This window comes from Coregonus lavaretus (assembly GCF_964263955.1).
Source record: "Coregonus lavaretus genome assembly, chromosome: 2".
NCBI classification, from domain to species: domain Eukaryota; kingdom Metazoa; phylum Chordata; class Actinopteri; order Salmoniformes; family Salmonidae; genus Coregonus; species Coregonus lavaretus.
Genome location: NC_139989.1, coordinates 64910025 through 64965024, shown reverse-complemented (window position 1 = coordinate 64965024; position 55000 = coordinate 64910025). Strand labels below are relative to the sequence as shown.

Below are 55000 nucleotides of genomic sequence, written 5' to 3'. Positions count from 1 at the left end.
CCCTAATTGCTCCTGTAAGTCGCTATGGATAAGAGCGTCTGCTAAAAGACTAAAATGTAATGTATTGTAAATGTAATACATCCTGTCTGCATCCCTGTCCAGAGGAACCCCTGCACACACACACACACACACACACACACACACACACACACACACACACAGACACAGACACAGACACACACACACACACACACACACACACACACACACACTGGTGTTGCATTGTGAGGCCCCAGCACCAGACTCCTCCAGACCCTCTGTAAGGTTACTGTGCCTGCTCTGAAGGCCAACAGACCCTGTAGTGGCTTAATGTTCCAATGTAATTGTCCCAATACAATTTCCCATTCTAATCCTTTTGCCACAATGAAGAGGGGTGAAATCTTAGTATTGACGCATACAAATCCAATGTCCAGAGTTTGATTCAAGTTGAAAAATAATAATACATGTATTTGTCATTCTTCTGGATACATAAATGCATTTATTCTGATAAAAAACAAACAGCATGGTCTGGTATGGTCAAAAGACTGTGTGCTGCCATTCCAGCCACTCCCAGTAGGCCTTGGAGCGTGTATGCCTTTTAACTGTATTCTCCACTGGCCTGTAGAGGGGGTACACACACTTGACAGGGGATTAATGGCAAACACACATACAACAGAAATGCATCATGAATTGGAAACATGCAAATATACAATATGACCTATTTGGCTCCTACAGAACCTTTAGTCTCTTCAACTGCTGTCCTTTCTGTACAGAGCCTAGAGAGTCACCGAGTCACAGAAATCACAACGCATTTTCTTCATGCAGTGTTTCTTGTTTAATGAGCCTGTTTAATACATGTCTGTTTCTGTGTATTGTCCCCACAGGACGTGTTCTTGACATGTTTCTCTCTGGTGAGTCCTGCCTCCTTTGAGAACGTCAGAGCTAAGGTGAGTGTCTTTATCACTCTACTAAATAATAATAATGGTAATATCACTAATATTGTCAGCATCACATTGTACAGTATACATCTGTTCATTCATGTCGCTGTTTGGGCTAACTCCACAACCTCTGTCCGCATGTTGGCCTTTTAAGACCTCACGACCTTATGACCCTTTGACCTTAATGATGTTAACCCTCTGACCTCTCTGTGACCTTTAACAGTGGTACCCGGAAGTGCGCCACCACTGCCCCAACACCCCCATCATCCTGGTGGGCACCAAGCTGGACCTGAGGGACGACAAGGACACCGTGGAGAGGCTGAGGGACAAGAAGTTGTCCCCCATCACCTACCCTCAGGGCCTGGCCATGGCACGGGAGATAGGTGGGTGTCTGTGGAGGGTGGGTGGAAGTGGGGTGGTGTGTGTTTTAGTTTGAGAAAGAGCGAGGATGTAGTGTGTCTGAATGTTTTTTGCCAGCTTCTTTGAGCTCTAGTGTTCGCCTGTGGCTGAACTCACCTATTTTTGAGTCCAGGTTTCTGACTGACCAATTGGATGTGTGTTCGTCCTCATCCCCTTCTCTGATTGGCTGTCTCCTGTCCCCCACAGGTGCGGTGAAGTACCTGGAGTGCTCAGCCCTGACCCAGAGGGGGCTGAAGACCGTTTTCGACGAGGCCATCCGGGCCGTCCTGTGCCCGCCGCCCATCAAAAAGAGGCGCAAGAAGTGCACCCTCTTCTGAGAGAAGAGGGGGGCGAGGAGGAGGGGGGTCTGCAAGAAACTGAATCTACTGTTTTACAGAAAGTGTTGCTAATCGATGGCTGTCAGTGTCTCAAATGGCACCCTATTCCCCCTTTGCCACTGGCCAAAAGTAGTGCACTAGGTAGGGAATAGGGTGTTGTTTTATAAGGTAGCAGTAGTGCACTAGGTAGAGAATAGGGTGTTGTTTTATAAGGTAGCAGTAGTGCACTAGGTAGAGAATATGCAACCTTCACAGATACAGGTTGTTGACACAGGAGTGGGTAGAACTTGAAAGGTTGTGTCCCAAATGGCACCCGATTCCTTAAATAGTGCACTTCTTTTGACCAGGGCCTGTTGGGAATAGGGTGACATTCGGGACATTGACTAAGGCACAATTAATTGAACTCCACTTTTAGGACTTTTACATCCATTCTGTGTGACCTATGCCTTAAATCAATTGGGTAAATTCAGCGGGTCAGTGTCTCAGAGAGAGGTCATTCTAGATGGCGATGGAAGAACAACCATAATGGGTTGTAAATCTGCTACTATCCTGATCAGCTAAGCTTCTTTCCTTTATAAGACCCAATACAGAACTCACACACACACACACACACAGGTGATTTTACTGGCCAGGTCAGGTCACATGGTCAGGAACAACTCTTACCCATAATAACTGGCCTCTGTGTCCAATGTGAAAGAAGATGAATCCTCAAGAAAGGGGCCCAAAACAAATATGATTTGTTTCCTTAAAACGTGTTATTTTATTTATTTGTATTTATTTTATGTTTTTTTTTTTTTATGTTTTAGTTTCTTCATGTCTTGCAAGTGCAAACCAAAATTGTAGTCATTGATAAAAGCTCCCTGCCGTCTTGAACGTTCCACTCTTAACGTTAATGTATCTACTGATGGGAACTCTCCTACCTGGGGATCAGGGCCCGGATTCACAAAGCCTCTCAGAGTAGGAGTACTGATCTAGGATCTGGTCCCCCCTGCCCATACAATCTCAGTCATTATAATGTAAAATACTAAACTGATCCCAGATCAGCGCTCTTATCTCCGAGACTCTTGAGACATACAGGCCAAAGGAATGATCTTCCAGCCAGGATGCCAGTTTGCACAGAACAACGAGACCTTGTTCCGTCCTTCCTTTGTCCCTGCTTGGCAGTTATTCAGCGTCAGTTTAACTGCTCCATTTGAAACCCACTAAAGGGGAAAAGGTTGACAATGTGCCATAGCGAAGACTGTTTTTTTTGTGGAACTAGCATGCCAAATCGTGACGAGCTCTCTCTCTCTCGCTGCAGAACCCAGACTACTTAAGTAAGGGGGTGTCTCCAATGGTACCCGATTACCTGTATATGTATTTATAGACCCTGTTTCAAAGTAGTGCACTATATAGGAAATAGGTTGCCATTTGGGATACATCCTATCTCCTTTAAAGGCTCCCAAGAGGACATGCGTTCTTAATATGTTTTTAGGCTGTTTGAACATCTGTATTTTTCTCTCCCTCTCTCTCTCTGTGTGTGTGTGTGTGTGTGTGTGTGTGTGTGTGTGTGTGTGTGTGTGTGTGTGTGTGTGTGTGTGTGTGTGTGTGTGTGTGTGTGTGTGTGTGTGTGTGTGTGTGTGTGTGTGTGTGTGTGTGTGTGTGTGTGTGTGTTTAATTAACCCGCATCATGCTTCTGTGTTGCATCAGTGATAATCTACTGAACTTTGATTAAGGAACAACTCTAAACAACAAAGATCAAGCATTTAACACAAAAAAAGGAACTGTCTTTTTGTAATACCTGCTTTAATGTTACCAAACTAAACCTCTTCATTAAACATGTGTATAAAGTGATTTTTAAAAAGGTATTAATAAATAAACATATTTGAAAGTATCAAATCAAAATAGCTGTAGCTCCGTTTTTCTTTGTTGTGCTTGTGATGATGGTGATGGTGATGGTTATGATGATGGTGTTGGTGTTGATGGTGATGATGGTGATGGTGTTGATGGTGTTGGTGTTGATGGTAATGATGATGGTGATGGTGATGGTGATGATGATGATGATGGTGATGATGGTGATGATGGTGATGGTGAGATGGTGATGATGGTGATGGTGTTGATGGTGTTGGTGTTGATGGTGATGATGATGATGGTAATGATGATGGTGATGGTGATGATGATGATGGTGATGATGGTGATGGTGTTGATGGTGAGATGGTGATGGTGTTGGTGTTGGTGTTGATGGTGTTGGTGTTGATGGTGATGATGATGATGATGTGCTAATGTAGCCATCTGGTGTTGCAGTATTGGTTCTGGTTTTCACTCAACAGCACTGTAGCGCATTACAGCAACCTATATATATATCTCAGATTACAGTAACCTCCCCCTGCTGGTAAATTATGGTAGTAAAAATATATGTGAAATATATATCCTATGATACAGCTTTATGTTTAAACTCACTCGTTTTTGGATACTGTGGACTCTATTGAGTAGACTGAACTATGGTTTTATGGACACACAATATGTTTTGTATCAGCTCACTGTATACAGTAATGTGTTAATCTTTATTTAACCATGGAACATTTTTACAACCAAAATATCACTTAAATATAAACACATATGAATCATTGTTAATAAATAGACATGTTTTTCATAAATCATAAATACATGTGTTTTTTTAACCCTTTTCTACTATGACATCGGGGAAATGTTACAATTTCGTGACCCGGAAGTGACTTTGGGCAACTTGTGTTTTCAAACTGTTTTCGCGGCGCACCGTTTGTATAATCGGTGCGTGATCTCTGTTTAGACTTTTCTTTCGGTTCAACTAAGGCGAAGGTAATTATGCGTTTTTATTAGCTTAGAAATCTTCCCTTTGTTTCATAAATAACGTTAAACAAAACTAATTTTATTTTGAAAGGAAATAATGTCAGGAAATGGAAGCAGAAAGGAAAGAGGACAGGGAAAGATGAGACCAACAAAAAGGCGACAATACTCCAGGGAGGCGCTAGAGAAAGCTGTAGAGAAAGTAAAAACTGGAATAAGCCTTAGGGAAGTTGCCCGTGAGTCAGGGATTCCTCACACCACTCTCCAAGATTACAAAAATAACAAATATGCCTTTGCCCCTCACCCCAACCTGGCAATAACCACCGAGGAAGAGCACTCCCTTATATCTTATATTCACTGGATGGCCGACCATGCCTTCCCTATCAGCAGGACTGTGGTGAAGGCTCTGGCTGTGGCCATTATAAAGGAGAGTGGCCGTAGCACCATCGTCAATTTGGAGAGGGGACTGAGTGACAACTGGTGGTCTAGATTCAGGGCTCGCCACCCTGAACTGAGCGCCAGGGTTCCCAACACTCTCAACCGGGCCAGGGTACATGGTGCTTCTCCTGCCACCATCAAGGGCTTCTTTGATGTCTACGAGCCCATCTTTGTCAGCCACGGCTTAGAACACAAGCCGCACCTCATCTTCAACTGCGACGAGACAGGGTTTGCGGACAAGCCCAAGTCCAGGGAGAAAGTTCTCTGTCAAAAAGGCAGGAAACGCATCTATCAACAGCAGCAACACAACACTATGGAACGTATTACCGTGCACTGCTGTGTGAGTGCAGCTGGTGAGAGTATCCCGCCCTTCATAATCTTCCACAAGTGCCTCCCCAGTACGGCCTACGCGCTCGAGGGTCCACCGAAGGCCCTATATGGGGTGTCCCCTAAAGGCTACATGGATGCAGAACTCTTCCTGAAGTGGCTGGTCTTCTTCGTGAAGCACGCCCCAAAGGAGAGGCCCCTGGTGCTCGTATTGGACCAACACAAAACCCATGTGTCCAGGGAGGTGGTCAGGTTTTGCCGGGAAAATCAGATGGAGATGGTCTGCCTGCCGGTGAATACCACCCACGTGTTGCAGCCATTGGACATCAGCGTCTTTGGCCCGCTGAAGACTGTGTTCAGCAGGAATGCTGCACATCTGGGCCTGGTGCGGGGTGATCTTGTCACCGGCAAGAAGCACTTCTCCGGCATGCTGCGAGAGGCCTACCCCCAGGCGGTCACTAAGAAAAACATCATGGCTGGGTTCAAGAAGGCAGGGATTTTCCCGCTCAACAGAGAGGCCTTTGACTCCAGCCAGCAGGTGAAGCTGGTGCCGACCACCCCTGACCCCAAAGCAGCAACCTCAGAGGCCACTGCACGGAACCCCATCCCCAAAGCAGCAGAGGCCCCCACAACCCCAGCAGCAACCCCGTCTCTTGTCCCTGGTAACTGCTGTCCAACCTGCGGACAGCGTGTCCCACCCACAAACCCTCTGGTGGCTGCAGGGCTCGTCTCTCCAGACCTGGCCAATGTCCTAGTGCCCCCTGTCTTCCAAACATCTAACCGGCAGAAAGTGAAGCGTCGACTCCTCCTGCCGGCCCGCGTCTTCACAAGCGACGAGTACAACAAACTCTTTCATCAACAGGAGGCTAAGGAGGAGCAGGAGAGAAAGCGGGAGGAACTGCAGAGGACGAGAGAGCCCGGCGAAAACACCAAAGCAAAAGTGAAAAGGAAACATCAGGCTGAGGTGGCAGAGCTTGACGGAGAGGTGTCAGAGCACTGCGCACCGGTGTCAGAGGACGATGTCTGTCTGCAGCCCTAATTACCTTGGGCTTTCAGTTTTCCTAATCATATGTTTGCTCTAATCATATGAGAGATGATGCTCTGAAGCCCTCCTGTCATCAGCAGTAATCTCTGGAGAGAGGGGTAGAGAGAGGGGTAGAGGGAGAGAGCGAAAGAGGGGGGTAGAGGGAGAGCGAGAGAGAGATGGGTAGAGGGAGAGAGAAAGAGAGGGGGGTAGAGGGAGAGAAGTAGGGGGAGAGAGAGAGGGGAAGAGAGAGAAAGAGGGGTAGAAGGAGGGGGGGGGGGTAGAGGGAGAGAGTGAAAGAGAGGGTGAGTGTGAGAGATGTTTCTTTGTAAGTGTTTTTATTTTACCAGTGGTATTTTTGTTTTGTTTTTACCCGCATCATGCTTCTGTGTTGTTGCATCAGTGATAATCTACTGAACTTTGTTTTAAGGAACAACTCAAAACAAAAACAACAAGTGTAACATTTAACAGGAAAAAAGGAACCGTCTGTTTTTGATGACATGGGGTGTATTCATTACGCCGATTCTGTTGCAAAATATTTCTTAAACGGAAGCAAACGTCACAAAATGTGGAGAGACTTACCTGAACTTGTCCAATAGAAACTCCAAACAGTTGCAAAACATTCAGTTGGGCAACAGAATTGGTGGAATGAATACACCCCTGTTTTAATTTGCCAAAAGAAACCTCTTCACTGAACATTTGATTAAAAAAGTGATTGTATTAGTGAACACTAACAAGTACTAAGCTTTATATATACACTGAACAAAAAATATAAATGCAACATGTAAAGTGTTGGTCCCATGTTTCATGAGCTGAAATAAAAGATCCCAGAAACTTTCCATGCGCACAAAAATACAGTGACCAGATCCTAGGAACCATTAAAGGTACAGTGGGGGGAAAAAGTATTTAGTCAGCCACCAATTGTGCAAGTTCTCCCACTTACAAAGATGAGAGAGGTCTGTAATTTTCATCATAGGTACACGTCAACTATGACAGACAAAATGAGAAAAAATTATCCAGAAAATCACATTGTAGGATTTTTTATTAATTCATTTGCAAATTATGGTGGAAAATAAGTATTGCAATTGGCATGCTGACCACAGGAATGTCCACCAGAGCTGTTGCCAGAGAATTTAATGTTAATTTATTTACCATCAGGCCTCACAACCGCAGACCACGTGTATGGCGTCGTGTGGGCGAGCGGTTTGCTGATGTCAACGATGTGAACAGAGTGCCCCATGGTGGCGGTGGGGTTATGGTATAGGCAGGCATAAGCTACGGACAAAGAACACAATTACATTTTATCGATGGCAATTTGAATGCACAAAAATACAGTGACCAGATCCTAGGAACCATTAAAGGTATCTGTGACCAACAGATGCATATCTGTATTCCCAGTCATGTAAAATCCATATATTAGGGCCTAATTTATTTATTTCAATTGACTGATTTCCTCATATGAACTGTAACTCAGTAAAATCAATGAAATTGTTGCATGTTGAGTTTATATATTTTTGTTCAACTCTTGAAAACCCTTCTTATTATCCGTAGGGTTTTCAGCAGTTAGCTTCGCCCTACGGTTGGCTGCGTGTGAACTACAATTCCGACGCTGTGTTTTAACATTTAGAAATGTAAATAATCATCACTTGCAAAACGGTTTCCGAAACATATGCTGATATGCCCCTTATCGTTCACATCAGCGAGAAATAATATTTCCCCCAAAAAATATACACATGCTGTAGCAGTTTGCACAGATCCATAAACTGTGTGTGCCTCCAGTTGACAAACTACACTTCCTCCCCAGTTACACTTACACACAGGTGTTCGGAGCACACTAGTCTGTCTTCCGTGAATAAGCGATATAAAATGGAGATATGACCGTGTGGGAACACTAACCCTAATTAGACCTATGAAGGTGTGTCCTGATTTTACCTTTTTTAAAAAAAATTTATTTATCACTGATATGAAAGACACACTACTTATGTTTCCAAAATTGTACCGCAAGCGATGTGTTTTAACGTTCAGAACGAGCGTGTGGTCCTCTGTAGCTCAGCTGGTAGAGCACGGCGCTTGTAACGCCAAGGTAGTGGGGTCGAACCCCGGGACCACCCATATACAAAAAAAATATGTATGCACGCATGACTGTAAGTCGCTTTGGATAAAAGCGTCTGCTAAATGGCATATTATTATTATTTATAATCAAACTCCCCCAGCCAGAAGATACTATCTATCATCAATAGGCGCTAAAGCAGTTAGCGTCTTCTTCTTCTGTGGATTTTATATGGCGGTTGACAATCAACTTTAAGGTGCATTACCGCCACCAACTGGACTGGAGTGTGGACCAGAGACAGTGAAGGTCTACTCTAAATCATACCTAATAATCTCGTCTCCCTAAGGAAACGAAATACATAATTAAATACTACATTTCCTGAAGATTTCCCCAGCAGTTCACTTAATCCTGGCTCTTCAACCCCATTACTCCTCAAATCTAATAACAATCGCCCCCTTTCTCTCACATATTTCTGGCACTGAAATAGAACATGTTCCACTGTTTCCATCTCCTCCTGACAATGATCACACCTCCCAGTCGGATGTTTCCCCACCACTTTCAATGTACTATTTAGCCTTGTGTGTCCCAGTCTCAGCCTTGTGACTACACATTCATCCCTTCTCTCTCGGCCTGAGGACCTCCCTGCCCCCACCTTTTCCTGGATCTTATACAGGCGTCTTCCCTTTCTCTCCCTGTTCCACAACTCTTGCCACTTATTTTTAACCACTGTTCTTATTAATCCCTTGGCTTCTGCTTTACTGATTGACAATTCCATCTCAACATTAGGATGTTTAAGAGCCTGCTTGGCAATAATATCCACTTCCTCATTCCCCTCTACTCCCACATGAGCTGGTACCCAGAGGAACATAACAAATATCCCCATCTGTTTCACTCTATACAAGCAAGCACTGCAAAACCTCATACAATACAATCATCCTGTCTGCTCTGAGAGACACGTGAATTTAAGCTCATCAGTGCTGCACAGTTAGCGTCTATGAATGGGTTAAGTACTTAACCCATTAAATAAAGGTTAAATAAAATAAAAAAATACTTGATATACTAGGCTTTATATACTAGGCCAATATACTAGGCATGATAATGTATGACTGTGGGTATTAAAAAATGTTTCATAACAGTGCCAAAATTGGGTTTGTCCAGTTTGCCATATTTTGATTTTAGGTAGTGACTTTTGCTCCACAGGGACTTAGATACAAGTTGCACTCCCATACCCCGGATGTGATTATTGTGTGTGTCTGCAGAGAAGGAGATGCCTCTGCCCGTGCAGGTCTTTAACTTTCAGGTAAACTTGTGTTTTGAAAACTTGTTTTCAACAGTTTATATAACTGGGAACACGTTTGAATGACTATATTTTATGGTTTGCCTTGTTTTGATCTATTTGGTCCTCTAATAAAGTGTTTTCAACTAGCGTTAGCTAACATGCTAATCTTGTTAGCTAACGTTAGCTAAGAAACTAGGCTAGGGCCTTAATCAAACATCAAGTTAGTCCTAACTTTAGCGTTAGGGCGGATTGAACTAGGTTTTTTATTTATTATAGATTATACATCTTCAGTTTGTTTGATAGATATAGCTAACTAGTTAGGTAAATTGTGAAGGGGAGTCGGCGGATTAAAAAAATAACAGGTGTAATTTAGCTCAGTTAGTTATAGAAAATGTAAACAGACAGTTTGAGTCGTTACTGTAGTTTGCTAACTTTTTAAAACCTGACTGCCGTTAGTAATTCCTTACCAGCATAGCTACATCTGTGTCAAACAGCGTAGCCACCTAAAATGCAAGCTATTTAGCTAGCTAAATAAAAATGTAGCTAGCTAGAGAAGATGGCCATGGAAACAATTCATAAATTGTCTGTTATGATCAGCTAGCTAACGTTAGCTAGCTAGGTAAACAATATCCACCGGATTGGCAGAAGTTACTATCACCCTGAAACCTGTCACCAACCGCTTCAGTTCAGTTTAGGTACTGTTCATTTAGAGACAACACATTAATTGGCATCCCTTTTATGCAAGAAGCAGGACTTCCAATTTTCTTAAACGCCTCAGACCTTGCTTCTTCCACCCATTCACGTGACCCACCTTGTTGATACAGCACCCAAAGTATGTGGACACCCCTTCAAATTAGTGGATTCGGCTATTTCAGCCACGCTGTTGCTGACAGGTGTATAAAATTGAGCACACAGCCATGCAATCTCTATAGACAAACATTGGCAGTGGAATGGCCCGTACTGAAGAGCTTAGTGACTTTCAACGTGGCACCGTCATAGGATGCCACCTTTCCAACAAGTCAGTTCATCTAATTTCTGCCCTACTAGAGCTGCCCTGGTCAACTGTAAGTGCTGTTATTGTGAAGTGGAAACGTCTAGGAGCAACAATGGCTCAGCCGCGAAGTGGTAGACCACACAAGCTCACAGAACGGGACCACTGATTGCTGAAGCACGTAGTGTGTAAAAATTGTCTGTCCTCTGTTGCAACACTCACTACCGAGTTCCAAACTGCCTCTGGAAGCAACGTCCGCACAATAACTGTTAGTCGGGAGCTTCATGAAATGGGTTTCCATGGCGGCGCAGCCGCACACCAAGATCACCATGCGCAATGCTAAGCGTCGGCTGGAGTGGTGTAAAGCTCACCGCCATTGGAATCTGGAACAGTGGAAACGTGTTCTCTGGAGTGATGAATCACGCTTCACCTTCTGGCAGTCCGGCGGACAAATCTAGGCTTGGCGGATGCCAGGAGAACGCTACCTGCCCCAATGCATAGTGCCAACTGTAAAGTTTGGTGGAGGAGGAATAATGGTCTGGGGCTGTTTTTCATGGTTTGGGCTAGGCCCCTTAGTTCCAGTGAAGGGAAATCTTAACGCTACAGCATACAATGACATTCTAAAAAAAAATATGAAAAATGTATGCACTCACTAACTGTAAGTCGCTCTAGATAAGAGCGTCTGCTAAATGACTAAAATGTTTAAAAAATTTAAACGATTCTGTGCTTTCAACTTCGTGGCAACAGTTTGGGGAAGGCCTTTCCTGTTTCAGCATGACAATGCCCCCGTGCACAAAGCGAGGTCCATACAGAAATGGTTTGTCGAGATCGGTGTGGAAGAACCCCATCAAATTCCTTTGGGATGAATTGGATCGCCGACCACGAGCCAGGCCTAATCGCCCAACATCAGTGCCTGACCTCACTAATGCTCTTGTGGCTGAATGGAAGCAGGGCCCTGCAGCAATGTTCCAACATCTACATTTACATTTTTACATTTAAGTCTTTTAGCAGACTTACAAATTGGTGCATTCAACTTAGGATAGCCAGTGGGACAACCACCACTGGAGGAGGGGGGGTGTAGAAGGATTACTGTTAGACTATTCCAGGTGTTCCTTAAAGAGGTAGGGTTTCAAGTGTCTCCGGAAGGTGGTCAGTGACTCCGCTGTCCTGGCGTCGTGGGGGAGCTTGTTCCACCATTGGGGTGCCAGAGCAGCGAATAGCTTTGAATGGGCTGAGCGGGAACTGTGCTTCCGTAGAGGTAGGGGGGCTAGCAGGCCAGAGGTGGATGAACGTAGTGCCCTCGTTTGGGTGTAGGGTCTGATCAGAGCCTGAAGGTAAGGAGGTGCCGTTCCCCTTACAGCTCCGTAGGCAAGCACCCTGGTTTTGTAGTAGATGCGAGCTTCAACAGGAAGCCAGTGGAGTGTGCGTAGGAGCGGGGTGACATGAGAGAACTTGGGAAGGTTCTGCACGATAAGTTGTAGGGGTTTAATGGCACAGGCAGGGAGCCCAGCCAACAGCGAGTTGCAGTAATCCAGACAGGAGATGACAAGTGCCTGGATTAGGACCTGTGCCGCTTTCTGTGTAAGGTAGGGTCGTACTCTTCCTTCCCCGGGAGGAAGAGCCGCTCCGTCTTGCCGAGGTTCAGCTTTAGGTGGTGATCCGACATCCACACTGATATGTCTGCCAGACATGCAGAGATGCGATTCGCCACTTGGTTATCAGAAGGGGGAAAGGAGAAAATTAATTGTGTGTCGTCTGCGTAGCAATGATAGGAGAGACCATGTGAGGATATGACAGAGCCAAGTGACTTGGTGTATATAGAGAATAGGAGAGGGCCTAGAACTGAGCCCTGGGGTACACCAGTGGTGAGAGCACGTGGTGCGGAGACAGATTCTCGCCACTCCACCTGGTAGGAGCGACCTGTCAGGTAGGACGCAATCCAAGAGTGAGCCGCGCCGGAGATGCCCAACTCGGAGAGGGTGGAGAGGAGGATCTGATGGTTCACAATATCAAAGGCAGCAGGTGGGTCTAGAAGGATAAGAGCAGAGGAGAGAGTTAGCTTTAGCAGTGCGGAGAGCCTACGTGACACAGAGAAGAGCAGTCTCAGTTGAATGACCAGTCTAGTGGAAAGCCTTCCCAGAAGAGTGGAGGCTGTTATAGCAGCAAAGGGGGGACCAGCTCTATGTTAATGCCCATGATTTTGGAATGAGCTGTTTGACGAGCAGGTGTCCACATACTTTTGGTCATGTAGTTTATTAAACTGCCCCAAAGTACATCCAGCTTATGTGGTCAGAGGTCTGGCTAACTAACTAACATCACTTATCATGCAGAGTGCTTTAAGTCATCAAGGACAGAAACCACTCCTCTTCATCACTCCTTCCTTCCCTGCATCTCTCCCCCCCCCTCCCCCTCCCGCCTCCAGGTCAGCTCAGTGTCAGAGCTGGAGGTTGCCGCAGGGGCAGAACAAGCACAGGCTCAGGACAGCGAAAGAGACAAGGAGAAGAGTAGGGCCTCTAGCTCAGCCTCAGAGCCTCCCTGTACCTCCCATAGCAGCAGACCCAATCTGCTCTTACCGTTCACTGCAGGGGACTACGTCCTCAGCTCCAGCCTCTCAGCATGCTCCCTGCTCCCTGAGGTAGGGACCACCAGTGCAAGACAGAGCAAAGCTCTGCTATGTGGAATTGTTTTAAGGTCGTACCAAGGATCATTTTGCTATTTGATTTAGAATTTCAAGACCCCTTGAAGTATTCCCCCCAAAAAATATGACTAAAATATTTTTGGCCTTACTGCTATTAGCCCATACAAACACATTGAATAACAGATTCACTATGGATAGTCCCCCCAAAAAATCTAAAGGAAGTTTGTTCTGAAGTTTCTGTCCTATATCTGAGAGATGTACAGTTGAAGTCGGAAGTTTACATACACCTTAGCCAAATACAATTAAACTCAGTTTTTCACAATTCCTGACATTTAATCCTAGTTGAAATTCCCTGTCTTAGGTCAGTTAGGATCACCACTTTATTTTAAGAATGTGAAATGTCAGAATGATTTTAGAGAGAATGATTTATTTAAGCTTTTATTTATTTCATCACATTCCCAGTGGGTCAGAAGTTTACATACACTCAATTAGTATTTGGTAGCATTGCCTTTAAATTGTTTAACTTGGGTCAAACGTTTCGGGTAGCCTTCCACAAGCTTCCCACAATAAGTTGGGTGAATTTTGGCCCATTCCTCCTGACAGAGCTGGTGTAACTGAGTCAGGTTTATATGTCTCCTTTCTCTTTTTCAGTTTTACCCACATTTTTCTATAGACTGAGGACAGGGCTTTGTGGTGGCCACTCCAATACCTTGACTTTGTTGTCCTTAAGCCATTTTGCCACAACTTTGGAAGTATGCTTGGGGTCATTGTTCATTTGGAAGACCCATTTGCGACCAAGCTTTAACTTTCTGACTGATGTCTTGAGATGTTGCTTCAATATATCCACATAATTAATTATATATCCAAAAATTACTTGTGTCTTGCACAAAGTAGATGTCCTAACCGACTTGCCAAAACTATAGTTTGTTAACAAGAAATGTGTGGAGTGGTTGAAAAATGAGTTTTAATGACACCAACCTAAGTGTATGTAAACCTCCGACTTCAACTGTATTTAACCCCTTATTTTTGGCACTAATCCAGTCTCTATACTTCCATTAATTTTTTTCAACTGGTACCGAGGGACCTTCAGACGAGTCTTGTGAGGCCTGTGGGCGTCCTATAGCAAAACAACCCACATGTTTGTGAGAGTCTCACCCTTACACAGAGGGGTCATATTAGAGTGTAGCCCAAACTGTTTGCACGCTGCAGGCAGTTGGCAGATCGGCTGTACCAACTTCAGATGAGTCCCAAGACACTTGTGGGGGGTCGTAGAGCAAAACGGAGAACACCGCGTTCGTTAGTCGTCTTTCCATAGAGGGGTCATCATAATTTGTAGGCTAAACCGTTCGGACGCTACAGACAATTTTGTGAGAAGACATATTTTTGGGATGTCTCATGGTCTGACAAACACCGCTCTAGCTCTGTCACCTGTCACCGCAGATGCGAAAGTGTTACATAGGTGAATGCGGTGGATTGAAACGCATCCAATGCCCCCCAGAAAAACTCTAGATTATTTTTATGGTAATATTTTTTGCTAATTCGATTTCAGCGGGGCGCGTTCATCGACCTTAGACTTTTAGAGGTTAACCCCCTCTCTCTCTTCATCACACCTTCTCTCTCTCCTCTCTCTGTCTCTCTGTCCCCCTCCCTTCCATCCCTCTCTCTCCTCCAGGGGGCGGTGGAGCCGATGCAGATCGATGCTGACCCCCAGGAAGACCAGCAGAATGCTCCAGACATCAACTATGTGGTGGAAAACCCCACACTGGTACATTACTATAGCACTAAGCTAGCCCTAGCACTGGTATATTACTATAGCACTAAGCTAGCACTGGTACATTACTATAGCACTAAGCTAGCCCTAGCACTGGTATATTACTATAGCACTAAGCTAGCCCTAGCACTGGTATATTACTATAGCACTAAGCTAGCCCTAGCACTGGTACATTACTATAGCACTAAGCTAGCACTGGTACATTACTATAGCACTAAGCTAGCCCTAGCACTGGTATATTACTATAGCACTAAGCTAGCCCTAGCACTGGTACATTACTATAGCACTAAGCTAGCCCTAGCACTGGTACATTACTATAGCACTAAGCTAGCCCTAGCACTGGTACATTACTATAGCACTAAGCTAGCCCTAGCACTGGTACATTACTATAGCACTAAGCTAGCCCTAGCACTGGTACATTACTATAGCACTAAGCTAGCCCTAGCACTGGTATATTACTATAGCACTAAGCTAGCCCTAGCACTGGTATATTACTATAGCACTAAGCTAGCCCTAGCACTGGTATATTACTATAGCACTAAGCTAGCCCTAGCACTGGTACATTACTATAGCACTAAGCTAGCCCTAGCACTAAGCTAGCCCTAGCACTGGTATATTACTATAGCACTAAGCTAGCCCTAGCACTGGTACATTACTATAGCACTAAGCTAGCCCTAGCACTGGTACATTACTATAGCACTAAGCTAGCCCTAGCACTGGTACATTACTATAGCACTAAGCTAGCCCTAGCACTGGTATATTACTATAGCACTAAGCTAGCCCTAGCACTGGTATATTACTATAGCACTAAGCTAGCACTGGTATATTACTATAGCACTAAGCTAGCCCTAGCACTGGTACATTACTATAGCACTAAGCTAGCCCTAGCACTGGTACATTACTATAGCACTAAGCTAGCACTGGTACATTACTATAGCACTAAGCTAGCACTGGTACGATGAGCTGAGTCTTACGTAGCTGTGTGTTTGTAGTTCTACTTCTAGATTCTTCTAGATTCTATGCTGATCACTGAATTAAATGAAGTCAGTCTGTCAAATGGTGGTCTGCTTCCTTCATGTTTTCTTCACACCGTTTTCTCTCTCTCTCTCTCTCTTTTGTCTCTCTTTCTGTCGCTCTCTCTGTGTCTATCCCCCCCCCCCCCTCCCCTCTCACTGCTTTCTCTCTCTCTCTCTTTCATCTGTCCCCGTCTCCCTCTCTAGGACCTGGAGCAGTTTGCGTCCAGCTACAGTGGTCTGATGCGTATTGAGAGACTGCAGTTCATAGCAGAACACTGTCCCCAGCTCCGTGCCGAGGCCCTGAAGATGGCGCTGTCCTTCGTCCAGAGGACCTTCAACGTAGACGTGTACGAGGAGATCCACCGCAGACTCACCGACGCCACACGGTGAGGAGGAGGAGGAGTGTGAGATTGAAGTGGAGCCTATATAAGGTACAAAAGTATCTGTGGGTTCAGTGAGGAGTATTATTGTGTGTGTTGTGAGCTTGTCTTCGTATGTGTGTGTGTGTATCTGTGTGTGACCCTGCGTGTGTGTGTACGACACTTCCATCTCTGTATATTCCCAGACAGGTGCAGGGTGTCCCTGACGCGGTGCCTGAAGGGCCGGTGGCGCCCCCTCTCCTGGACACAGCCTGGGCAGAGAGCACCAGGAAAAAGGCCCTGCTCAAACTGGAGAAGCTGGACACTGACCTCAAGAACTACAAGGGAAACTCTATCAAAGAGAGCATCAGGTAACCAGCTCTGGGGGAAACTCAAGTAGACATTGTTTTCACTGTTACATGGGTCACAAGCAGTGGAGATGGAACTCGGACAACATGCATGGCTAGAACCTATGAAATCTGCTGGGTTTACACCCATCCCAATGCTTTTAACTTCATGAGAGGGAGTGTGCAAGACAAGTGCACACTTAGGGATAAGGGTGGACAATGTGGACACAGCCAGTGGTATGGGAGAGGAAGGGCCTCAAAACCCAAATGGAACCAGTCCACTACTCAACAGGTTTTATCTCACTGATTCCTCCCTCTTCTCCCTCTGTTCAGGCGGGGTCATGATGACCTAGGGGACCACTATTTAGACTGTGGAGATCTTAGCAACGCCCTCAAGTGCTACAGTCGAGCCCGAGACTACTGCACTAGCGCCAAGCATGTCATCAACATGTGCCTTAACGTCATCAAGGTACTATGACCTCATCAACATGCGCCTCCTTACATTTACATTTTAGTCATTTGGCAGACGCTCTTATCCAGAGCGACTTACAGTTAGTGAGTGCATACATTTTCATACTGGCCCCCCGTGGGAAACGAACCCACAACCCTGGCGTTGCAAGCGCCATGCTCTACCAACTGAGCTACAGGGGCCTCCTAAATGAATGTTTATGAATGTCATGTCAACTTTTATAGATGTCAATATTTTGTCATCAAGTTCTGTCAATTTGACTTGGTCAAATCTATAAACGTGTATTGTCTGACCTAACATCCCTGGAAGGTTTCTCAAACCTTTTCTCTCTCTCTCTAGGTTAGCGTTTACCTCCAGAACTGGTCCCATGTACATAGCTACGTCAGCAAGGCAGAATCCACTCCGGAGATAGCTGAGGTTAGCATCGAATGACTGAAATAGAACCTTTACATCATAGCTCCCTAGTGAGAGAAACTCAAGCAGTATGGGAATTTATTCAACAGATGTTCTCCTTTTATATTCCCTTATGTGTACAGTAGAGCATAATATAACCTTCACACTGTCATCATGGTCACCTGAAAGAAAATCACTGACTTACCTCGGCTTGCTTGTTTCTTCTAGCAACGAGGAGAGCGAGACAGTCAGAACCAATCTGTCCTCACCAAACTAAAATGTGCTGCGGGTAAGACATCATACTATCCTAGGATTATACTGTTAGGAGGACCACTGAAGTCTGCATGTTTCTCTTGTCAGCTGAAATTGCTTTTTTTAGACCTGCATTAGGTAATAAAACCTATTCTTAAATTGTGAGTTGCGCTTTCAAATGTTTCTCTTGTCATCCCCCCCCCCCCCCAGGTTTGGCAGAGCTGGCCTCTAGAAAGTACAAACCGGCCGCCAAGTGCTTCCTCCAGGCTTCGTTTGACCACTGCGACTTCCCAGAGGTCAGATATCAATATACCCCGCTACCTCTGACCCCAACTAAACTAACTTGACCCCAACCCCAACTCCTCTGACCACCCCCAACTCCACTCCATAATAATGGTATGGTACCTTCACCATATCTGATCTGAGCCATGATGTTGCTGTGTACAGTCGTGGTCAAAGGTTTTGAGAATGACACAAATAATTAATTTTCGCAAAGTCTGCTGCCTCAGTTTTTATGATGGCAATTTGCATATACTCCAGAATGTTATGAAGAGTGATCAGATGAATTGCAAAGTCCCTCTTTGCCATGAAAATGAACTTGATCCTGCTAAATGACGTAAACGTAAACGTTAATCCCCAAAAAACTTTTCCACTACATTTCAGCCCTGCCACAAAAGGACCAGCTGCCATCATGTCAGTGATTCTCTCTTTAACACAGGTGAGAGTGTTGACGAGGACAAGGCTGGAGATCACTCTGTCATGCTGATGAAGTTAGAATAACAGACTGGAAGCTTTAAAAGGAGGGTGGTGCTTGGAATCATTGTTCTTCCTCTGTTAACCATGGTTACCTGCAAGGAAACACGTGCCGTCATCATTGCTTTGCACAAAAAGGGCTTCACAGGCAAGGATATTGCTGCTAGTAAGATTGCACCTAAATCAACCATTTATCGGATCATCAAGAACTTCAAGGAGAGAGGTTCAATTGTTGTGAAGAAGGCTTCAGGGCGCCCAAGAAAGTCCAGCAAGCGCCAGGACCGTCTCCTAAAGTTGATTCAGCTGCGGGATCAGGGCACCACCAGTGCAGAGCTTGCTCAGGAATGGCAGCATGCAGGTGTGAGTGCATCTGCACGCACAGTGAGGCGAAGACTTTTGGAGGATGGCCTGGTGTCAAGAAGGGCAGCGAGGAAGCCACTTCTCTCCAGGAAAAACATCAGGAACAGACTGATATTCTGCAAAAGGTACAGGGATTGGACTGCTGAGGACTGGGGTAAAGTCATTTTCTCTGATGAATCCCCTTTCCGATTGTTTGGGGCATCCGGAAAAAAGCTTGTCCGGAGAAGACAAGGTGAGCGCTACCTTCAGTCCTGTGTCATGCCAACAGTAAAGCATCCTGAGACCATTCATGTGTGGGGTTGCTTCTCAGCCAAGGGAGTGGGCTCACTCACAATTTTGCCTAAGAACACAGCCATGAATAAAGAATGGTACCAACACATCCTCCGAGAGCAACTTCTACCAACCATCCAAGAACAGTTTGGTGACGACCAATGCCTTTTCCAGCATGATGGAGCACCTTGCCATAAGGCAAAAGTGATAACTAAGTGGCTCGGGGAACAAAACATCGACATTTTGGGTCCATGGCCAGGAAACTCCCCAGACCTTAATCCCATTGAGAACTTGTGGTCAATCCTCAAGAGGTGGGTGGACAAACAAAAACCCACAAATTCTGACAAACTCCAAGCATTGATTATGCAAGAATGGGCTGCCATCAGTCAGGATGCCAGGGTGGATGTCATGTTTTTAGTTTTATTTGGATTTAGGAGTTTTATTATTTGTGTTATAAAATGTTGTGGGTCCCCTCTCCCCCAGCTCCTGTCCCCCAGTAATGTAGCGGTGTACGGGGGGATGTGTGCCCTGGCCACCTTCGACAGACAGGAACTACAGAAGAACATCATCTCCAGCAGGTAGGCTCCCTACGCAGTGCGCACTGGACTTAGTAGTACCCTCGTAAGAAGTGCACTTCAGGTAACCACTAACTCTGTAAAAGAGCAATGTGCTTCATTGGTCTCTCCATCAAGTGGAACTGTTATGGAGAGTAACAGCTTGTTTGGGTGATGAGTGATTTCAGTACATATTGAAATGTCAACCCCTGTTTTCCCTCGCTTTCCCTCTCTTTCCCTCCCTCTCTCTTCTCTAGTTCCTTTAAGTTGTTTCTAGAGTTGGAGCCCCAGGTGCGTGACATAATCTTCAAGTTTTACGAATCGAAGTACGCCTCCTGTCTGAAACTACTGGACGAGATGAAGGTAAGGAAGAAAGCCTGTAACTGTCCATATAAAACTGTTAACTAGATGACGTTTAAGGAAGAAAACATGTTTATATGGACAGTTACAGGCTAACTAGATGACGTTAAGGAAGAAAACCGTTTTATATGGACAGTTACAGGCTAACTGCAAAATCTGAATGAGAAACTCTTTATATTGCCACTCAGTAATGTTGATTGAATTAGTCTTGGTGTTGGTCAGAAACAACAGGGATTTGAGTGTGCACCTAACACCAATTCCCTCTCGTCCTCTCTCCTTCTCTCTCGTCCTCTCTCCTCCTCCTCTCGTCCTCTCTCCTCCTCCTCTCTCGTCCTCTCTCCTCCTCCCTCGTCCTCTCTCGTCCTCTCTCGTCCTCTCTCCTCCTCTCTCGTCCTCTCTCCTCCCTTGTCCTCTCTCCTCCTCTCTCGTCCTCTCTCCTCCTCCTCCTCCCTCGTCCTCTCTCCTCCTCCTCTCGTCCTCTCTCCTCCTCCTCTCTCGTCCTCTCTCCTCCTCCCTCGTCCTCTCTCCTCCTCCCTCGTCCTCTCTCCTCCTCTCTCGTCCTCTCTCCTCCTCTCTCGTCCTCTCTCCTCCCTTGTCCTCTCTCCTCCTCTCTCCTCCTCCTCCCTCGTCCTCCCTCGTCCTCTCTCGTCCTCCTTCGTCCTCTCTCGTCCTCCTCTCGTCCTCTCTCGTCCTCCTCTCGTCCTCTCTCGTCCTCTCTCGTCCTCTCTCGTCCTCTCTCGTCCTCTCTCCTCCTCCTCTCGTCCTCTCTCCTCCTCCTCTCTCGTCCTCTCTCCTCCTCCCTCGTCCTCTCTCCTCCTCCCTCGTCCTCTCTCCTCCTCTCTCGTCCTCTCTCCTCCTCCCTCGTCCTCTCTCCTCCTCTCTCCTCCTCTCTCCTCCTCTCTCCTCCTCTCTCCTCCTCTCTCCTCCTCTCTCGTCCTCTCTCCTCCTCTCTCGTCCTCTCTCCTCGTCCTCTCTCCTCCCTTGTCCTCTCTCCTCCTCTCTCGTCCTCTCTCCTCCTCCTCCTCCCTCGTCCTCTCTCCTCCTCCCTCGTCCTCTCTCCTCCTCCCTCGTCCTCTCTCCTCCTCCTCTCGTCCTCTCTCGTCCTCCTCTCGTCCTCCCTCGTCCTCTCTCCTCCTCCTCTCTCCTCCTCCTCTCGTCCTCTCTCCTCCTCGTCCTCTCTCCTCCCTCCTCCTCCTCTCGTCCTCTCTCCTCCTCCTCTCGTCCTCTCTCCTCCTCCCTCGTCCTCTCTCCTCCCTCGTCCTCTCTCCTCCCTCGTCCTCTCTCCTCCTCCTCCTCTCTCCTCCTCCTCCTCTCTCCTGTAGGATACCCTTCTATTGGACCTGTACCTGGCCCCTCACGTCAGAACACTGTACACACAGATCAGAAACAGAGCCCTTATACAGGTGAGACAGAGTCATGACACCATGACATAACACAACACGCTTTGTAGGACTTAAGTCACTTTGCAGTGTTGTGGAAGTTTTACATCTGGATTCCTTTCCCTCATATCCCTACATCACCTGTGTTCTGAGACAGTACTTCAGCCCAAGTTGTTAACCTGTGTTCTGAGTCAGTACTTCAGCCCATGTTGTTAACCTGTGTTCTGAGTCAGTACTTCAGCCCAAGTTGTTAACCTGGTGTGTGTGTGTGTGTGTGTGTGTGTGTGTGTGTGTGTGAGTCAGTACTTCAGCCCGTATGTGTCTGCAGACATGACTAAGATGTCCCAGTCCTTCAACACCACAGTGTTAGCTCTGGAGGATGAACTGACCCAGCTCATACTGGAGGGACTCATCAACGCACGTATAGACTCACACAGCAAGGTAACACACACACACACGTATAGACTCACACAGCAAGGTAACACACACATACACACACACAGGTATAGACTCACACAGCAAGGTAACACACACACACACGTATAGACTCACACAGCAAGGTAACACACACACGTATAGACTCACACAGCAAGGTAACACACACACGTATAGACTCACACAGCAAGGTAACACACACATACACACACACAGGTATAGACTCACACAGCAAGGTAACACACACTCACACAGCAAGGTAACACACACATACACACACACACAGGTATAGACTCACACAGCAAGGTAACACACACATACACACACACAGGTATAGACTCACACAGCAAGGTAACACACACATACACACACACAGGTATAGACTCACACAGCAAGGTAACACACACATACACACACACGTATAGACTCACACAGCAAGGTAACACACACACACACAGCAAGGTAACACACACACACACACATATAGACTCACACAGCAAGGTAACACACACACATATAGACTCACACAGCAAGGTAACACACACACATATAGACTCACACAGCAAGGTAACACACACACACACAGCAAGGTAACACACACACATATAGACTCACACAGCAAGGTAACACACACACACAGCAAGGTAACACACACACGTATAGACTCACACAGCAAGGTAACACAAACTAGCCATAGACTAGTCTCTCTCTACACATCAACTATCACTACAGGCACACACACACCAGTCTCTCTCCACTTCCAGTATGAGTGAGTAACTTCCTGTTTCCTGTATGTGTGTGATGTCAGATCCTGTATGCGAGGGACGTGGACCAGAGGGGCCATACGTTTCAGAAGTCTGTCCACATGGGCAAGGAGTTCCAGAGACGAGCCAAAGCCATGATCCTCAGAGCTGCCGTGCTACGCAACCAGATACACGTCAAGGTAACAGAACCCCTCTTGATGCTAGTCACAGCTGTTACTATATGACCCTAGTCTAGACTATTGAGATGGGTCTAGGGACGGTTTCCCAGACACAAATTAAGCCACATTAAATCCTGAATAAAAGCATTCGCAGTGGATATTCTTCACTGAAGTTTTTTTAGTCCAGGACGAGGTTTGATCTATGTCTGGGAAAGCGGCCCCTGGGGAGCGCTTTCCTCTTTATCCCTCTGTATGGAAAACCTTGGATAGTCCACCTGAAGTGTGTTTGATTTGGAAACATGTTGTCAGTGCTTTTCTTGCTTTTGTCAAAACTTTCATTTATCAAGTGATGTATTTCAAGAGCTTAGATGGTACGGTGGTGTCCCATCGTTTGAATCAACCTGTTCCCCCTCTTGAGACAACGTATCCCCCTCTCTCAGCGTTTCACCGTTAAGTCTACATCTGTTCTCTTCCCTCTTTAGTCCCCTCCTAGAGAAGGCAGCCAGGGGGAGCTGACAACAGCCAACAGCCAAACAACCCGGATGAGCAGCACCATGTGAGAGGGACATCCCATCATTACACCATCGCTGTCTGGCATGGCACTCCGCTCCCTGTATAGTGCACTACCCCTTATGGGCCGTGGTCAAAAGTAGTGCACTACGTAGGGAATAAGGTGCCATTTGGGACACATCCACTGCCTGGTGCCTCTGAATGAACAGAGGGGGGGCCTGTCCACAACAGCCCTCAGATAGCATCTTATTCCCTATGTAGTTCCCTTATTTTGGCCAAGTCAAAGCTACAACTGCTAAGCCAGAGCCTGGCCAAAAGTAGTGGACTATGTAGGGAATATGGTGAGATTTGGGAGGCAGACTATGTATGACATGGGCCCAACGTTAGCGGGAAAAAAACAATGTCTCCGTCCCGAATGACACCCAATTCCCTATAGTGAGCTACTTTTGACCAGGGCCTACGATTCCTGGCTGGAGAAAAGACCGGAACAAACACAATAAAAAAAAAAAAAAAACGTTTTAAGTTGGTGAAGATACAATGTCTGTTGTTACTCAAATGAAATGAAAGAGAGGGAGATATGCAGCTGGCTGGTTTTTTGTAAAGAGATGCACTTTGCTCTGTACCTGGTGACAAACATTGATTACACATTGGGGGGGGAAACACAACCTTGACACAGAACAAGATTTTAATAAAGATACATACAAAATTAGACTTCCTCTTTCTTTGGTGTTAAGATGAAGTTGCCAATAACGGCACAGATTCCTGATGCCACCCTTACATTTAGGTAATTTAGCACAGCGTTTCCCAACCCTGGTCCTCCAGTAACCCCAACAGTATACAGTTTTATTGTAAGTCCGGGTAGCCATTTGATTAGCTGTTCAGGAGTCTTATGGCTTGGGGGTAGAAGCTGTTAAGAAACATTTTGGACCTAGACTTGGCGCTCAGGTACCGCTTGCTGTGCGGTAGCAGAGAGAACAGTCTATGACAGGGTTCTTCAATTCCGGTCCTGGAGGGCCGAAACACCTCTGTTTTTCATCCTCTCCTTCTAATCAGGGGCTAATTCAGACCTGGGACACCAGGTGAGTGCAATTAACTACCAGGTAGAAATAAAAAACAGAAGTGTTTCGGCCCTCCAGGACCGGAATTGAAGAACCCTGGTCTATGACTAGGGTGGCTGGAGTCTTTGGCAATTTTTAGGGCCTTCCTCTGACACCGCCTGGTATAGAGGTCCTGGATGGCAGGAAGCTTGGCCCCAGTGATGTACTGGGCCATATGCACTACCCTCTGTAGTGCCTTGCGGTCGGAGGCCGAGCAGTTGCCATACCAGGCGGTGATGCAACCAGTCAGGATGCTCTCGATGGTGCAGCTGTAGAACCTTTTGAGGATATGAGGGGGAATAGGCTTTGTCACATAAAAACGTTGCGCAATAAAGCAACTCTCAGCAAAAACAGCTTCTTGAATGCTCTACAAGTTAGCAGTTTAGTGTGTGTTATATTTATGCTTGGGATATCGAAAAGTTAAATCACTGGAGGACGTCTTTAATCTTTAAGTCTGTTTCAGTCCATCTCTTCCTCCTCTTTGACAGTTAAGAGGGTCACTCCAGGGCTATTGAATCGCTGATTGTCTCCAGCAGACGGCATTAAGGGGGTGCGTTCTTCTATTAAATCTGCCTGTGCATGTCTATCCTGGTGGAAGGTCCTCGGAGGCTCCCTCATAGACATTAAGCCACTGGGGAGGCGGGGGGTGCGTGGCAGTGCTTTTGTCTTTGGGTGCTTATCAAGCCTGTTCTGTAGCACCGCACACAACTCACTCAGCTCCATGCTCCGGAACGCTGGAGGCTTCACCAGCCACACCAGCTTATCATCCACCATGGTGTCTTCCTCATCTGACATCAACTCCGATGTCACTCCTTCCCAAAGATCCTTCTCCTCGTGACTCTGGAGCATCGCAGTTCTGGAATCCAGCAGCCGCTTCCTCCTCGAGCGCCATCGCTTGTCGATGCGTGTATCTTCACTCTTCTTACGGTTCTCTGGCAACTGCATCAGGAAGTTCCGCCGGACTGTTTCATAGTAGGTCACACTGGCAGCCCTGAGCACATCATGAGTCACACCCAAACTTTCCTTGGATGCCTCTCTAATCAGATAGGCGGTAACCACCTTGTTGTGTGGGGAGTTTACTTTATCCTTAGGCTGGTATCTGTGTACCAGATTCACCACGGAATTATGGAGCCGCCTCACTGTTTCTGCTACTAGCGAGCTTCTGGCCCGCTTCCGCTTAGCCGGTACCGGGCCAAGCTGATGAACATCTCTTTCAAGAGAGTCTCTCAGTGAGACAACGTGTTCTTTCAGCCCTCCGACTTCTTTTTTCAGACCTCCTATTTCCAATTTTAGACCTCCAACCACACAGTTCAAGTCATCTTTCACCTGAGCCGTCACATGGCTCAGATTCATGACAGCTCTGTAGATCTGCGCGTTTGATACCTCAGCTGGTGGAGTTGCTGGGCTGTCAAGTCCATGGTGAGCTGGTGGAATGGTTGGGTGTGGTTGGGTGTTAGGATATTTATACCCATCTTGGCCAAGTTTCTCCCATGAAGTGCAGTCTGTATTACATTTTACTTCATTAGCTTCTGATTTGATCTGAGTAGCAGTCTGTGGCATGAGCTCCGCAGTCTGTGGCAGGTCAAGGTGTAAGGGCTGAGGTTGTTCCTGCTCAAAGCCATTTTCCACATGATAGACAGGAGTCAATATGATATCAAACTCCAGTTGTTGTAGCTGTGCTTCCTCCTGACTGGTCCTGGGGTCCTGTTCCTTCTCTGTCTGACTCTGTGTGGGTTCTGGGTCCTCCTGCCCCAGACTGGGGCTCCACCTCTGGGTCTGCTCCTTCAAGTCCAGGAGAACGTCTTCAGAGATGGAGACCGTGAGCTGCTGCTGCTGGGGGTCTGGGGGTAACTTCTCTGGTTGGATCACCGCGTTATTACTCCGTAGGCGACTGTTCTCCTGTCTCAAACGGATGATCTCTTCCTGGTACTCGAGTATCGTTTTTTCCACGGCCCCAAAAATCTCCATAGCAGCTGCTGTTAGCCGCTCGGTGAGGAATACATTCAACCACTGTAGTTTGGACATTTCGGGGGCAACAAATGTCGGACAGTTAGTTTTATCCATTTTGATACGTTTTACTTTCTTTGCTAAAATGTTTAGCCAAAAGTGCACCAAACCTTTCTGCTCTAATTTGGCTGAATTTGTTTATAAAAACGCCGAGTGGGATTTCGGCTTCCTTTTCAGAAACACGTAACTTCCGGTATTCGGGACTTTCAAAATAAAAGTCCTCATTTGGCAAAATGGGAATGGGAATCTACTGCTAATGCGATATAGATGGGGATTATTTTTTCCATAGATTTAATTTTCAAATAAATCCCCAAACCACAGTAAAAAGACAAGATGACGTGTCAGTTTTATATTCAGCAGAATATCCAAAAGTTGTTAAATCAATTCACATTTTATTGATCACATACCCATATGTAGCAGATGTTATTGCTTGTGTATGAATGGTGAAACGATAGCTAAGAGATTATCAGAGCACAATTTATCTTCCCTACCCCTCCCCTCCATTTCTTTAACCTCAAATTCATATAGGACTGGATAGGCCAAGAGTTATGTTCACCAGAAAGCACTGAACTCAATGCAAGCAACCCCCAAACCAGACAACCATCATAAAATAAATAAAACACCACCACAAACGAGAATTAAAACCAAATATGACTTTTCTGTATATAATTTATCTAATCTTTGAAGTGATGCAAATAGTTTCCACCTGTGATTTGGCATTGAGTTCTCAGCTGGGTCGTGTTCATTAGTGCACACCATAGCGAAACGTTTCACAATGGAACACGTTTTGCAACGGAAACAAGAGTTTCTATTGGACAAATTCAGGTAGGTCCCGCCCCGTTTGGTTCCTAGTAATGGTGTGTTCAAGAAAACTTGGAAACTTGTAGAAAGATGAGGTCTGAGTTTCCCACACGGAAAGTATCAGAATCAGTCAACCAATAGGAAGCTCTACGCAAATAACCTACGTTAATTTTAACTCGAGGTTCAAAGTTTCCGACTTGTCATTAACGCACCCCTGGCTGTTACACATCAGATGGACCAGGTGTTTTACCACATGGCTGGACCAGGGCCCGTATCCACATCAGAAGGACCAGGTGTTTTACCACATGGCTGGACCAGGGCCCGTATCCACATCAGAAGGACCAGGTGTTTTACCACATGGCTGGACCAGGGCCCGTATCCACATCAGAAGGACCAGGTGTTTTACCACATGGCTGGACCAGGGCCCGTATCCACATCAGAAGGACCAGGTGTTTTACCACATGGCTGGACCAGGGCCCGTATCCACATCAGAAGGACCAGGTGTTTTACCACATGGCTGGACCAGGGCCCGTATCCACATCAGAAGGACCAGGTGTTTTACCACATGGCTGGACCAGGGCCCGTATCCACATCAGAAGGACCAGGTGTTTTACCACATGGCTGGACCAGGGCCCGTATCCACATCAGAAGGACCAGGTGTTTTACCACATGGCTGGACCAGGGCCCGTATCCACATCAGAAGGACCAGGTGTTTTACCACATGGCTGGACCAGGGCCCGTATCCACATCAGAAGGACCAGGTGTTTTACCACATGGCTGGACCAGGGCCCGTATCCACATCAGAAGGACCAGGTGTTTTACCACATGGCTGGACCAGGGCCCGTATCCACATCAGAAGGACCAGGTGTTTTACCACATGGCTGGACCAGGGCCCGTATCCACATCAGAAGGACCAGGTGTTTTACCACATGGCTGGACCAGGGCCCGTATCCACATCAGAAGGACCAGGTGTTTTACCACATGGCTGGACCAGGGCCCGTATCCACATCAGAAGGACCAGGTGTTTTACCACATGGCTGGACCAGGGCCCGTATCCACATCAGAAGGACCAGGTGTTTTACCACATGGCTGGACCAGGGCCCGTATCCACATCAGAAGGACCAGGTGTTTTACCACATGGCTGGACCAGGGCCCGTATCCACATCAGAAGGACCAGGTGTTTTACCACATGGCTGGACCAGGGCCCGTATCCACTAAGCGTCTCAGTACTGATCTGGGATCAGTTTAGCCTTTTAGTTAATAATGAATATGATTATAATGGGCAGATCCTAGATCAGCACTCCTACTCTGAGATGCTTTCTGGAGACAGGCCCAGAAGAAGAAAAAAACTCCAGGCCCTACACATCACACATCAACATTTTTTACATTTCTTAGTCATTTAGCAGACGCTCTTATCCAGAGCGACTTACAGTTAGTGACTGCATACATTTTTTTTCTTCTTCATACTGGCCCCCCGTGGGAATCGAACCCACAACCCTGGCATTGCAAGCGCCATGCTCTACCAACTGAGAACAAGACTAGGAGCTTGATAAAAAATGATATATATAAAAAAAACTTGACAGGACTTCTGTTAGACAAAGAGAGTCCCTTTTCTAACAGTCTGTTGATAAAACATAATTCTAGTTCGGGGGGGGGGAAAAACATGACAAAGATCACCAGGAAAGAGTCCCATTATTAACCACAACGAAAGACAAAGAAAGATTGAGCTGTACTGGATAGTACTGTTACAACAAGAGCTCTTCCTCCTTCCTGTATACAACTAGAAAGCTCCACATGTAACTGAACTTTTTTCAGTGAATCTCCCATTGACTTCAAGTGCCACTTCAATCTTTCCCTCCTCTCAGTAAATCAGGACTTCTGCTTGAATCTCCAATTGACTTCAAAGCTAACTTGTTATGCAAAAGACCAAGAGAGAAATGAGTCCATCCATTACATCAGTCCCAGTGGAGCTAGTCCAGGAAGACTCCCCCAGTCAGTCAGGTAGAAGGAGGGTGTAGTGGTGAAACCCCAATAAAACCAGTCAGCCAGTCCATCACAGCAGCAATGGAGGACAATGGTGAGAGAGTATGGATGAACATGTGTGTGCCTTTCAATATGTGCATGTTCTAGTGTCTCTGTATCCTGCTGATGGATAAAGTTTCTCACATCCAGCTGTGAGTGTACTGCTCTATGTATGAATGGATGGATGTCTATGTCCCTGTCTGTCCATGTCTCAGGCCACAGTCTGTCTGTCCTCTGTGGTGGTCTGTGGGGGTCCCGTTCTCTTCCTCCTCTAATCCTCCACTCTTTCCTTCCTCTATCCCTCTGTTCCCCTCCTCCTCCTCCTCCTCCTTCTCTGCCTTCTGTTTCTCTGCCTTAGTCTTGAACCTCAGCCCGTGACCTGTGAACCAGACGAGAGGAAACAGATGATATATCTGAGAAAGACAGCTGTGTGTGTGTGTGTATGTGTGTGTTGACTCACTTGGGCAGTCTGCCACCTCCTTGTAGGCCTTCTTCTTACAGCAGCCTCGACACAGGTTGAATACACACTTATTACCCTACAGAGAGAGAGAGAGAGAGGGGGTTAGGGACCTGGAGAGAGGGTTAGGGACCTAGGGAGAGGGGGTTAGGGACCTAGGGAGAGGGGGTTAGGGACCGAGGGAGAGGGGGTTAGGGACCTGGAGAGAGGGTTAGGGACCTAGGGAGAGGGGGTTAGGGACCTAGGGAGAGGGGGTTAGGGACCTAGGGAGAGGGGGTTAGGGACCGAGGGAGAGGGGGTTAGGGACCTGGAGAGAGGGTTAGGGACCTAGGGAGAGGGGGTTAGGGACCTAGGGAGAGGGAGAGGGGGTTAGGAACCGAGGGAGAGGGGGTTAGGAACCGAGGGAGAGGGGGTTAGGAACCGAGGGAGAGGGGGTTAGGGACCTGGAGAGAGGATTAGGGACCTGGAGAGCGGGAGAGAGGGTTAGGGACCTGGAGAGATGGTTAGGGACCTGGAGAGAGGGTTAGGGACCTGGAGAGAGGGTTAGGGACCTGGAGAGAGGGTTAGGGACCTGGAGAGAGGGGGTTAGGGACCTGGAGAGAGGGGGTTAGGGACCTAGGGAAAGGGGGTTAGGGACCTAGGGAAAGGGGGTTAGGGACCTAGGGAAAGGGGGTTAGGGACCTGGAGAGAGGGTTAGGGACCTGGAGAGAGGGGGTTAGGGACCTAGGGAAAGGGGGTTAGGGACCTAGGGAAAGGGGGTTAGGGACCTAGGGAGAGCGGGTTAGGGACCTAGGGAGAGGGGGTTAGGGACCTAGGGAGAGCGGGTTAGGGACCTAGGGAGAGCGGGTTAGGGACCTAGGGAGAGCGGGTTAGGGACCTAGGGAGAGCGGGTTAGGGACCTAGGGAGAGCGGGTTAGGGACCTGGAGAGCGGGTTAGGGACCTAGGGAGAGCGGGTTAGGGACCTAGGGAGAGCGGGTTAGGGACCTAGGGAGAGCGGGTTAGGGACCTGGAGAGCGGGTTAGGGACCTAGGGAGAGCGGGTTAGGGACCTAGGGAGAGCGGGTTAGGGACCTAGGGAGAGCGGGTTAGGGACCTAGGGAGAGCGGGTTAGGGACCTGGAGAGCGGGTTAGGGACCTAGGGAGAGCGGGTTAGGGACCTGGAGAGCGGGTTAGGGACCTAGGGAGAGGGGGTTAGGGACCTAGGGAGAGGGGGTTAGGGACCTGGAGAGATGGTTAGGGACCTGGAGAGAGGGTTAGGGACCTGGAGAGAGGGTTAGGGACCTGGAGAGAGGGTTAGGGACCTAGGGAGAGGGGGTTAGGGACCTAGGGAGAGGGGGGAGACAGGTTAGGGACTTGGAAGTACAACATGGTGCCGACAGACATGGAAGCTCTGCTTCTAGCTCCTAAGAATCTTACCTGCATATGTAACACTATTATACAAGGCCAGTTAGGGCAGGTTCTCCATTGAACGTGTTTTAGTCCAGGGTTAGGCTTCATCTGTGTTGGGGAATCCGGCGAGCGGCGCCCTTTCATCCTACACGTGGTAATGAGTAACAGTGTGAAGAGGTTGTCACTCCACTCACCTTTGGATTTCCACACTGCTCACACTTGATGTACTTTACTGCAGAGAAAACAGGGGTAAAACAGAGGTTATCAACGGTACTGTTTGTGTAGAGCGAGGCTCTGTAGATTCTGTAGCATTAGACTATGGAGCGAGAGAGAGCGTAGGTTACACTGCAGTACGACAGGGGAAAATAACTCACTAGGTGACACTGCAGTACGACAGGGGAAAATAACTCACTAGGTGACACTGCAGTACGACAGGGGGAAATAACTCACTAGGTTACACTGCAGTACGACAGGGGAAAATAACTCACTAGGTTACACTGCAGTACGACAGGGGAAAATAACTCACTAGGTGACACTGCAGTACGACAGGGGAAAATAACTCACTAGGTGACACTGCAGTACGACAGGGGAAAATAACTCACTAGGTTACACTGCAGTACGACAGGGGAAAATAACTCACTAGGTTACACTGCAGTACGACAGGGGAAAATAACTCACTAGGTTACACTGCAGTACGACAGGGGAAAATAACTCACTAGGTTACACTGCAGTACGACAGGGGAAAATAACTCCCTAGGTTACACTGCAGTACGACAGGGGAAAATAACTCACTAGGTGACACTGCAGTACGACAGGGGAAAATAACTCACTAGGTGACACTGCAGTACGACAGGGGAAAATAACTCACTAGGTGACACTGCAGTACGACAGGGGAAAATAACTCACTAGGTGACACTGCAGTACGACAGGGGAAAATAACTCACTAGGTGACACTGCAGTACGACAGGGGAAAATAACTCACTAGGTGACACTGCAGTACGACAGGGGAAAATAACTCACTAGGTGACACTGCAGTACGACAGGGGAAAATAACTCACTAGGTTACACTGCAGTACGACAGGGGAAAATAACTCACTAGGTGACACTGCAGTACGACAGGGGAAAATAACTCACTAGGTGACACTGCAGTACGACAGGGGAAAATAACTCACTAGGTGACACTGCAGTACGACAGGGGAAAATAACTCACTAGGTGACACTGCAGTACGACAGGGGAAAATAACTCACTAGGTGACACTGCAGTACGACAGGGGAAAATAACTCACTAGGTGACACTGCAGTACGACAGGGGAAAATAACTCACTAGGTGACACTGCAGTACGACAGGGGAAAATAACTCACTAGGTGACACTGCAGTACGACAGGGGAAAATAACTCACTAGGTGACACTGCAGTACGACAGGGGAAAATAACTCACTAGGTGACACTGCAGTACGACAGGGGAAAATAACTCACTAGGTGACACTGCAGTACGACAGGGGAAAATAACTCACTAGGTGACACTGCAGTACGACAGGGGAAAATAACTCACTAGGTGACACTGCAGTACGACAGGGGAAAATAACTCACTAGGTGACACTGCAGTACGACAGGGGAAAATAACTCACTAGGTGACACTGCAGTACGACAGGGGAAAATAACTCACTAGGTGACACTGCAGTACGACAGGGGAAAATAACTCACTAGGTGACACTGCAGTACGACAGGGGAAAATAACTCACTAGGTGACACTGCAGTACGACAGGGGAAAATAACTCACTAGGTGACACTGCAGTACGACAGGGGAAAATAACTCACTAGGTGACACTGCAGTACGACAGGGGAAAATAACTCACTAGGTGACACTGCAGTACGACAGGGGAAAATAACTCACTAGGTGACACTGCAGTACGACAGGGGAAAATAACTCACTAGGTGACACTGCAGTACGACAGGGGAAAATAACTCACTAGGTGACACTGCAGTACGACAGGGGAAAATAACTCACTAGGTGACACTGCAGTACGACAGGGGAAAATAACTCACTAGGTGACACTGCAGTACGACAGGGGAAAATAACTCACTAGGTGACACTGCAGTACGACAGGGGAAAATAACTCACTAGGTGACACTGCAGTACGACAGGGGAAAATAACTCACTAGGTAACACTGCAGTACGACAGGGGAAAATAACTCACTAGGTGACACTGCAGTACGACAGGGGAAAATAACTCACTAGGTGACACTGCAGTACGACAGGGGAAAATAACTCACTAGGTGACACTGCAGTACGACAGGGGAAAATAACTCACTAGGTGACACTGCAGTACGACAGGGGAAAATAACTCACTAGGTGACACTGCAGTACGACAGATAAAAATAACTCACTAGGTTACACTGCAGTACGACAGGGGAAAATAACTCACTAGGTGACACTGCAGTACGACAGGGGAAAATAACTCACTAGGTGACACTGCAGTACGACAGGGGAAAATAACTCACTAGGTGACACTGCAGTACGACAGGGGAAAATAACTCACTAGGTGACACTGCAGTACGACAGATAAAAATAACTCACTAGGTTACACTGCAGTACGACGGGGAAAATAACTCACTAGGTGACACTGCAGTACGACAGTGGAAAATAACTCACTAGGTGACACTGCAGTACGACAGGGGAAAATAACTCACTAGGTGACACTGCAGTACGACAGAGAAAAATAACTCACTAGGTGACACTGCAGTACGACAGAGAAAAATAACTCACTAGGTGACACTGCAGTACGACAGGGGAAAATAACTCACTAGGTGACACTGCAGTACGACAGGGGAAAATAACTCACGTTTCTGCTCGGGACAGAAGTTCTTGTGGGGGTTTCTGGCTTTCTTCTTCTGTTTGTTTTTGGAGAGGGCATCGCTCGCACCGTCCGAGTCCTCTTGTGATAACGCCCTCTTGTGACACACTGCCTTCACCTCCACACCGCCACGCCCCGTACCGTTACCGTTAGCAGCCGGATCCTTCGGCCTGGGAGGAACAATGTCCATCGTCACGTCAACATGTTATGCTTTCGATGCGTGTGGACCGATGGCTTTGATCGTATAATGTACACAGAACTCCAGCTAGGATTCTCAACAGGAAATAGTCACTCACACTGGTCTGACGTACGGCTGGCAGATCCAATGAGGGAACGGCAGCCCAACCTCCTGCCCCGCCTCCTCTCCTCCATTGGTTATTTCCTCCTGCAGAGGTCAAACAAATGAAAAAGGAACCAGTGTCATCTAGCTGTGTTGGGAGGGGGAGTAGAGGGGGAGGAATTGGTAAGGAGAAACATTTTGGGAAGGAGAGGAAAGGTGAAAAACAGAATTATCATTTTACCTGGCAGTGTAGTTAACCCTATATACCTGGCAGTGTAGTTAACCATATATACCTGGCAGTGTAGTTAACCATATATACCTGGCAGTGTAGTTAACCCTATATACCTGGCAGTGTAGCTAACCCTATCCCTTGGTACCTGGCAGTGTAGTTAACCCTATCCCTTGGTACCTGGCAGTGTAGCTAACCCTATCCCTTGGTACCTGGCAGTGTAGTTAACCCTATCCCTTGGTACCTGGCAGTGTAGCTAACCCTATCCCTTGGTACCTGGCAGTGTAGTTAACCCTATCCCTTGGTACCTGGCAGTGTAGCTAACCCTATCCCTTGGTACCTGGCAGTGTAGCTAACCCTATCCCTTGGTACCTGGCAGTGTAGTTAACCCTATCTCTTGGTACCTGGCAGTGTAGCTAACCCTATCCCTTGGTACCTGGCAGTGTAGCTAACCCTATCCCTTGGTACCTGGCAGTGTAGCTAACCCTATCCCTTGGTACCTGGCAGTGTAGCTAACCCTATCCCTTGGTACCTGGCAGTGTAGCTAACCCTATCCCTTGGTACCTGGCAGTGTAGCTAACCCTATCCCTTGGTACCTGGCAGTGTAGCTAACCCTATCCCTTGGTACCTGGCAGTGTAGCTAACCCTATCCCTTGGTACCTGGCAGTGTAGCTAACCCTATCCCTTGGTACCTGGCAGTGTAGTTAACCCTATCCCTTGGTACCTGGCAGTGTAGCTAACCCTATCCCTTGGTACCTGGCAGTGTAGTTAACCCTATCCCTTGGTACCTGGCAGTGTAGCTAACCCTATCCCTTGGTACCTGGCAGTGTAGCTAACCCTATCCCTTGGTACCTGGCAGTGTAGCTAACCCTATCCCTTGGTACCTGGCAGTGTAGCTAACCCTATCCCTTGGTACCTGGCAGCGTAGTCTGAGTTGTCTGCTGACCTCTGTCAGCCCCTGCAGGTTCTTCACCTTAGCCAGCTCCTCTCTCAGGTCCTGGTGGATCTGCAGTCTGGGGAAACACTAACAAATAAACACACACAGATTGATGGAGAAGTACTGAGAGTGTGTGTGTGTGTGTGTGTGTGTGTGTTACGTACGTGTGGTGCCAGAGAGGTGTGCTCTTGAAGAGGTGTGCTCTGACATAGGACAGGGTACAGGGAGGGTATTGGTTGACCACCTCGAGATACTCCTCAGCCATCTCCCATACAGGAGGGCTACGACCCTCAAACAGAGCTGGGTTATGGAGGTTCCCCTCTGGAAACACACAGAGGAAGAGAGAAACACACATTAGTAGGTGTTATGACTAATATGACTCTTGGGAGACTAATTACGCAAGGTGAGGCGCAGGTGTGTGTGTGTGTCTCTCGGTGTGTGTGTGAGTCTCTCTGTGTGTGTGTGTGTGTGTGAGTCTCTCAGTGTGTGTGTCTGTTAGATTAATTTGTATTTTAAGAATAATGACTAAAGGATTTCACCCCAAATACAGTTTAAATGTGTGAACGGTGTTAAGAGTTATAATGTAGTGGCAACCCACTAACAGAGGGGGGCGGGACTAAACATTCCAGGGTGAAGGGGACTGAGAAAACGGGTTAAAAAAAGCCTCCTAAAGGTGGGCGGAGCAAAGTGCCTTTGTGTGTCAAGAGGTATAAAACAGGAGTGAATGGGTTTTGGCGCCAGAGCTCTCCATGAATAAAAATACAGATCATTCTTGCTGGTTGTGGACCTTGAATCATTTATGATTAAAACCAGGACCTTACAACCTCTGGTAATGATTCAAGCTTAGGTTGAATTAGAGATAGAAATTATCATGACAGTGTCTCTCGGTGTGTGTGTGTGTGTGAGCCTCTCGGTGTGTGTGTGTGTGTGTGTGAGTCTCTCGGTGTGTGTGTGTGTGTGTGTGTGAGTCTCTCGGTGTGTGTTTGTGTGTGAGTCTCTCGGTGTGTGTGTGAGTCTCTCAGTGTGTGTGTGTCTCTCGGTGTGTGTGTGTGTGTGTCTCTCAGTCTGTGTGTGTCTCTCGGTGTGTGTCTGTGTGTGTGTGTGTGTGTGTGAGAGTCTCTCGGTGTGTGTGTGTGAGTCTCTCAGTGTATGCGGGTGTGTGTGAGTCTCTCGGTATGTGAGTGAGTCTCTCGGTGTGTGAGTGAGTCTCTCTGTGTGTGTGTGTGTACCTGCACTCATCACCCCCTGTACTCCAGTCTCCTCCATACACTGCTTCACATCACTCAGGTGTTGGATGTTACCGTTAGCGAACACAGGGATGTTAACAGCGTTCCTATAGCAACAACACACCGAGAGAGCGACTGTTTAATAAACCCAGTACAATCACATGATCAGCTGACAATAGAATAGAATACTGTACAGTAGAATAGAATGTTTTCCTGTGAAGGAACTTCTTGTTTGGATTGGCTCAACAAACACAGGAGACCTACACAGCAGACCTACTAGACTACACAAACCGTCTCCAACTACACAGCAGACCTACTAGACTACACAAACCGTCTCCAACTACACAGCAGACCTACTAGACTACACAAACCGTCTCCAACTACACAGCAGACCTACTAGACTACACAAACTGTCTCCAACTACACAGCAGACCTACTAGACTACACAAACTGTCTCCAACTACACAGCAGACCTACTAGACTACACAAACCGTCTCCAACTACACAGCAGACCTACTAGACTACACAAACCGTCTCCAACTACACAGCAGACCTACTAGACTACACAAACCGTCTCCAACTACACAGCAGACCTACTAGACTACACAAACTGTCTCTAACTACACAGCAGACCTACTAGACTACACAAACCGTCTCCAACTACACAGCAGACCTACTAGACTACACAAACCGTCTCCAACTACACAGCAGACCTACTAGACTACACAAACTGTCTCTAACTACACAGCAGACCTACTAGACTACACAAACTGCCTCCAACTACACAGCAGACCTACTAGACTACACAAACCGTCTCCAACTACACAGCAGACCTACTAGACTACACAAACCGTCTCCAACTACACAGCAGACCTACTAGACTACACAAACCGTCTCCAACTACACAGCAGACCTACTAGACTACACAAACCGTCTCCAACTACACAGCAGACCTACTAGACTACACAAACCGTCTCCAACTACACAGCAGACCTACTAGACTACACAAACCGTCTCCAACTACACAGCAGACCTACTAGACTACACAAACCGTCTCCAACTACACAGCAGACCTACTAGACTACACAAACTGTCTCCAACTACACAGCAGACCTACTAGACTACACAAACTGTCTCCAACTACACAGCAGACCTACCAGACTACACAAACCGTCTCCAACTACACAGCAGACCTACCAGACTACACAAACTGTCTCCAACTACACAGCAGACCTACCAGACTACACAAACTGTCTCCAACTACACAGCAGACCTACTAGACTACACAAACTGTCTCCAACTACACAGCAGACCTACTAGACTACACAAACCGTCTCCAACTACACAGCAGACCTACTAGACTACACAAACTGTCTCCAACTGACAATCTCAATGTTTGTTGGAGAAACATAATATTGGTTATTCTCTGTAGTCTTTATTTAACTGTGAGGGAACTGCAGTGTAGTCTGCTTACCGTACAGCCTTGATGTGTTCTGTCGCGGGTCCTTTCTGGTCCTTGGTCCGACCGTGAACAGTCAGCAGCTGAGACAGAGAGCTCTGAATGAGTGTGTCGCCTCATGTTTCATAGAAGATCTAAATAAAATATGAATGTGTGTGTGTGTAAGTATGTTTCTCACCTGGCAGCCAGCCTTCTCCAGCATCTGAGCGTACTGAACAGTCTTCTCCATCTTGTTAAACACACGGATCTTACAGGTGATGGGAACAGAGATCTTCTCATTGGCTAGCTTCACTAAGGAGAAACATAGAGAAAAGACTGGCTAGCTTCACTAAGGAGAAACATAGAGAAAAGACTGGCTAGCTTCACTAAGGAGAAACATTGAGACCAGGTGACGAGGGTAGAATCTGTGTCTGCACCACGTACTCTCACTACTGGTGTCCCCAGGGCTCCAAGTCACTCGGTTCCATCATATACTCTCATGGTCTCTCCTATCATTGCTATGCGGATGACCCTCAACTACTTTTCTCCTTCCCCCCTTCTGACACCCAGGTGGCGACACGCATCTATGCGTGCCTGGCAGATATCTCAGCTTGGATGTCGGGCCCACCACCTCAAGCTCAACCTCGACAAGACGGAGCTGCTCTTCCTCCCGGGAAAGGCCTGCCCACTCCAAGACCTCTCCATCACGGTTGACAACTCCACGGAGTCCCCCTCCCAGAGTGCAAAGAACCTTGGCGTGATCCTGAACAACACCCTGTCGTTCTCGGCAAACATCAAAGCAGTGACTCTCTCCTGCAGGTTCATGCTCTACAACATCCGTAGAGTACGACCCTGCCTCACACAGGAAGCGGCACAGGTCCTAATCCAGGCACTTGTCCTCTCCCGTCTGGACTACTGCAACTCGCTGTTGGCTGGGCTCCCCGCTTGTGCCGTCAAACCCCTGCAACTTCTCCAGAACTCGGCAGCCCACTCCCCACACACTCCAATGGCTTCCAGTCGAAGCTCACATCATCTTCAAGACCCTGGTGTTTGTCTACGGAGCAGCAAGAGGAACTGCCCCTCCCTACCTTCAGGCTATGCTCAAACCCTACACCCCAACCTGAGTACTATGTTCTGCCACCTCTGGTCTCTTGGCCCTCCCACTCCGCAGCTCCCGCTCAGCCCAGTCCAAGGGCTTCTCTGTCCTGGCACCCCAATGGTGGAACAAGCTTCCCCCTGAAGCTAGGACAGCAGAGTCCCTGACCATCTTCCGAAAACATCTGAAACTTTAAACCCCCGCAAAAAGCGAACACTCACACTTGACACTTTTTTTTCTACTAATGATGTAGTAGAGTAAAGACAGAGTGCTTCTGATGTAAGGCACATTCCAGACAGGTAAAACATAATAAAACCATTTATCTTGCTCTCTTTTCTTTCTACCTCTCCAACTCTCTCCCTCTCTCCCTCCTCTCTCTCTCTCCCTCTCTGTGAAAACTCACCCATCTTCTCCAGCAGGTCCCACTCATCCTGTAGAAAGACTCCGTAGTGCCCTTCGGAGAAATAAGCCAGTTAGAAACAAGTTGACCTCATACATACAGCACTTTTAGCCAAATTGAAAACGAATGTTTTTTTAATCAGGGTCTCTCTCACACTCTCTCTGAGTGGGGCTTCAGGGTAGGTTAGTTAGTACCTCTCTTGGCGATCATCTGTGGGCATCCCAGGTTGAGGTCAATGGCATCACAGTAGTCCTGAACCAGTAGACATGCCTGGACAAACACCTCTGGGTCGTTGGCACAGAACTGAGACACACACATACAAAGAAAGCAGAGAAAGTACATCACAAACACCTCTGAGTTACTGGCATATAACTGAGTGACACTCCCTTCCTCTGTCAACATGTGTTTGTCTCTCTCTCTCACCTGTGTAATAAGCGGCCTGTCTTCGGGGCAGACTTCGCTGTACAGGTTATCTCTCCTGTAGTTGGCGTCACATACGAACACCTGCGCATGCAGCATGGGCGTGTAGCACAGCTCAGCGCCGTGGCGACGGCTCAGTAGACGCCAGGCCAGTTCGCTCTGGTCCACCATGGGTGCAACGATGTAACACGCTCCCCTCAGCGTGGTCTTCCAGAACTCAAAGCCTTGCAGCTTCACAGCCTGACCTGACAGAGGGGAAAGAGAGAAAACATATGTTGTTTTGAGCATAGGAGGACAATACAGTCAAAATATGAGGGTACTGGTACTGGGTAGAACTACAGTAGGAAGGTGATTCCCCTTGGGCCAATGACCACCGAAACGGGCCATGGTCTTTCTTGGATATTAACTAGCTAGCTAGATAGTATATCTGTAGGACTTCTAGCAAGATAGTATATCTGTAGGACTTATAAATATATATATATATATATAATATGCCATTTAGCAGACGCTTTTATCCAAAGCGACTTACAGTCATGCTTGCATAAATTTTTTGTTTATGGGTGGTCCCGGGGATCGAACCCACTACCTTGGCGTTACAAGCGCCGTGCTCTACCAGCTGAGCTTATAGCAAGATAGTATATTTTTTATTTATTTTTATTTCACCTTTATTTAACCAGGTAAGCCAGTTGAGAACAAGTTATCATTTACAACTGCGACCTGGCCAAGATAAAGCAAAGCAGTGCGATTAAAAACAACAACACAGAGTTACATATGGGGTAAAACAAAACATAAAGTCAAAAATACAACAGACAATATATATACAGTGTGTGCAAATGTAGCAAGTTATGGAGGTAAGGCAATAAATAGGCTATAGTGCAAAATAATTACAATTAGTATTAACACTGGAATGATAGATGTGCAAGAGATGATGTGCAAATAGAGATACTGGGGTGCAAATTAGCAAAATAAATAACAATATGGGGATGAGGTAGTTGGGTGGGCTAATTTCAGATGGGCTGTGTACAGGTGCAGTGATCGGTAAGGTGCTCTGACAACTGATGCTTATAGTTAGTGAGGGAGATAAGAGTCTCCAGCTTCAGAGATTTTTGCAATTCTTTCCAGTCATTGGCAGCAGAGAACTGGAAGGAATGGCGGCCAAAGGAGGTGTTGGCTTTGGGGATGACCAGTGAGATATACCTGCTGGAGCGCATACTATGGGTGGGTGTTGCTATGGTGACCAATGAGCTAAGATAAGGCGGGGATTTGCCTAGCAGAGATTTATAGATGGCCTGGAGCCAGTGGGTTTGGCGACGAATATGTAGTGAGGACCAACCAACAAGAGCGTACAGGTCACAGTGGTGGGTAGTGTATGGGGCTTTGGAGACAAAACGGATGGCACTGTGATAGACTACATCCAATTTGCTGAGTAGAGTGTTGGAGGCTATTTTGTAAATGACATCGCCGAAGTCAAGGATCGGTAGGATAGTCAGTTTTACGAGGGCATGTTTGGCAGCATGAGTGAAGGAGGCTTTGTTGCGAAATAGGAAGCTGATTCTAGATTTAACTTTGGATTGGAGATTCTTAATGTGAGTTTGGAAGGAGAGTTTACAGTCTAACCAGACACCTAGGTATTTGTAGTTGTCCACATACTCTAGGTCAGACCGGTCGAGAGTAGTGATTCTAGTCGGGTGGGCGGGTGCCAGCAGCGTTCGATTGAAGAGCATATAGTATATCTGTAGGACTTATAGCAAGATAGTATATCTGTAGGACTTATAGCGAGATAGTATATCTGTAGGACTTATAGCGAGATAGTATATCTGTAGGACTTATAGGACTGATAAACAATTATCTCTGGACAGTTTCATAGGGTAGTTATTGCATACGTTTAGTTGATATTGTGATATCTCTCATCCTCATTTCCCCGCAACAATGATGCTCTGGGTGTGACAAGGACAATTTAATTCATGTTAATGAGGCCATTTAAAAAACATTTGACAAAGCAGCAGACGACCGAGATCCACCAATGTTAGCGATCGCGTGTCGACTCGTGTAGCTAACGTTACCTATAGTAGTCAGAACTGGTGCACACATACTGTAGCTAGTTATACAGCCACTGGGTGCACATGACTATTGGTTAGCCAGCTAACGTTAGCACAGTAGCTAGTAAAATGCCGGTGGATTTGATTTAAATAGAGTCCAAAACAAAACCATGTTGATGACACGCTAGTAAACACATCTAACATTTCATCAAAATGCTTGATATAACAAAATAACATTTACCTGTATGAGAAACACGTTGAAAAATGCACTCCAGGCTGTTCTCAACAGTGGTTCAGGTGCCAAACCAGTGTAACAGTCAAATATGACCGAGGGGAAACGATAAGCGGCAATAGGTTCCGCCTGGTTACAGTAACTTTGCCTTTGAACATTGCTGAACACAGATTTCCATTTAAGCGACTTTTTGGAGTTGTGAGCTCTCTCCATAGTTAGTTGGAATGATGTTAGTCCCAGGATTAGTTCCTCGAATATCATAGTAATTGTGTATCATGTGGATTGGTGACAAACTCCTGTAAAACCACTAGAGGGTATCAAATACAAGAGCGCATGAAAGAACAGGGGGTGGATGGAGGACAGGAGAGGAGGAGAGGAGAGGGAGAGGAAAGGAGAGGAGAGGGGAGATATTTGAGCAGGAAATAATATATGCCAGAAAAAACAAGGCAACAGTAAACATGTCGTCCCCCACGAATGATGCAGCGCCTCCCTTGGGCCAATCAGTGTAATTCCGTAAATGACGGACCTCTATGGCAAGACGCATCATTCACACAAGTTTCGTCAAAATCGGTGCAGTGGTGTCTGAGATATTGCGTGTGACTAACGTACATACAGTTGATTACTATAGCGCCCCCCTTTTTTAAAAACTTTGCCAAAGGGTAAAGTCTACAAAACGCAGCCCACTCTGTTTGTTACAGATTTTAGTTTTGGAAAACTGTATGGAGATCAAATGTTTCATCGATGAGAAAATTAGCAGAATGTCGGCCAAAATCCATCTAGCTTCATCTTCTCCCACTGCCGGCCACTGGGCTTCCCCTCATCACACTATTTGGTAGTGAGTGGAAACGCCATCCGGATGCTTCACAATTTATACATCCGGTGAAATATCTGGTTCATTGTTCTATCTGAGGCAAATTTGTTCCTTGTGAGGAGAGGTACCTACGTATCTAATTTCATGACTTTAGGTCAAACGGGGTGAGGGTCGTGACCTTTCAACGTTTGCATTTTCAATCGCTTGTTATAGCGCCACGATCTGCTGATACAAATTACTCCCATGAATGTGAACTTCTTCTGCAGGTGTGCAACACCTCATGCATAAAATAGGTCACCTCTGAGTTGCTATTTGCCAGAATGGACCAAGTAAAAGGCAGAGGGCAAGGACAAAGGAGAGGTAGAGGGGCCCATAGAGGAATATAGTTCAGCTCTCAGTTAAAATGGAAAAAAAGGTCAAATAAAGCCTTTTGTTTCTGGACATTCATGCTATTGAGTGACATTCTTTCTGCATTGGTAATCTTTGGTGAAATAATTTTAGGAAAAAGAATACAGCCCATGCTGTGAGAACATGTTTACTTGCCTTTTATGGTGCATACTATAATTATAGTATCAACAAATCTTTTTACTTTACTCTGTACTCCCCTCCTCTCTCTTTTTACTTTACTCTGTACTCCCCTCCTCTCTCGTTTTATTTTACTCTGTACTCCCCTCCTCTCTCTTTTTACTTTACTCTGTACTCCCCTCCTCTCTCTTTTTACTTTACTCTGTACTCCCCTCCTCTCTCTTTTTATTTTACTCTGTACTCCCCCTCCTCTCTCTTTTTACTTTACTCTGTACTCCCCCTCCTCTCTCTTTTTACTTTACTCTGTACTCCCCTCCTCTCTCTTTTTACTTTACTCTGTACTCCCCCTCCTCTCTGTTTTTACTTTACTCTGTACTCCCCTCCTCTCTCCTTTTACTTTACTATGTACTCCCCCTCCTCTCTCTTTTTACTTTACTCTGTACTCCCCTCCTCTCTCGTTTTATTTTACTCTGTACTCCCCTCCTCTCTCTTTTTACTTTACTCTGTACTCCCCTCCTCTCTCTTTTTACTTTACTCTGTACTCCCCTCCTCTCTCTTTTTACTTTACTCTGTACTCCCCCTCCTCTCTCTTTTTAATTTACTCTGTACTCCCCTCCTCTCTCTTTTTACTTTACTCTGTACTCCCCTCCTCTCTCTTTTTACTTTACTCTGTACTCCCCTCCTCTCTCTTTTTACTTTACTCTGTACTCCCCTCCTCTCTCTTTTTACTTTACTCTGTACTCCCCTCCTCTCTCTTTTTACTTTAATCTGTACTCCCCTCCTCTCTCTTTTTTACTCTACTCTGTACTCCCCCTCCTCTCTCTTTTTACTTTACTGTACTCCCCCCTCCTCTCTCTTTTTACTTTACTCTGTACTCCCCTCCTCTCTCTTTTTACTTTACTCTGTACTACCCCTCCTCTCTCTTTTTACTCTACTCTGTACTCCCCCTCCTCTCTCTTTTTACTCTACTCTGTACTCCCCCTCCTCTCTCTTTTTACTCTACTCTGTATCCCCCTCCCCTCTCTTTTTACTTTACTCTGTACTCCCCTCCTCTCTCTTTTTACTCTACTCTGTACTCCCCCCTCCTCTCTCTTTTTACTTTACTCTGTACTCCCCTCCTCTCTCTTTTTACTTTACTCTGTACTCCCCTCCTCTTTCTGTTTACTTTACTCTGTACTCTCTCCTCTCTCTTTTTACTTTACTCTGTACTCCCCCTCCTCTCTTTTTTTTACTTTACTCTGTACTCCCCCTCCTCTCTCTTTTTACTTTACTCTGTACTCCCCTCCTCTCTCTTTTTACTTTACTCTGTACTCCCCCTCCTCTCTCTTTTTACTTTACTCTGTACTCCCCTCCTCTCTCTTTTTACTTTACTCTGTACTCCCCCTCCTCTCTCTTTTTACTCTACTCTGTACTCCCCTCCTCTCTCTTTTTACTCTACTCTGTACTCCCCTCCTCTCTCTTTTTACTTTACTCTGTACTCCCCCTCCTCTCTCTTTTTACTTTACTCTGTACTCCCCTCCTCTCTCTTTTTACTTTACTCTGTACTCCCCCTCCTCTCTCTTTTTAATTTACTCTGTACTCCCCTCCTCTCTCTTTTTACTTTACTCTGTACTCCCCTCCTCTCTCTTTTTACTTTACTCTGTACTCCCCTCCTCTCTCTTTTTACTTTACTCTGTACTCCCCCTCCTCTCTCTTTTTACTTTACTCTGTACTACCCTCTTCTCTCTTTTTACTTTACTCTGTACTCCCCTCCTCTCTCTATTTACTTTACTCTGTACTCCCCTCCTCTCTCTTTTTATTTTACTCTGTACTCCCCTCCTCTCTCTTTTTACTTTACTCTGTACTCCCCCTCCTCTCTCTTTTTACTTTACTCTGTGATCCCCTCCTCTCTCTTTTTACTTTACTCTGTACTCCCCCTCCTCTCTATTTTTACTTTACTCTGTACTCCCCTCCTCTCTCCTTTTACTTTACTATGTACTCCCCCTCCTCTCTCTTTTTACTTTACTCTGTACTCCCCTCCTCTCTCGTTTTATTTTACTCTGTACTCCCCTCCTCTCTCTTTTTACTTTACTCTGTACTCCCCTCCTCTCTCTTTTTACTTTACTCTGTACTCCCCTCCTCTCTCTTTTTACTTTACTCTGTACTCCCCTCCTCTCTCTTTTTACTTTACTCTGTACTCCCCCTCCTCTCTCTTTTTACTTTAGTCTGTACTCCCCTCCTCTCTCTTTTTACTTTAATCTGTACTCCCCTCCTCTCTCTTTTTACTTTACTCTGTACTCCCCTCCTCTCTCTTTTTACTTTACTCTGTACTCCCCTCTTCTCTCTTTTTACTTTACTCTGTACTCCCCCTCCTCTCTCTTTTTAATTTACTCTGTACTCCCCTCCTCTCTCTTTTTACTTTACTCTGTACTCCCCTCCTCTCTCTTTTTACTTTACTCTGTACTCCCCTCCTCTCTCTTTTTACTTTAATCTGTACTCCCCTCCTCTCTCTTTTTTACTCTACTCTGTACTCCCCCTCCTCTCTCTTTTTACTTTACTGTACTCCCCCCTCCTCTCTCTTTTTACTTTACTCTGTACTCCCCTCCTCTCTCTTTTTACTTTACTCTGTACTACCCCTCCTCTCTCTTTTTACTCTACTCTGTACTCCCCCCCCTCTCTCTTTTTACTCTACTCTGTACTCCCCCTCCTCTCTCTTTTTACTCTACTCTGTACTCCCCCTCCCCTCTCTTTTTACTTTACTCTGTACTCCCCTCCTCTCTCTTTTTACTCTACTCTGTACTCCCCCCTCCTCTCTCTTTTTACTTTACTCTGTACTCCCCTCCTCTCTCTTTTTACTTTACTCTGTACTCCCCTCCTCTCTCTTTTTACTTTACTCTGTACTCTCTCCTCTCTCTTTTTACTTTACTCTGTACTCCCCCTCCTCTCTTTTTTTTACTTTACTCTGTACTCCCCCTCCTCTCTCTTTTTACTTGACTCTGTACTCCCCCTCCTCTCTCTTTTTACTTTACTCTGTACTCCCCCTCCTCTCTCTTTTTACTTTACTCTGTACTCCCCTCCTCTCTCTTTTTACTTTACTCTGTACTCCCCCTCCTCTCTCTTTTTACTCTACTCTGTACTCCCCCTCCTCTCTCTTTTTACTTTACTCTGTACTCCCCTCCTCTCTCTTTTTACTTTACTCTGTACTCCCCTCCTCTCTCTTTTTACTTTACTCTGTACTCCCCTCTTCTCTCTTTTTACTTTACTCTGTACTCCCCTCCTCTCTCTTTTTACTCTACTCTGTACTCCCCTCCTCTCTCTTTTTACTTTACTCTGTACTCCCCTCCTCTCTCTTTTTACTTTACTCTGTACTCCCCCTCCTCTCTCTTTTTACTCTACTCTGTACTCCCCTCCTCTCTCTTTTTACATTACTCTGTACTCCTCCTCCTCTCTCTTTTTACTTTACTCTGTACTCCCCCTCCTCTCTCTTTTTACTCTACTCTGTACTACCCCTCCTCTCTCTTTTTACTCTACTCTGTACTCCCCCTCCTCTCTCTTTTTACTTTACTCTGTACTCCCCTCCTCTCTCTTTTTACTCTACTCTGTACTCTCTCCTCTCTCTTTTTACATTACTCTGTACTCCCCCCTCCTCTCTCTTTTTACTCTACTCTGTACTCCCCTCCTCTCTCTTTTTACTTTACTCTGTACTCCCCTCCTCTCTCTTTTTACTTTACTCTGTACTCCCCCTCCTCTCTCTTTTTACTCTACTCTGTACTCCCCCCTCCTCTCTCTTTTTACTTTACTCTGTACTCCCCCTCCTCTCTCTTTTTACTCTACTCTGTACTCCCCCTCCTCTCTCTTTTTACTCTACTCTGTACTCCCCCTCCTCTCTCTTTTTACTCTACTCTGTACTCCCCCTCCTCTCTCTTTTTACTTGACTCTGTACTCCCCCTCCTCTCTCTTTTTACTTGACTCTGTACTCCCCCTCCTCTCTCTTTTTACTTTACTCTGTACTCCCCCTCCTCTCTCTTTTTACTTTACTCTGTACTCCCCTCCTCTCTCTTTTTACTTTACTCTGTACTCCCCCTCCTCTCTCTTTTTACTCTACTCTGTACTCCCCCTCCTCTCTCTTTTTACTTTACTCTGTGATCCCCTCCTCTCTCTTTTTACTTTACTCTGTACTCCCCCTCCTCTCTATTTTTACTTTCCTCTGTACTCCCCTCCTCTCTCCTTTTACTTTACTCTGTACTCCCCCTCCTCTCTCTTTTTACTTTACTCTGTACTCCCCTCCTCTCTCTTTTTACTTTACTCTGTACTCCCCTCCTCTCTCTTTTTACTTTACTCTGTACTCCCCTCCTCTCTCTTTTTACTTTACTCTGTACTCCCCCTCCTCTCTCTTTTTACTTTAGTCTGTACTCCCCTCCTCTCTCTTTTTACTTTAATCTGTACTCCCCTCCTCTCTCTTTTTACTTTACTCTGTACTCCCCTCCTCTCTCTTTTTACTTTACTCTGTACTCCCTTCCTCTCTCTTTTTACTTTACTCTGTACTCCCCCTCCTCTCTCTTTTTAATTTACTCTGTACTCCCCTCCTCTCTCTTTTTACTTTACTCTGTACTCCCCTCCTCTCTCTTTTTACTTTACTCTGTACTCCCCTCCTCTCTCTTTTTACTTTAATCTGTACTCCCCTCCTCTCTCTTTTTTACTCTACTCTGTACTCCCCCTCCTCTCTCTTTTTACTTTACTGTACTCCCCCCTCCTCTCTCTTTTTACTTTACTCTGTACTCCCCTCCTCTCTCTTTTTACTTTACTCTGTACTACCCCTCCTCTCTCTTTTTACTCTACTCTGTACTCCCCCTCCTCTCTCTTTTTACTCTACTCTGTACTCCCCCTCCTCTCTCTTTTTACTCTACTCTGTACTCCCCCTCCCCTCTCTTTTTACTTTACTCTGTACTCCCCTCCTCTCTCTTTTTACTCTACTCTGTACTCCCCCCTCCTCTCTCTTTTTACTTTACTCTGTACTCCCCTCCTCTCTCTTTTTACTTTACTCTGTACTCCCCTCCTCTCTCTTTTTACTTTACTCTGTACTCTCTCCTCTCTCTTTTTACTTTACTCTGTACTCCCCCTCCTCTCTTTTTTTACTTTACTCTGTACTCCCCTCCTCTCTCTTTTTACTTGACTCTGTACTCCCCCTCCTCTCTCTTTTTACTTTACTCTGTACTCCCCCTCCTCTCTCTTTTTACTTTACTCTGTACTCCCCTCCTCTCTCTTTTTACTTTACTCTGTACTCCCCCTCCTCTCTCTTTTTACTCTACTCTGTACTCCCCCTCCTCTCTCTTTTTACTTTACTCTGTACTCCCCTCCTCTCTCTTTTTACTTTACTCTGTACTCCCCTCCTCTCTCTTTTTACTTTACTCTGTACTCCCCTCCTCTCTCTTTTTACTTTACTCTGTACTCCCCTCTTCTCTCTTTTTACTTTACTCTGTACTCCCCTCCTCTCTCTTTTTACTCTACTCTGTACTCCCCCTCCTCTCTCTTTTTACTCTACTCTGTACTCCCCTCCTCTCTCTTTTTACTTTACTCTGTACTCCCCTCCTCTCTCTTTTTACTTTACTCTGTACTCCCCCTCCTCTCTCTTTTTACTCTACTCTGTACTCCCCCCTCCTCTCTCTTTTTACTTGACTCTGTACTCCCCTCCTCTCTCTTTTTACTTGACTCTGTACTCCCTCTCCTCTCTCTTTTTACTTTACTCTGTACTCCCCCTCCTCTCTCTTTTTACTTTACTCTGTACTCCCCTCCTCTCTCCTTTTACTTTACTCTGTACTCCCCCTCCTCTCTCTTTTTACTTTACTCTGTACTCCCCTCCTCTCTCTTTTTATTTTACTCTGTACTCCCCTCCTCTCTCTTTTTACTTTACTCTGTACTCCCCTCCTCTCTCTTTTTACTTTACTCTGTAATCCCCTCCTCTCTCTTTTTACTTTACTCTGTACTCCCCTCCTCTCTCTTTTTACTTTACTCTGTACTCCCCCTCCTCTCTCTTTTTACTTTAGTCTGTACTCCCCTCCTCTCTCTTTTTACTTTAATCTGTACTCCCCTCCTCTCTCTCTTTACTTTACTCTGTACTCCCCTCCTCTCTCTTTTTACTTTACTCTGTACTCCCCTCCTCTCTCTTTTTACTTTACTCTGTACTCCCCCTCCTCTCTCTTTTTACTTTACTCTGTACTCCCCTCCTCTCTCTTTTTACTTTACTCTGTACTCCCCTCCTCTCTCTTTTTACTTTACTCTGTACTCCCCTCCTCTCTCTTTTTACTTTAATCTGTACTCCCCTCCTCTCTCTTTTTTACTCTACTCTGTACTCCCCCTCCTCTCTCTTTTTACTTTACTGTACTCCCCCCTCCTCTCTCTTTTTACTTTACTCTGTACTCCCCTCCTCTCTCTTTTTACTTTACTCTGTACTCCCCTCCTCTCTCTTTTTACTTTACTCTGTACTCCCCCTCCTCTCTCTTTTTACTCTACTCTGTACTCCCCCTCCTCTCTCTTTTTACTCTACTCTGTACTCCCCCTCCTCTCTCTTTTTACTCTACTCTGTACTCCCCCTCCCCTCTCTTTTTACTTTACTCTGTACTCCCCTCCTCTCTCTTTTTACTCTACTCTGTACTCCCCCCTCCTCTCTCTTTTTACTTTACTCTGTACTCCCCTCCTCTCTCTTTTTACTTTACTCTGTACTCCCCTCCTCTCTCTTTTTACTTTACTCTGTACTCTCTCCTCTCTCTTTTTACTTTACTCTGTACTCCCCCTCCTCTCTCTTTTTACTCTACTCTGTACTCCCCCTCCTCTCTCTTTTCACTTTACTCTGTACTCCCCTCCTCTCTCTTTTTACTCTACTCTGTACTCTCTCCTCTCTCTTTTTACATTACTCTGTACTCCCCCCTCCTCTCTCTTTTTACTCTACTCTGTACTCCCCTCCTCTCTCTTTTTACTTTACTCTGTACTCCCCTCCTCTCTCTTTTTACTTTACTCTGTACTCCCCCTCCTCTCTCTTTTTACTCTACTCTGTACTCCCCCCTCCTCTCTCTTTTTACTTGACTCTGTACTTCCCTCCTCTCTCTTTTTACTTGACTCTGTACTCCCTCTCCTCTCTCTTTTTACTTTACTCTGTACTCCCCCTCCTCTCTCTTTTTACTTTACTCTGTACTCCCCTCCTCTCTCTTTTTACTTTACTCTGTACTCCCCCTCCTCTCTCTTTTTACTCTACTCTGTACTCCCCCTCCTCTCTCTTTTTACTTTACTCTGTACTCCCCTCCTCTCTCTTTTTACTTTACTCTGTACTCCCCTCCTCTCTCTTTTTACTTTACTCTGTACTCCCCCTCCTCTCTCTTTTTACTTTACTCTGTACTCCCCTCTTCTCTCTTTTTACTTTACTCTGTACTCCCCTCCTATCTCTTTTTACTTTACTCTGTACTCCCCTCCTCTCTCTTTTTATTTTACTCTGTACTCCCCTCCTCTCTCTTTTTACTTTACTCTGTACTCCCCCTCCTCTCTCTTTTTACTTTAGTCTGTACTCCCCTCCTCTCTCTTTTTACTTTAATCTGTACTCCCCTCCTCTCTCTTTTTTACTCTACTCTGTACTCCCCCTCCTCTCTCTTTTTACTTTACTGTACTCCCCCCTCCTCTCTCTTTTTACTTTACTCTGTACTCCCCTCCTCTCTCTTTTTACTTTACTCTGTACTCCCCTCCTCTCTCTTTTTACTTTACTCTGTACTCCCCCTCCTCTCTCTTTTTACTCTACTCTGTACTCCCCCTCCTCTCTCTTTTTACTCTACTCTGTACTCCCCCTCCTCTCTCTTTTTACTCTACTCTGTACTCCCCCTCCCCTCTCTTTTTACTTTACTCTGTACTCCCCTCCTCTCTCTTTTTACTCTACTCTGTACTCCCCCCTCCTCTCTCTTTTTACTTTACTCTGTACTCCCCTCCTCTCTCTTTTTACTTTACTCTGTACTCCCCTCCTCTCTCTTTTTACTTTACTCTGTACTCTCTCCTCTCTCTTTTTACTTTACTCTGTACTCCCCTCCTCTCTCTTTTTACTTTACTCTGTACTCCCCTCCTCTCTCTTTTTACTTTACTCTGTACTCCCCTCTTCTCTCTTTTTACTTTACTCTGTACTCCCCTCTTCTCTCTTTTTACTCTACTCTGTACTCCCCTCCTCTCTCTTTTTACTTTACTCTGTACTCCCCTCCTCTCTCTTTTTACTTTACTCTGTACTCCCCCTCCTCTCTCTTTTTACTCTACTCTGTACTCCCCTCCTCTCTCTTTTTTTACATTACTCTGTACTCCCCTCCTCTCTCCTTTTACTTTACTCTGTACTCCCCCTCCTCTCTCTTTTTACTTTACTCTGTACTCCCCTCCTCTCTCTTTTTATTTTACTCTGTACTCCCCTCCTCTCTCTTTTTACTTTACTCTGTACTCCCCTCCTCTCTCTTTTTACTTTACTCTGTACTCCCCTCCTCTCTCTTTTTACTTTACTCTGTACTCCCCTCCTCTCTCTTTTTACTTTACTCTGTACTCCCCTCCTCTCTCTTTTTACTTTAATCTGTACTCCCCTCCTCTCTCTTTTTACTTTACTCTGTACTCCCCTCCTCTCTCTTTTTACTTTACTCTGTACTCCCCTCCTCTCTCTTTTTACTTTACTCTGTACTCCCCCTCCTCTCTCTTTTTACTTTACTCTGTACTCCCCTCCTCTCTCTTTTTACTTTACTCTGTACTCCCCTCCTCTCTCTTTTTACTTTACTCTGTACTCCCCTCCTCTCTCTTTTTACTTTAATCTGTACTCCCCTCCTCTCTCTTTTTTACTCTACTCTGTACTCCCCCTCCTCTCTCTTTTTACTTTACTGTACTCCCCCCTCCTCTCTCTTTTTACTTTACTCTGTACTCCCCTCCTCTCTCTTTTTACTTTACTCTGTACTACCCCTCCTCTCTCTTTTTACTCTACTCTGTACTCCCCCTCCTCTCTCTTTTTACTCTACTCTGTACTCCCCCTCCCCTCTCTTTTTACTTTACTCTGTACTCCCCTCCTCTCTCTTTTTACTCTACTCTGTACTCCCCCCTCCTCTCTCTTTTTACTTTACTCTGTACTCCCCTCCTCTCTCTTTTTACTTTACTCTGTACTCCCCTCCTCTCTCTTTTTTTACTTTACTCTGTACTCTCTCCTCTCTCTTTTTACTTTACTCTGTACTCCCCCTCCTCTCTTTTTTTTTACTTTACTCTGTACTCCCCCTCCTCTCTCTTTTTACTTTACTCTGTACTCCCCCTCCTCTCTCTTTTTACTTTACTCTGTACTCCCCCTCCTCTCTCTTTTTACTTTACTCTGTACTCCCCTCCTCTCTCTTTTTACTTTACTCTGTACTCCCCCTCCTCTCTCTTTTTACTCTACTCTGTACTCCCCCTCCTCTCTCTTTTTACTTTACTCTGTACTCCCCTCCTCTCTCTTTTTACTTTACTCTGTACTCCCCTCCTCTCTCTTTTTACTTTACTCTGTACTCCCCTCTTCTCTCTTTTTACTTTACTCTGTACTCCCCTCCTCTCTCTTTTTACTCTACTCTGTACTCCCCTCCTCTCTCTTTTTACTTTACTCTGTACTCCCCTCCTCTCTCTTTTTACTTTACTCTGTACTCCCCCTCCTCTCTCTTTTTACTCTACTCTGTACTCCCCTCCTCTCTCTTTTTACATTACTCTGTACTCCTCCTCCTCTCTCTTTTTACTTTACTCTGTACTCCCCCTCCTCTCTCTTTTTACTCTACTCTGTACTACCCCTCCTCTCTCTTTTTACTCTACTCTGTACTCCCCCTCCTCTCTCTTTTTACTCTACTCTGTACTCCCCCTCCTCTCTCTTTTCACTTTACTCTTTACTCCCCTCCTCTCTCTTTTTACTCTACTCTGTACTCTCTCCTCTCTCTTTTTTACATTACTCTGTACTCCCCCCTCCTCTCTCTTTTTACTCTACTCTGTACTCCCCTCCTCTCTCTTTTTACTTTACTCTGTACTCCCCTCCTCTCTCTTTTTACTTTACTCTGTACTCCCCCTCCTCTCTCTTTTTACTCTACTCTGTACTCCCCCCTCCTCTCTCTTTTTACTTTACTCTGTACTCCCCCTCCTCTCTCTTTTTACTCTACTCTGTACTCCCCCTCCTCTCTCTTTTTACTTGACTCTGTACTCCCCCTCCTCTCTCTTTTTACTTGACTCTGTACTCCCCCTCCTCTCTCTTTTTACTTTACTCTGTACTCCCCCTCCTCTCTCTTTTTACTTTACTCTGTACTCCCCTCCTCTCTCTTTTTACTTTACTCTGTACTCCCCCTCCTCTCTCTTTTTACTCTACTCTGTACTCCCCCTCCTCTCTCTTTTTACTTTACTCTGTACTCCCCTCCTCTCTCTTTTTACTTTACTCTGTACTCCCCTCTTCTCTCTTTTTACTTTACTCTGTACTCCCCTCCTCTCTCTTTTGACTCTACTCTGTACTCCCCTCCTCTCTCTTTTTACTTTACTCTGTACTCCCCTCCTCTCTCTTTTTACTTTACTCTGTACTCCCCCTCCTCTCTCTTTTTACTCTACTCTGTACTCCCCTCCTCTCTCTTTTTACATTACTCTGTACTCCTCCTCCTCTCTCTTTTTACTTTACTCTGTACTCCCCCTCCTCTCTCTTTTTACTCTACTCTGTACTACCCCTCCTCTCTCTTTTTACTCTACTCTGTACTCCCCCTCCTCTCTCTTTTTACTCTACTCTGTACTCCCCCTCCTCTCTCTTTTCACTTTACTCTGTACTCCCCTCCTCTCTCTTTTTACTCTACTCTGTACTCTCTCCTCTCTCTTTTTACATTACTCTGTACTCCCCCTCCTCTCTCTTTTTACTTTACTCTGTACTCCCCTCCTCTCTCTTTTTTTACTTTACTCTGTACTCCCCCCTCCTCTCTCTTTTTACTCTACTCTGTACTCCCCTCCTCTCTCTTTTTACTTTACTCTGTACTCCCCTCCTCTCTCTTTTTTTTACTTTACTCTGTACTCCCCCTCCTCTCTCTTTTTACTCTACTCTGTACTCCCCTCCTCTCTCTTTTTACTTTACTCTGTACTCCCCTCCTCTCTCTTTTTACTTTACTCTGTACTCCCCCTTCTCTCTCTTTTTACTTTACTCTGTACTCCCCTCCTCTCTCTTTTTTTACTTTACTCTGTACTCCCCCTCCCCTCTCTTTTTACTTTACTCTGTACTCCCCTCCTCTCTCTTTTTACTTTACTGTACTCCCCCCTCCTCTCTCTTTTTACTCTACTCTGTACTCCCCCTCCTCTCTCTTTTTACTCTACTCTGTACTCCCCCTCCTCTCTCTTTTTACTTTACTCTGTACTCCCCTCCTCTCTCTTTTTA

General features: G+C 46.1%; 3 protein-coding genes across 4 annotated transcripts in view; 2 read left to right on the top strand and 1 right to left on the bottom strand.

Annotated features, from left to right (window-relative positions):
- LOC311150216 (ras-related C3 botulinum toxin substrate 3-like) overlaps positions 1 to 2926 on the top strand; it is an 11504-nt gene extending 8578 nt beyond the window's left edge. The window contains exons 4-6 of the mRNA XM_084187583.1: positions 864 to 926; positions 1141 to 1300; positions 1524 to 2926. Of these exons, the coding sequence (XP_084043709.1) occupies positions 864 to 926; positions 1141 to 1300; positions 1524 to 1654 (354 nt within the window). The 3' untranslated portion in view covers positions 1655 to 2926. The remainder of the gene's footprint in view (positions 1 to 863; positions 927 to 1140; positions 1301 to 1523) is intronic.
- A 6578-nt stretch (positions 2927 to 9504) lies between these two features.
- LOC311101722 (COP9 signalosome complex subunit 1-like) lies at positions 9505 to 24065 on the top strand. Of its 2 annotated transcripts, none has more exons than XM_084142889.1 (14): positions 9505 to 9598; positions 14879 to 14971; positions 16198 to 16379; positions 16559 to 16723; positions 17033 to 17168; positions 17508 to 17585; positions 17790 to 17850; positions 18024 to 18109; positions 19680 to 19774; positions 20008 to 20113; positions 21433 to 21513; positions 21793 to 21930; positions 22733 to 22867; positions 23329 to 24065. In XM_084142889.1, the coding sequence occupies exons 1-14, from the start codon at positions 9566 to 9568 to the stop codon at positions 23404 to 23406; spliced, it is 1467 nt and encodes a 488-aa protein (XP_083999015.1). In that variant the 5' UTR covers positions 9505 to 9565; the 3' UTR covers positions 23407 to 24065. The 2 variants fall into 2 exon arrangements, with proteins under 2 accessions (XP_083999015.1, XP_083999016.1); XM_084142890.1 differs by lacking the exon at positions 9505 to 9598 and adding an exon at positions 12997 to 13203.
- A 5395-nt stretch (positions 24066 to 29460) lies between these two features.
- LOC311140159 (tRNA-dihydrouridine(16/17) synthase [NAD(P)(+)]-like) lies at positions 29461 to 43238 on the bottom strand (the record flags this gene model as incomplete). Its single annotated transcript, XM_084175099.1, has 15 exons — positions 29461 to 29662; positions 29744 to 29819; positions 31324 to 31361; positions 33973 to 34154; positions 34281 to 34369; positions 35410 to 35506; positions 35595 to 35751; positions 36660 to 36763; positions 38131 to 38198; positions 38294 to 38406; positions 39594 to 39644; positions 39785 to 39893; positions 40014 to 40255; positions 42291 to 42325; positions 43225 to 43238. The coding sequence occupies 15 exons, from the start codon at positions 43236 to 43238 to the stop codon at positions 29472 to 29474; spliced, it is 1566 nt and encodes a 521-aa protein (XP_084031225.1). The 3' UTR covers positions 29461 to 29471.
- Between the last annotated feature and the right edge of the window lie 11762 nt (positions 43239 to 55000).

Coding starts and splice junctions, on each gene's coding strand:
- LOC311101722 (XM_084142889.1), top strand. CDS start 9,566: ATGCCTCTGCCCGTGCAGGTCTTTAACTTTCAG. Junction 9,599..14,878: donor TGCAGGTCTTTAACTTTCAG/GTAAACTTGTGT, acceptor TCTCTCCTCCAG/GGGGCGGTGGAGCCGATGCA. Junction 16,380..16,558: donor AGACTCACCGACGCCACACG/GTGAGGAGGAGG, acceptor GTATATTCCCAG/ACAGGTGCAGGGTGTCCCTG.